This window comes from Pezoporus occidentalis, unplaced genomic scaffold, assembly GCF_034315485.1.
Source record: "Pezoporus occidentalis ecotype Australia unplaced genomic scaffold, CSIRO_AGI_Poc_V1 ctg3, whole genome shotgun sequence".
Taxonomy (NCBI): Eukaryota; Metazoa; Chordata; class Aves; order Psittaciformes; family Psittacidae; genus Pezoporus; species Pezoporus occidentalis.
In genome coordinates this window covers 8,527,951-8,600,039 of record NW_026914940.1, presented here as the reverse complement: position 1 = coordinate 8,600,039, position 72,089 = coordinate 8,527,951, and the positions used below count along the sequence as shown (strand labels likewise).

At 41.5% G+C, this 72,089-nt stretch overlaps 1 protein-coding gene across 3 annotated transcripts; it reads right to left on the bottom strand.

Moving 5' to 3' along the window:
* Positions 1–24,878: 24,878 nt before the first annotated feature.
* CYRIB (CYFIP related Rac1 interactor B) lies at positions 24,879–66,222 on the bottom strand. 3 transcript variants are annotated; one of them, XM_062627021.1, is made up of 13 exons: positions 66,142–66,222; positions 53,686–53,722; positions 42,395–42,477; positions 41,270–41,352; positions 35,321–35,442; positions 33,542–33,647; positions 32,375–32,511; positions 31,648–31,725; positions 31,433–31,549; positions 30,221–30,300; positions 29,126–29,252; positions 28,286–28,356; positions 24,879–25,684 (listed from the first exon to the last, which is right to left on the bottom strand). In XM_062627021.1, exons 4-13 carry the CDS (start codon positions 41,340–41,342, stop codon positions 25,621–25,623), a joined length of 975 nt encoding a protein of 324 aa, XP_062483005.1. In that variant the 5' UTR covers positions 41,343–41,352; positions 42,395–42,477; positions 53,686–53,722; positions 66,142–66,222; the 3' UTR covers positions 24,879–25,620. The 3 variants fall into 3 exon arrangements, with proteins under 3 accessions (XP_062483005.1, XP_062483004.1, XP_062483003.1); XM_062627020.1 differs by lacking the exon at positions 41,270–41,352; XM_062627019.1 differs by lacking the exon at positions 42,395–42,477.
* Between the last annotated feature and the right edge of the window lie 5,867 nt (positions 66,223–72,089).

The following is a 72,089-nucleotide window of genomic DNA, read 5'->3' as shown; positions in this document are numbered from 1 at the left end:
ATAAATGGCAAATTCAGAAAATTAACCTTAATGTAAGGTTGACTTTTACATGATAAGTGATTATCCTTTTAAAATCAAATGCATGCACTTTAGTAGTATGCACTATGAAAGGATCAGGATTAGATTAGCAAAACTACTGGTATGTTCAGGCAGTAAATGAGATATCAGACAAATTTCTGTTTTCAGTGAAAGACATCCAATCTTTTTTTGAGCATTTTTTCCTTTCCTCCCTTTCTTTCTCCATTTTTCCCCTTTCCCCTTCTCTTTCCTTTCCCTTTTCTGGATGAGAATTGCCTACTTAATCTGAGCATCAAGGCAAATCAGACTGCCATGGCTTCTCAAATACAATAGTGGCTTAGCCAATACACCTGCCAGTTCCTTCAGGACCTGCAGGTGCATCACACCCCTTCAGGCTCCTTAGATGTTCTTTAGTGGGGAAGCTGTAGATCCCTCTGGGAAAATCTGCCCACGAGCTCATTGGCTCCCTAGGAATCTCTTCCAAAGCAGCTTATTCTGATAGAAAGAAACACTTTCATTTCCAGCCCAAGGTTTTTCTTAGACTATTTGCACAATTTATTACTACTTCAGACTGGTCCTTGAGTTAAAATGTTCTCTTACCTTCCTCCTCCAAACCTGTGCCTGCACTTCCAGAAAACGTTTTCTACACACTCTGCTTCAGAAAAGGGCCTGTTTCACCAGCATGAAGCTGAATTAGCTGCACTACATCTCCAGCCAAGATTGCAAAAGGCTCATACAGTGACTGGATCTTGCAAGATACTCACCACTGGCAGCCAAACCCAAGTAAGAACAATTTGGATCTGAGCTCAACCCTTGTCCTGATCTGGCCCAAGCTAGACTCCTGATGCAGGCATTTGCTCATGTCTGTCTTTCACCACTGAGAGACAAGAAAGGAGCCAAGTCCTCCCAGTCTCTCTTTGTGGCAGTCAAGAAGGCACTTGTCCCCATCTCATCCAACTACTCCATTTTCCCAGGTGCTAGTTTCTCACCTTTGCAAAGGAGTAGTTTCTAGTTTCTTAGGGATATGGAGAGAGGGCAAGTGGGTGTTTTCTGTGGATGCCAATGCAAAGTGTGTATTTCAAAGGACACACCATGCTCCAAGAGATGCTTGTGTGAATTAACTCCACTGCCCTTCACCACACCTGCCTCAGAGCTGATCACTGCCGACACAAACCACTGCATCACATCATCAGGCATTACAACCACCGAGGTGGACTGCAGAGACCTGTGTGAGCCAAACAAGGCTGAGGAAGCTGGAGAATTCAAGGTAAAGGAAAACAAACAGGATACTTAGTTCTCAGTTACTTCATGGCAGCACAGAATTAAAGATCAGGAACACATGCATTTAGAAAGAATAAGAGAGCCTTCAAAAAAGTGACCATGGAACAGCAGCTTCTTCACTGGGGAGGATGACCTGTGACCGGGATTTGGTCTGTGAATCCCTGAATCCAAGGGTCTGAACCTTGAACCTTCTCTGGACAAAGAGTGATAATATGACTGGGCACACCGCCTTACTGCTTAGGTGTCAGCGCATCAGGGTTAGATCTAGAACTGAAAACATTGTGCATGTCTTCCCTCAAGTCTCAGAGAAACAAAACCAACAGCAAAGCTGGAGCTACACTAAGCAAGCCATTGATCCCAAGGTACAAGCCAGGCTTGCCACAAGGCCAAGGCAAGAACACTCTAGCCTGCTCCTCCAGCAATCCTACTAGCTTCTGAGCACACAAAGCCTGTTACTCCAAACTCATTGCTCTGGTGGTCAGCTTCTCCTCCCTAGAGCATGGACTCCACTGCAGCACCGGGTCATGCAAGTGTGTAGGTTGCTTTTCACATCCTGCAAAGGGCCAAGTCTGGGCTGATACCTCTCCCTTGCAAAACCCCAGAATGGTTCTTCATGATCTAACCTTTTTTCCTCATGTCCCGCGTGAACGCTGATCTCAGCACTACTGTCTTCTGACAACACGAGTGAGTTCAGTAAATCCACTGCAGGCTTGTCCTTGGGAGAGTAACATCATTAACAGCACAAAGTGGATGACCCTGTCGGCTTGGAAAGATTACACAATTGCATATAGCTATCACTGTGCCATGGAAATATCTTGTGCACCAGGGGCCCAGAAAGGCAATTCTTAGCTCGGGCAGTTATGCTCATTTCTGATCAAGGTCAGATCTAGGTGCTAAAGAACAGAGGAGCGCCAAAAGGATGTGGTTTTAGGCTGAAGCCAACAGTCAACACCCACTTTCATTAGAGATCTAGTTGCTGTTGTCCCAGGTGTATCAGTTCTACAGTTTACAGTGGGGATTTGCACATAGCACAAGTCCAGTGTTGGGAGTGCTTTTCCAAGGGAATTTAACAGCAGCCCTTCTGAATAGATGCGTAGGTCTTACTTTTGATTGCTCCTAGGCAGTTGAGAAGATAAAAAGCACATGAAAAATCTATCCCATCTCCTGTTTTCCTATGAAATCATGATGAATAGTGACTTGCAAACTGAGAGTAAGTCTACAAATACAGGAGCTAGGATGGGGGAATGGGTTTTACCCCTACATCCCTTCCACTTATCTGTTGAAGCAGAGGGCAGCTTTTGTGTCTGTTTCAGAGATGAAGAGTCTGCTGCAGAGGTTGAAAGGACAGAAGGACTGAGAACTGATGGCCTCTGTCTTGATGTAAAACCTCTGAAGAAGAAAAAACCCAAATCCTTCATTGTCCTGAATATTAAAGACTTGGTCTTTTTTGGTAAAGCATGTTTGGGCATTACATCAGCATCATTCTGGAACCAAGAAAGTTCATGTCTGGACCTTGAATTAGGACTTGCCAGGAAGACAGAAACACGTCATAAAATCTAAGTATATTCTTAAGCAAGCCCTTGAACATACGCACTGATTCTGAACGACTGCAATGCCCAACAGTCCTGCCTTCTGTCCAAAATCAGTATTCTTAGTTAGCATCCTTACATCCATCCCTGCATGTGCTGGTTTGACCTGTGTCAGCAATCTTCCTCCTAGCTGACTTTTGGTCATGGTTCAGGAGACAGCATTTTCTCAGGACCATTTGGATATGCCCTCTCTGCTTGGCAGAAGAAGAAAGAGTTTGATCATGACATTTGGGACTTGGCTTTGGTTATTAGTGCAGAAGCATTCACTGGCTCCTGATCTGGCTCAATTAGAGCCCAGGTAGTGCCCAGTCTTTATCTCACTGCCTGCCTGTGTGCTCTCACTCTATTCCAGTGATTACTTTACACAGACACTGCCTACATCCAATGGGAAGAGCACAAACCAAGGTATTTCTTTTTAAGCACACTAGGATAGAATTGGGAATTGTGTGCAACAGCAACACAGCAGGCACCCATCCCGTTGGAGAATTAACAATTGCTGAGTATATACTTATCAATGTTATTTCTGGGACTGTCAGGTTTTCCTGAGCAGGTTCACAATGACCACACATGTTCTTTCCTTCTGGAGACACATGTTCTCCAAAGTCTCATTTAAGCTATAGATGATCCACCAGGTGTCAGGCCATAGGAATTACCTCTGGCTTCCACTCATTAGAGTGAAATAAAGACTTGAGGGTCACGGAAGAACTGAGGAGAATTCATTGGCCTGTTTGGCCCTATTGACATTTGACACTTGACTGTGCTGCAAAGACAGAAGAGAAAAGCTTTAGGGATACCAGAATAACTTTCTGTTGCATACAATGAAAACCTTTCGCCTAAACCCCACACATTTCTTAGATCATGATCATAATTTTTGCTCAAGTAATCATTTCTCTTTACTGGAGAAACAAAATAAGCATATTTTGAACTAAAATCCCCTCTTTTTCTCTCATACTTTATCAGCTTAACTGTAAAGTGGCAGAATTAGGGCTTCAAATCTTGGATTATCATGAATGTTCATTATTTATGGAAACATTCAATGTCTTTAATTCAGCAGTACGGCTGTGTGTAAAATACAGTGATGAATCCTTTGCTGATGTAAATTTTCACCACTTCATTAATTCCATGTTAAGAAAGGATTGGCTGATTTTCACTAAGAAGAATGACTGGCCATATACTTAGCTGCCGGAAAGCTAGTAGGTCAATTGCAGGAAATTTGTCATGCCAGATAATAAGATTGGAGAAGTTTGGAAGGCAGAGGAAAGCTTTCTGCACCTGCAGTAACACTCCAATCTAATCTGTAGTTTAATTAATTTGCAATAGTAGAGAATCTATTTTTTTATACCCTCTGGGAATCAGCCAAAATAAAGTATTTCAAGCATCAGAGCTGAGATTTAAAGAAATACACTGGCCAATAGCGCTTGGTGCTTCAGTTTTGTAGAAACATTCCCTCCCAAATAGGCTCCTACTGGAAAAGCTTTTTGACACAAAGTCACATCCACTTCAGCAAGACGGAATCCTTCTGCACAGGAGCACCACAGTCAAATAGCTTAGGTACAGGCTTTTGAGGTAGTCCTGTGTCTGCATGAGGATGTCAAGTCAGAGCTTCAGTCTGTGTGCACTTGTCCAAGGAAATCTCCTTCCTGCTGCAGCATCTAAAAATCTTCATCATAAACCAGAAGAGCATTCCACAAGTTTTCATTACATGGAAAACCAGCAAAAAATAATTATGAAATAAATGAATTTCATTTGGAAGAACTTGCATGTGCTAAATCTTGGATTTCCACAGAGAAAAGGGACTTCATTTTGCATTCCAAATCAGAAAGGTTTTCTGTACAAGTTGTCACTCCTGCACAGTGAGAACTGCTTTTGTGTACAGGAACAGAATGTTGCTTTCAAGGAGCCATACAATGTCAGAAAGAGACAGATCAGCTTCACCTGGAAAACAATGAGTTCTACAGGATATTCTGTTGCATGTGTAGTGCAGTGCATTTTCAACTACTGACGTTCAGTAAGGCAATGCAAGTCAACACCAATGACTATTTTGTTGCTGCTGTCACTTGGTCCTACCCTGGCTGCAGACTTAAAATCCATACAACTACAGCAACATGAGAGAGGAGAAGTGTTGTTATTAAACTAGAAAGAGGCTGCTGAGGTATTGAGGACTTAACAACCGTTCTTCAGCAGGCAGATAGCTTATAGGTCCTAAAGCTGTCGGCACCATTCATTATGAAGAGTTTTTCTTTCTTCTTGCAGAGCAGGAGGCAAATTCACTGCCATGAAATCATGAAGCCTAATCTCTGTTTTGACCAGATTGCATTGGAAACCACTGGCAGGAGAGTATTTATGTCCAAGGTTATGATTATTATCACAGGCTAGTTAATAGCATCTTATTTCTGTCCCACGTTACAGATGTCTACGGCAAATGTTTAGCTCTAGCTGAGAAGCTCTTGCTTGCAGCTTGAGAACGTTAAGATCCAGCCTCTGCTGGTCTCAGCAGCATGAGGTGCTACACATCCCACGCTCTTTCCACATCTCCATCCAGAGATTTCCAGCCCAACAGCTCCTGGTGCAGAGCCCCAGCAGCCCACAGACCAAACCACCACACCAAGTTGTCTTTGATTCAAGCCTGTTGGTTCTGGGTTTGCGCAAACACGTGCGCATGTACGAGCAGAGAGATGCCGGGAGGTTTGCATCGCCCTCCGCACACACTCGACCACCAGAAAGAACTGACTCCAGTTTGCGTCACCGGAGGAAATAAGCAGTGGCTTGGACCACAACAAACGCTCACAGTCTGGCATCCTGTTGGAGATCTTGTGACTCTTGTCGACTCCACAAGACAAGAACCACCCTCCTTGTATTCGTCTGCTCCATGCTGCAACTGGGGCCTCGTTCAAAGGCTTGACATCAGCAACACAAGTGCAAAATAAAAGCAAGAGCTGGCTGTGCTCCAAGGATTCATCGTGCTGAGGTCTCAGCTGTGCCAGTTGGAGTTAGTTATGGAGGAAGAGCCACAGAAACGAGCATGAGTGGTGAAGGGATTGGGAATGTCACGCGTGGCGTAAACAGGAACTGCGGATTCTCAGAAGGACCTGTTTGGTCTTTGCGGTGTGGGAGTAGACACTGGGTAGTTTTCTTCAGCAGAGTCTTCCTCTCCTCCAGCCCTGAAAGCAAGGCTCAGAGACTGCTAATGCAGACAGTGCAAGGGAAAAAGGGGAGGTGTTTCTAAAAGATCAGATGGAATTGACATCTTCTGGCAAAATGGGCAGGTTTCTGTCTGACCTGAATCAGCTATTCCTGCCTTAACCTAGTTCCATAGGCAAGGCTAGCACATGGAGTCCCAAGTCTGAGGCTCTCCCCAACCTCCACACCCACTACAGCTGTGATAGCTAACATGAACCCACACTAGGGAAAAGGAGATCCTATGAACCATAGGCTCAGTCCCAAAGCTAGTTTTAGATCTCAGACCCACATTAGTCACATCCACCCAGGTACACGGACAGCTTCTTGGGCAGCAGATTTCCCTACAATGGGACAACTTCCTGCCTGACATCAAGAGCTGCTGCAAGTTCAGTCCTTCTTAAATGGGCAATTGGTATAAGCAGGACAATATATGTCCTCCTCTAAGGCACACCCGCACATCTTTGCTTCCAGCGTAGATAAACAGCATTTGAATTTCCCCATGTCCTACTCGCTGCAGCATTAACACACTCCAGGTGACTGAGCAGCCCAGAGGGGCAGGCAAGACACAGCTCTCGGACAGCTTTTCCAGCCTTCCTTTGTTCCTGCAAACACATACCCTACAGATCCTGGCAATGCTTGTGTGCACAGAGCATCACTGGTAATCACAAGACAACACTAAACGGGAACACACTGACCTTCTGGATGCTTTAAACTGTGGTCAGCACCAGAAAGAAAACATATAAGTCAAAAATATGATCTTCTTGGGAGACTTAAGATGAAAAAGAGTAAAATGCACCATTTAAGTCCAACAGTTGTTAACAAACCCACACATCTCTCCTTACCTCCCTGCCACTGATTTATGAATCAGATGCCTCGTCCTTGGGATAGGCGCACACATGTTTCACATTGACACAGGTTTTCTTTCCCACACATCTCTGCTGTGTAAGGTGACCATCTGAACTCATTAATTCACCGTGCAAAGAGAGAATGCTCCCTTAGCTGGTGTCCTGCAGAGCTCAGGTTAAGGGCAGGAGAGTGAAAAAGACTCCTGTTTAGGGGAGGGACAGAAGGAGGGAAGAAAGCACATGAAAAGGCTATACTTTAACCTGGTATGACTTGCCTTCTCTTCACCCACAGCATATGGTGTACACATGATCTGACTGCAGCAAAATAGTTCATTGCTCCATGCAAACCAAGCTGAGCATGCCTGTAACTCTAGTAGGTTCTCAGGTCAACCTGAGCTTGGAGATGCAACCACTGCAGCTTTTCCTTATCTAAAATACCTTGAGGGCTTCTAGCTCTAGCACAACAAGCCCTCAAAAGTTGAATAGAAGTGGCTCAGATCAACCAGGTGAGAGATGCTGATGGAAAGCAGACTCCTTTGGCTTCACTCTCTACCTGACCTCATCTCCTCTCCCATCACCAGCCCAACCTCAGGAGGTCCCACATGAGGGACAGTGGCAGTTGTGAGAAGCAAACAGCTTCCCTTTAACAGCACACATTTTCCTATGAAAGAGGTGAGAACTTGTCACTGAAGTGAGGTGCAACATAGCCTTGTAGGTAAAGTGAAGGGTCGTGGTATCAGCCCCTATTGTTCCTTGCTCTACACCTATGTGTTCAGGCCCCATCTGTGCTCCATCACCATGGTGCCTGAGCCCACATAAAGCACTTTTACTCATACAAGAGGCTAAAGGACACCCACATCTCCTGCCTAATGTTCTCCATTCCTTCTCCCCAGAGAAATCAGTGAAAATCTGGCAAATTTGCACTAACTTCAGTCTTACTCTTGGCTATCACGGATATTAGTGGTTGGGAATGAGTCTGTTTGTGGCAAGCAAAGAAATACAGGGGAGGAAGCGGCAAAAAATAATTGGTAGGTGGATGTCCTTAAGGAAATAAATACATGGTTAAAAGTAATTCCATGGTCAAGAAATAAGTTTTTTCCAGGAACTTCAGGGTAGACAATTTGTACGTGATAAACCAGAGAAAGATGAAAAACATACAAGAAAATGAAGTCCATACATATATATATATATGTACTTTGTTAAAACCCATAATGGAAGAAGAATTCCCCCATCTCCCCATCAAAGTGAACTTTGGGGTTCTTTGTAATCTTTCACAAAACAACATCTGTAGCCCCAAATTGTGATGGAGATGAATTATGTTAAGATGCTCTTGACTCCCACTGGCAGCCCTCTACAACTGACTGAGAGGCAGGACTATAATTAGTAGCCATGGATGGAAAAAAAATCCATGCCAACTATTGCTAGAATGCAGTAACGTTATTTCCAAGGGATTTTGAGGTGCATCCAGAGCGAGGGAGACCTGACTCATCTCTCACTTCTGGCAGGGAGAAGCGGGGAAAAGGGGTTACACTGAAAGTGCCAAGCAACAAAAGAAAACGCTAAACCTGCCATGCAGTTGGACACAGAACGTCTCTCACTATGGGACCTGGTGTGGGGAAGCCATTTGGGTCCCCTCCTCACCTCTTCACAATGCCAAAAGCCTTGGTTGATGTAAATCATTGCTGCCCCTTTGACATCAGTGGCGTGGTGCCAGCTTGCAGCAGCTGAGGATGTGACACAACAGCTTTAACTCCTTGTGAATGTCAACAAAGTTATGCAAAACATCAATAAAATGAAACAGAAAATTAACCGATTTTGAACTATATCCTTATTTTGGGAATTTATTTCAAAACCGTATGTAAAGAATCTAACATCCTTTTGGGATAATGCCATTGGTAGCACTGGTATTTACATGACCCCATAAAATGGGCTTTTTAATCTTTTCTTGTCCTGACCTTGTGCTTAAGGTATTACAAGGGTGGGTGATAAACAAGCAAATAAATTCTTACGGCCAACAAGCAGGGATCATCACAGCCACACTGCTTCTGAGCCCCAGTATTATCACAGGCCATCAGAACTTTAAAGGGAACAAAGTCAGCTGCAGCAGCACCACTGCTGTGAACGCGGCGTGTGTCCTTGTGTCCATATGGCTGCAGCATGCTGAGAGGGGAAATGCCTGTAGCCACTGACACCAGCCCACAAGGGGCCAATTCTCCCAGCACAACGCTGAATTAGCAGGAAAGAAATGTGTCCTGCACAGCTCAGTACTGTTACCTTCACAGACGGAAAACCGTCCCCTGGAGAGATGGGTTAATGCTGTAGGCATCGTGTGGGAGACCTCCCTTAGGACAACGTGGGATAGAGGAGCTGCTGTCTGTGTTCATCCCAGATACCATGAACAATTGTTCTTCCAAAGCTCTTGCTGTGATGCTCCTGGAGATGCCCTTCCTTCGCTGAGGCAGACACCCTTATAAACAAGAAGTTGAAGCCAGAAAACCTAGCCGAACCTTGCCATTAAATCATGATTGGGAATTGAGGGGCAGTGACCTTATGCCATTTCTTTAACTGCCTGCAAGCGAACACGCTCTTCCAAACACCTCCAGTTTTGAATCTTTCCACTGGAAGCAAAGCTAATGGTAAAGATAGTAAATGTTCTGGGACAGTGACAGGCTCGGACACTGCACCGGCCAAGCAACACAAATGGTCCTTCTCCTACTGTCCCACCAGTCTGGTCTGCTTCCTGCAGCCTCACAGCACCAGGGAAATTCCCACTGTAGCAGCACAGTCAACTGGAGGTCCATGAGCACAACATGCAAGACAAAAGTCCAAGAGAAATAAAACCTGGGAATCCTTCCTTCCCACTGTCAATGTAAAAGGCATTTCTGTTGTAAGGACTCTTCATCCGTACTTCTGCAGCATCCTCATATGGCTGCAAAGCAATCTTGAGACAACAATGAAAAACAATATACAAATTTCATCATCAGCCATGTTTTCATGTGTAAGGAACACCAGTGGCCTTTCCCTAACCTAGGAAAGGGTGGTAAGTCCTGACTTTCTGCCTAGGCACTTAACCTGAAGCACACGCATGTGTCTGTGTTTATGTATATAGAGATATATATGTACACAGACTACTTATGCAGGAGGAAACCTCTAACACTTTGTCTTATCAAACATCCCTGCTGCCTTTTATTGCACCACTGCAAGTTTCCTAATGCTTTATGTCCTCAGATGCTAAAGGGAACTATTAAAGAGCCAATGTGTGAGCCAGCATCCATTTGTGGATGAAGAATGCTAACAGCCCGCACTGCCACAGCAGGGGGGCAGTGGGTCCTGAACGACCTCCAGACAGCCAGGAGGTAGTTCAAAACACTGCTGCAGGGACGCTAATCCCATCTCAGCCTTCAGTGAAAGCTCTCTGTGCCATTCTGCAGTGCTGCAAACGTTCTCCCTCCTTAGAGCAGCAATTTCTCCTCTCGGTTTTCCTGTACTGCATTTAATGTCAGTGCAAAGGCTCCTTCTCTGAGATCTCCCAGTCGCAGCCACGATACTTGCCAGATGTCTGGGGAAGCCACCGAGTTAATACAGCGAGGACACAGAAAAAGTCCTGTGTTTTTACAATGATATTTCCTCAAAACTCCTTTCCCCTCACACCCACCCCTATGACACAGCTGTCAGCCATGAGACATCTCAGCTGGACAAAACCCATAAAGCTTGGACTAAACTGCTGGGCATGTTGAGTTTTCTATGCAGAACCACAACACTGAGGGGCAGCAAGGTGGGTTTTCATTTTGCTGTTCCTCCAGTCCAGTGTCTGAATCCTTGGCCAGCAGATGCTCATTCAACTCATGGCAAGATGTTGGCAGGCAGTCTGACATTTTCAGGAGATAACTGCATTTAATAGCACAGATCTGCTTAATCACTTCAGTCAGGACACAATGACCCAGTGCTGTCTTCTGATCTGATTTATATATCCTCTCAAATAGGGTAAAGTAACTGGCTGTGTCTATGACATGATGTTCCTGCAGCAAACACATGGTTTTGGGGAGGTGCAGGAGAGCTAATAAAGCTGCAGAGACAGGGGGTCACAACTTCCTCAAGTACCCCAGCCTGCATCCCAAGAAACAACACTTGGAACAAGTTTTTTTTTCCCACAAGGCAAAATTTGGTCTTGGAAACTTGCAGCCCCTCTAAGGGAGAACCTGGACACAAAACTAAATGAGTAAAAGGGGAGATGAAGTCATTATTTCCAGTCCCTCCTCCCTTTTAATTCTCCTCAGCCACGGTCCCCTCTCTCCAGAGAGGCCACCACCCCACTGGGCTCAGCACACCATCACCCCACTGCCATGTAAGAAACAGGGTGGGCTCCTCACTGCAGCCCCTCTATGGTCACCTTTAGGCCTGCTCCTTCCAAGAAGTCACCTCATCAGTTCCTCCATAGGCTCCGAGATCCTCCTGCCACGGGATGCATTAGTCCAGTTCCCAAAGCTCCCAGTGGGGTGTGGACCAACCAGTGATGGGCTGCAAGGAATGGGAAATGGGTCTGTGAAATGCTTCAAGAGAAAACAAACCAGCCAAAAAAGGACTTTTTGCAGGACAGGTATTTGACAGGGTTTATGGAGAACACTGTCAGAAGAAGCTCATGATTCATTTTTTGCCATCATTGTTCCCATTTAAGAAGGTTGCTGTTCCAGCTTTGCACTAGAGCACAGTTCTGGTGAGTTCACCAGTGCAAAACAAGCCTGTCTCCAGATTTTCCCCCCCCAAAAGCTCTATGTTCCAATCACCTGGCATCCCACACACTTCAGGCTATCCAGTGCCTGCTACTTCCACAGGAGACAGGAAAGAAAACAGTAAATGCCAAGATGTGTTTGCACCAGAGTTTTGTGACTTCTTAGGTCTTGCAAGCACCTTACAACTCGAGGGTCTGTGTCATGAGTGAACCTGTGCTGGCTCAAGTGTGGCCCTACAGAGAAAGACAGCAATAAAAACCAGGATTGACCTGACACAACTTGACTGTCTCAGAAATAAACACGCCCACTTAGGTTCTCTCTGTAGTCACTGGGAGGGAGATACCTGCATGAGGACATTAACCTTGTCTATCTAAAGATGTTAGGACAGGATTAATCAAGCTGGACACACACTTAACTCTTTCACTCTCTATCAAGAGGGCTTAGATGGGACTCCTGCTTTGGCATCATTCAAGGTATATATGTGTTGGGTATACTAGCCCAACACAAACAGACTTGCCGGAAATTAAGGTGCTTGGAGGAGATCCTTACCCTCTAGACCCTTTTATCTTCATCTCCTTAACAATTAATTCCTTCCAGCATATACTGCAGGGTGCCAGCGCATGGATCCTCATCTGTAATGACAGGCTTCTCTTGGCGTGAGGAGTACAGGGTGTGCTGCCTCCTCCCATCAAACCTCTCTGCTGCCCACCAATCCCAGGGGAAAGAGTCCCATTAATTTCAACAGATACTGCATCAGCTCTTTTGGCTGCAACAGCTGAGCAGTGAGGCACAAGGAATGCATCCCATCCTTCCAGCACACCACTTTGCAGAGCATGCCTTCACACATGGCTTTAAGAAAACACAACCCACCCCCAAATTAGTATTATTACTGGATTTTTCTGCAAGAATCCAGGCACCATTTCCAAGTACACACATGAGGTCAAAGACCACAATCACCAGGAAATATCTAAATGAAGTTCTGAAAAACGAGGGCCATGTCGAGTATTAGTGAAACGACAGGGGGAAGATGGTTTTCATCCCAGCCAAAATAACACCCTAAAAGCGGGAATGACCTTTTCCTGTTCTTGCTGAATCCTCAGGTTTTGCACCATTGAAAACCATGTGGCAAGGTCCCTGCACAAGGTGCCAGGCATTTTCAGGCAAGCCATAGGGACCGCAGTATCATTAATTTAATCTTCCACTACTCGACTCTTCTCCTGACTGAAAAAATCAATGCTAATAAGGAGCTTTGGGAAAAGGCTGTGTTGATGCCTCCCCTCATATGGACTAATTTTAACCCGCTATCAAATGACTAAGTGGCTTTAAAGAACCTATAAACCCAACAAAGAGATTTTTAAATGGGTCTTTCCCCAACGGTGCTCTCTGCTGATGAAGACATCTAAATGCATGAGGATGGGTTTATGTGCTACCTCAGCCTCTCTGTCAGGAGCGCTGGGGATGGAGGCCAAAGTCTCCTACTGCAGCTGCATCAGCCGCTGTGCCTGCATGCAGGAAAGCACCAGGCAATGAATCCGACAGAGAGCAATTTCAAGTAGTCAGAGACACTAATAGGATCTGAATCAGCTGTAGCTGAAGGAAAAGAGCGTGCTGCTATTTGCTCATTCAGATAAATTGCCTGCTACAGCAGTAACTGAAGCCTGAAGAACAAGTGTGAACTTAAGCAATGGTTAAGATGGGATAAAAACAACATCCAGAACAGCCTCAGCCTCACTCGTGGGCATCCTCTCCAGCAGCAGTACCTTCAAGGTGTTTGCGGAGGCATCCCAGGAGGTCACAAGGCATCTGGGATATCACTCCTTACCTCTGAGAGCTGGGAGACTTGACTGTTGTGTGGAGTTTTTCCCACTTCGTGGCAAAATCCCCATCAAAATTTGCTACATGGCCACATTGCCCTACTTTAAATCATGACACGATGCCTATCGTACCCAGGAACCAGTAAGTCATGCCCAGAAGACAACAGGTAGGTGAATTAGGATATTGTCCTTTCTGAAAGACTTCATTTTATGAGTAGTCAGTTCTTCCAGTTCATTTGTCCCTGCCATTTCATGTTGCATCCCAAATATGAAGAGAGGCTGAGGAAGTTGGGGCTGTTCAGCCTGGAGAAGAGAAGGCTGCGTGGAGACCTCATAGCAGCCTTCCAGTATCTGAAGGGGGCCTATAGGGATGCTGGGGAGGGACTCTTCATTAGGGACTGTAGTGATAGGACAAGGGGTAATGGGTTAAAACTTAAACAGGGGAAGTTTAGGTTGGATACAAGGAAGAAGTTCTTTACTGTAAGGGTGGTGAGGTGCTGGCATGGGTTGGCCAGGGAGGTTGTGAATGCCCCATCCCTTGTGGCGTTCAAGGCCAGGCTGGACAGAGCCTTGGGTGAGATGGTTTAGTGTGTGGTGTCCCTGGCAGGGGGGTTGGAAATGGATGATCTTAAGGTCCTTTCCAACCCTAACTATTCTATGATGCTATGATTCGATGTTATCTGACCAGAGCAGCAACTCTCCTCTTATTTCTTTCTTCAACTCCTAGCACTGTGAAGGCTCAATTTTTAAATCAAAGGTCCTGAGGTTCCTTGATCTGCACTTAAATACCAATAAACACACCAATATTGTTAGCAGATGCTTAGAAAGGTGTTTTGCTTTCTGAACTACCAATATTGGAAAAGGCCTTTCAATTTTCCTAGCAAATGCAAGGCCTCCTCCACAGTGAATATGTTATTTACTGAATATTCACTGAACTTTCAAAGTCAGATTAAATTTGTTTTCCCTTCTGTTCAACAGCTTTAACCATGGAGAGAGATATGGGAAAGGATGGATCCGAGGTTAAATAGTCACTCAGACTGAGAAGAAGCTGTCTCCCTCTTGCAAGACAGTTCCTCAACTGCCAATTTCACAATTCCCTCCTGACCGCAATAATACATTTATAATAAGAAATGCTATTAATACAAATAAAGGGAAGAAAAAACAGGCTCTGAATACAGCAGAGTATTTATCCCAGCTTAACATCACTGTCTTATGACTGCGGTAGGAGTGAGAGGGAAATCAAACTCCACTACATCAAACCAGCTTTTAACACTGAGATCCATCCTGATAATATCACTGCAGTTTATCAGCGGGATCTCATCCATCACAAACTCCAAACAGGGAGTGTGTGACGAGGTTATCATCCCACCAGAGCCCTGCTTCATTTCCCCAGTGCCTTGCTTCCATCCAAGTAACAGCATGCCTGGCAGAGACCAGTCCAGACCCCACAAGGCTAATCCTAGAAGTGTCTCAGGAAAGCTGTTTGGTATAAGGAGTTACCAGCTACAGTTTCTCTTGCACATGAACCACCATCACTTCATACCTTGCTGCTGTAATGAGGATGCTCTCAAAGAGCATACTCAAAGGTATCTGTTATTTAATGCCATAGCCCATGGCTCATAGGAAAGACAGACATGGCCATGGGCTTTTTTGGGACCATGTATCAGCAAAAGCATGATGTTTGACTATGTATTAGAAAAAAAAACAGTTGTTGGATGCATGCATGAAGATAAATCCCACATTCCCAGGCACACTGGAGGTGTCCTGCTCACTTCATATTGTCACAATGACGATCTCCATGTCTCACTGCTTCACGTCTACATCAAGCCACCCTTCAGGGCCTTGTCTGCCTCTGTGCTGGCAATGACTTACCTGCCTCAAATGACACGAGTTCCCCAGCATGCTGTGCCCAGGCTCTCCAAGATCCCATGTCCCCAGATATCCCTGTGCCTGGGTCATCAATGGTCCTCTTGTTTGCTTCCTGTGGGGCAACACTTACAGCTCTGCCCTCCAAGACCTGCCTTTAGTGCATGAAAAGGATGAGGAGGTCTCGGACCCAGCACCTGAGGTAACCCTGAGGCAGCAGGACATCACAGCTCCATCAGGAGAGGCCAGGTCTGTGCAGCACGCGTCAGGGTTACTGTCAACACAGAGTTATCAGGGTGGAAAATGATCTCAAATTGCAGTGTCAAAGCCTATGGTTGTGCTTTTTTGCTCCTGCTGCAGTAAGTGACATGAAATGGAAAACCTATGTATAGGAAAACTCTGCCATTTCCGGCAATTTCCCCAAACTCTCACCATTCTTTATTTGGTCATTCTCAGATCATTGCTCTCAGCATGCAGCAGGAACATGGGATGAAGATGAGAGACAACAAAACCCTGGCGAGACTCCAACCATGATCAATGAGTAACGAGCATGACCAGAGGTACAGGAGTAAATATTTACAGTTATTTTTGAAGCAAAGTCTCTAGAAAGATGTCAGCTCTCCCTGTCCGAGGCATTGATTCCTGATTACAAAGGAAAAGGGAGGAATGGAAACTTTTCCAAGGTAAGGGATCACCTAACTGCCTGTCACAGGGTTTCGTGGAACACCCTCGGTCTGCCCCTCTCTGGTCAATGTCAGAACCCTGCGCTAGAAGGGTTGTAGGTCTGAGCGAGTTTAGCAGCCCCTGAATTCCTAGAAAAGCAATTGTAACTTATACTTTGCTTATTACAAACGTTTGATTTTCTGTACAAATTACAGAAACATGTTATTATATAAAATCAGATGTTTTGTTACAGGCAAAACATTACCATAGTTACCTTCCTGGTTATCCCCAGGAGCTGCAGTTATTAGTTTGTCCATTATGAACATCTGGGTTTTATTTATATATGTTATAGATATGTGTATATGCACATAAATTAGGAATTGAAAACTATTTGTTACAGTGCTTTTCTAGCGTATGAGAAAGCTAGAATGGGAAACCCGTTTCCCACCACAGGAGACTCAAGCTCAAACACTTTTACAGATAAACCGTATACAGAAAACAAGCAAAGACCCTAGTACTTACTGATACACAATATGATTTTCTCAGTTCACTGAAACTCCAATTATTGTGTGCAGCCTGCTTGACATCTCCTCCACGTAGTGCTGGATCCATTCATTGTTTCTTTCTTTGGGAAATTTATTTCCACCACCTATTTTGTAATGGCCACAGCAACAGCTCTTCAGCCTTGACTGAGTCCTTTAACACAAACATCTCTCATGACACACACAGCTACGTGTACCCTCCCTTCTGCTTCCAGTCAGCTGAGGCAGGAACATGCAGTGGTTTGTTGTGGAAGCAGCTGGGTTTGTCTTATACAAAGAAGGGCCAAGAGATGCTTCTTACAGCCGGGAAGTTCGATGGCGGTCCTCAGCTTCACAAGACCGTTTCGCCTCCTGCCATACCAGATCACCAAGTGAATTTAATGGTCAACCCCAAACCTCTGCCTATTCATACCCTGGAGAAGGTGTAAGTAGGAGAAGGAATGCTGCCGGGAAGCAGTGCACTGGGCAGGAGCCAGAATAGATGAGCTGCGGCAGCCAGCACCACACCAGTGACACATGGCAACATCTCGGACTTAGTGAGAGCCACCTACGTGCTGCAGGCTGGGCCAGGTGTACCTCATATCCATAATATCACTAAGGGCAAGTCTGCTCTTGCTGCAGAGAGGAGATACGCAAATACCCAACCACTTGTATCAGGTGGTGCCGATACAGGGAGCGGGTAAGGCTCAGCAGAGCTGCTCGCTCATTGCACCTCTTCAGACTCCTTTTGGGGCCCTGTCAAGCCACGGATGCACTGGAGGAAAACAGGAGCAGAAAGGTTTGTTTGGGATCTGCCCAGCCCATGGAGTTAATCAAACCATAGAAAGCACAAGCCGTCCGAGCCAGACCAGGCAGTGCCATGGCGAACAGACGAGGGGATACAAGAGCAACACCATCAAACATCAACTATGCCAGCGTGAAGAGCCGCTACCTCCAAACCAAAGGTGAAGCCTGCTGGGGCTGTGCACATCCACTCATGAGCAGACACACTGGGAGCAATGGTCTGCCTTTGGTACAGACCATGCAACATGACTTGCACTCAGTGCAGTGCCTGTGGGACTTTGCAAGCTCAGTAACACCAATCCTGGGCAGTCTGTTTGGCACTGCTCCTCATGGTGCAAACCCCTCCATGAACATTCAAATGATTTCCTTTCCTCCCAGGCGAGGTGGCACCTCATGGTCAGCAGTGTTAATAGACACCGATGGGTCGGGAAGCAACATTTGCTCCAAGATCTGATACGTGATAATCTTCCAATGATGCTGCTAAAGAGTTACCAGCCCTTTCTCCTGGCCTGAATCCAAAGCCCATGTTTGAAACCTGAGGTTCAGCAAGCACTGATAAGGAACGGGCATTTCTGGCAACAGGCCGTCAGTTAGAAGAGGTGACAGGACTGCTGAGAGGCTGAATCACTCCTGAAGAAGAAAAGAAAGATTCTGCCTCCCGATGCAATTTGCTCAGCATCCTCAGAAACTCCAGCGATACAAGTTTGTCTGCCTTCCCCCTTTACAGCTCACCCTGTGCTTGTCAGCACATACATTATCCTCGCACAAAAATCACCTTAAAAAGCGTGTCCCAAATCTCACCAGTGACTGTCACACAGACACCGTTTGGGCACGTTGATGCTCACGCATTGCTTGCTGTATCAAAGCACCAGGCTGCACCCAGAGTGGTGCTCAGAGCGCCCGCTACCCACTGCCGCTCCTCCAGCACAGCCACAGCCCCAGCCCCAGCCCAGCGCTCTCTCCGGGCAGCCCTCCTCCATCTCCAACGCCTTCTGCAGAGGAAACGGCGCAGACTGACCAAATTCCGATCCCCTTACACAGCCCCTCGGAGCCGCTCCCCGGGTGGCTCGAGCAGCCTTGGCCGCTTGCTCAGACCCAACAAGGCAGCGAGGATCCAGAGAGCCAAACTGTTCCTTTACAAGGGAAATAGAGTGTGGGATATTTCCTAGCCTTGGGCTAATGGGACCCCAGAAATGTCTCTGCATCGGCTGGAGCCTCAAGCTGTGTCTGTTGTTATTGATATTATTAAAAATAAAGAAATAAAATGAAAGCAAAAGAGTTGAGAAAGAACACAGCCAAACTCCCAGATGAGCTGAGTTTGGGGGAGGGGGGGAGAGATGCAGCAGACTGAGGAAATCACTGCAGTGCACAATATCAGCACCTCCCTTACCTGGAACAAAGGGTTTATTGTGAAATTATAGCATTTACAGTAGTGATGCAGTAGGCTATTTAAAAGATAAACAAGCACACAGATGCACAGAGCGCTCTTCACAGCAATAGCTGTAAATGCTGATCTAGGTTCAGAGCACAGAGATTTCCCATAGTCTGATCTCCGGCGCCCCCAGACTCCAGAAGCAATCTATCCCCAGGCAGATGGGCTGGGCTTGGTTCTCTCCTCAGATCTGTCTTTTAAGGGTTTCCAGACCTAAGCCTCAGATGAGCCATCTCTGCACCGGGGAGCTGCTTGGGGCTGCAGAGGCCAAGGGCTCAGACACGAAGAGTATGTGTGAGTCCAAAGCGTGGGAAGGGGCCGTGAGTTTACTGAGCTCTAAGCAGACATTGGGCTGGACGAAAGCAGCCGCTGCAGCCCCTGCAAACAGCATCACCCCAAAGCCTCGCTGACAAGGGACAGCTATCTCCACTTGAGTTTAAGGGACACACACTGAAGATAATGCTGCCTCAAAGCTGAAGGTCCTTCAAAGTGACTGATTGAAACCCTACTGCTCTGCTCTACCTAAGCAGGAGCTTCCCGTGTCACACAGACCTGAACAGCGCCCTCCATAACCAACCCCACCTGGTAAAAACTTATTAAAATGTTTAATTAGCTTTTGATTAACAGCGTATTTCAGAATTCTTTAGGGACCTGCAGCTGAGCAGAGGCACAACTTCGAGGTCTGGGGCCTTTCATTTTTGTAAATGAGCTCCCCCTTGTAAACACAATTACATCAAGATATCAATTGCTCCTCATTTGCGGAGCATGAAGCAAGTTGTGCTAATGTGTCGAAATGAGGGGAGAAATAAAGAGAGCAATGGATCACCGAGTCTTTGAAGGGAAAAGTAATACTGCAGTAATTGATAGAAGGGAGAGTTGGTGGGTGGGACAGTCGCTCTCAAAGAACAGTGGCGCTCAGCCAGTAAATATGACTCAATTGAGAAGAGCATCACTGCCATCTTCAGGACAGCCGGGTTCTCTTCCCTGCTATGTAGCAGCAGCTTCCCCCAGAGCGTATTTTGGTTTATGCAATACAAACCAAAGCGTTTTCTGCAACTCTATCCAAAGTTAAATTCTTAGTTATTATTGATGCTCTGCAAAATGATGGTTTGGTCCAGTGCCTGTCAGCTTCTGAAATCTGACATCTCAAACTGCCCACAGGAACATTTCATAAGCATCATTTCCAGGGGCAAACTTCAGTTTAAGATGGAAACGACCTGTCTGTCACTTCAGCCTGTTTCAGTACAACAACATCTCCTGATGGACACCTCTTGCCTTTTATTCAGTCCAGCTGAAGTGTCCTCAAGAAGCCACCCTCTTCCACTTCTCTTTCAAGATATTTATATTAGCGTAAGAGATGTGTTAGGAAATTCCTCATGACATCAGCCAACTTTCCTTCCGTGGCATGAAATCCTCATTCTTCAAGCCAGAACACAGTTAATCATCTGGTAAACACAGAAAGCACCTCTGGCCTGGGTCTCAAAGCAGCATTTCACTCACAGGCACAAGCCATTTCAAAGATGCACAGTGTTGAACGTAGGGGATGCCACTTTAAAAACAACAGTAAGGATGCTGCATATGATAAAGGCAATTGTTTAAAACCTAGCAAAATACACAGTTAAGATTTCTACATTACTTAAGCTCAAGTCTTTCAGCCAATGCTCTCCCACTCTGCTTTTAACTACACCAATGCTGATCAGGGGTCACATAGCTGGTTACAGGGACATCAGTTTTACAGTGCAACATCTCCCTCCACCCTGCAATCAGCCCCATCTCCTGGGCCCCTTCACATGATGAGTGTTTCCAGCCACATGGGACGAGCTGGATGAGTGCATATCTGCCTTTCCCAAGCCTGGACACCGGCCCATCATTTGGCCAGTGTTCGAGCATCACTTTGACACAATAGGCACATGTGAAAACATGCAATGCAGGAAAATGAGGAGCCAGGATAAAATAAGCAGCTCTGTTCTTTCCCTCCCTGCATCCAAGGAAAAGATGGGCCACAGATCAGGCCAGACACATGCTGTTGCCAGGCCAGCTCTGGCTTGGGGTTGTCTCAGACTCCCATGACTACAGAGGCCACTTCTCTGCCTCAGTCAGTTCATGGTGCACATCATTACCAGCAAGGAAGCAAAGCCATGATAGACATACAGATGTCATCTGCATCAGGAGCTCTCCATGCTTCTGTAGAGAAGGCCATCACCAATACACCCTGAATGGTGAGGAAAGGAAGAAGACAGAGATGCACCTCCAGAGATACTGAGATCAAAAGGGATTTACCATCACCAACCAGGAACTGCATGGCAGGAGCCAGAAGGCACAGCTCTCCAGCATCCCTCTTCACCATCACAGTCGCTTATAACTCATTTATTGGGCATTTCTACCCTCTACAGCAACGTGTTGCCTATGGATAAGGCTGAAACATGAGCAGAGAACACAGGTTCCCATGGCAGGAGCCTGCAGGAGGTAGCACACTGCTGCAGTTCACAGCAGACCACAAATAACACCTTCTGAATTCCCTCCTGTTGCACAAACTGAGGACCCTGGAGCCATCCTAGGAACTGTCTTCAACCATTCCTAATCACAGCAGCACATGGAAGATCACAGCACCAACGCATTTCTGTGTATGTCAGATGGATGCTTTCCAAAAGGAAAATGAAAGGTCTTTTGTGAAGCTGCAACTGTGAGATGCACACACATGGCTGAGCAGGGCAGCCAAGGAAAGGCTGCAAGTAAGCACGGCCCCTGGAGTTCCAAGACCACTCACACGAGGACAACCTCAGTAAGAATGCTCATAACACATTAAGTCTGTGTAACTTGCTACCAGCCTACCATTCACCCAAGCATTTGCTGGTGGAATAATTACAACACTTGAAAAACTCTATTCTTCCACTTGCCCAAGTCTTGTAACATCCCCGCAGCAATCCGGCAAGTTCACCTCTGTAACTCCACACACACCCACTGCACACCACTGCAGCTGCAACCAAGAGGGAGCAGAAGGCTGCTCAGATACAAGAGACAGGGTCAGATCATATCTGATCACCAGCCCTTCTGGTGTCCTACCTTTGACAGATGCGATGAGCCTGTCCAGGCACCCTTGTATCATCACAGCACCAGAAAAGAAGGATGAGACCAACCTGAAAGGGGCATTACACTGAAGGGGGGCAGGGAGGGGAGGGGGAAGCAAAGCATTGCTGCAGATCCAGGGCACCCAGCTGGATGCAATCACCTAACTTTTAACTATCCCATGTGATCCCGTTCATATGCAAATTGGCAGCATGAACTTTATACTGGGATTGCTTCAGTCCTTGCTTCACTGTCCCCGGACAGAGAGAGAGCTGCTGCTATCCATCAGCCAGCAAACGTTACACTGGGAAAAGGAGGGAATAAACTTTGCTAGGGGAGTAGAGACCAGAAGAAAGAGTACAAGTGAACATGCTGGCAACTCAGAGCTAGCTCTCTATTTTGATAAAAGATCCTGCTTCACAAAGAGGCATTCCTCAGCATTTTAAGAAACAAGTAACCCCATCATCACAGGCAGGCTCAAGGACTACTCCTGCCTCAAGCAGGACTTGTTTGTGTCCGGTAAACATCACAGCAAGCTTCCACACAGACACACTTTTGAAATGCCACAGCTAATGACAAACTCTCAGCGACCGTACAAACCACCCCTTGTTATTTACATTTATTTTACAGGTCTGTCTTTTCAGAAACAAAAACCCAACAGTTTAGAAAACCTGAAGAAAAGAGGAGCATCCTAGTTTAGCAAGAGCCTAAAGAGTCACCACACCCCTGCTGTGAAGATGTCGTGGTTTAAACCCTAGCCACCAATGCTGGCATTGGATTTGTGAGCCTGGAGAAAGCAGCCAGAGGGTGGTGCATCCAGAAGGAGATGTTTACCCAGGAACACTCCAAGTCCACCTGCAACAAGCCATTTCAGAATCTCTCTCTCTAGACTTGCTTCAGCCATAAAAATTACTAGGAAATAAGCAACCCCTGATGTGGTTTATGCACTGGAGTAGATTGGAACAGGAAAGGATACTTTTTTAGGACAGACATTTCCATAATTTGTGCCCTTTATATGGGAAATGTTAAGAACCAAATCAACATCACACAAGCAGGCTGGTACTGAAGAACTACAGAAAAAAAACTAGTGTGGGCTTGTAGGGTGGCCCACACTACCCACACATAACAAGTAAAACAGAGAGGGAGAAGATTAAACAAGTAGGTTTGCAAGGAACAAGCACACCCAGTGGACACTCAGCAGTTTCAGCTCAGAAATGCAAACAGCTGATGCCTGGTGCACTGAAGGCTCGTCGTTGGCTCTTGGAAAGCTCACAAGCAGGGAAGCTTGAGGAGCTGTGGCCAGCCAGCTCACAGGCACGCCAGCTCTAATCTCCTTCCCCAGCTGCATACACAGAAACTGCAGAACACAAATGCTGGAGGAAAAAAATAAAGGGAAAACTCCAATTATCCTCAGACCACAAGAACAGCGATGTTTAAAAGCAAAGATGTTGGCAGGGCAGCAGAAAGGAAGAGCTGTCCAAAACAGTCAACTGCAGAAATCCTGTGTTGTTTTAGTCAGCAGCCATTGAGGCAAGACGAAGAAGAAACTTGCTGTATGGCTACTTCTGTTGGAACAGCACCCAGGCTGGATTTGCTGTTTCTAAATGTTTTCTAACAAGACTCGGAATAAAAGCAGTCAAATACCTAAGCTTCTACTTAAAAACTAATCTCTGTAAATTAGGTTTCCTTTAGAAAGCTTTACTTCCTTGGACAGAAGTATGATTTTGCCCCTCCTGTGGTTATTGATACCTGTACTCATGTTAACAAGGCTGAGAGAAAACTGTGTTTTCCTCCTATGGGTAATGAACTCATGAGGACAGTTACCCTTTGGATACCTGCAAAATGGTTGGGTGTACCAGTTTGTAACAGTCATAATTCTGGAAAAGATTTAAGAAAGCAATAAAATCAAGTTTTGTCCTTTCTCAGCTGGATTCAACTGTGATGCTGCTAAAAGGATTGGAGAGGGGTATCATGTCAGAGCAAGTGTTTTATCCCTGCAGCCAGCATAGCACATGGTTTGCTTTCTCCATAGTAGGGACCTTTGTTAAGCCTCTTTGGCAGGAAATAAAATAAGTGTTACCCTGCCTAACCAAGCAGGAGGTGCAAGTACCAGCAACGCACACACTTGTACTGTCTCTGAACTCTTCCTCAAGTGTTATGATATAAAATTTTGCAGATTTCCAAAAACAACCAAAAGATAAAAAGGAGGATCTGTCCTGATGGTGCAGAAAGGGTGTCCTCAAGAAACCCAGCACAGTCATGCTGCTTTGTTAATACCTAGAGCTAGCGTGCCATGAGAAGTATAATCCATTACATGTCCAGCAAATAAAGCTGAGGGTGTTTACGCTTCCCTGCAGGTTTCAAATCTTTCCACAACGTTGACAACGCATTTCAGGCATAAGCACAACAGCACCACACACATGAGGTGCACCAATGCTGGCCCACTGAAGCAAAACTTCTTATTTCTCACAGATGCTTTTTAGTAATTATCAGTTCTTGTTCTCCCGCCTTCAATTCCTCCCCTCTCAAAAAATCCTTTTCTTCACCAAACTATCAAAGCTTAACATGTGTTGTGCTAAAATACTAGCCAAACAGGAAACATCATCAGGATGCTAAGATTATTCAGATTTTGCACAGAGTTCATAATACCTGGATCCACCAGAGCATACACCAATACAGAGTAAGAGACATTCCTCTCCCCATCACTGGTACTGAAGGAGCCAAATAGACAACCTAACCTGGAACTTCATTTCTGATGACTCTACTGACATGTCAATGCAAGTAGCCCAGATCAGGGTTCTTCAGCAACATCCACCAGCATCCACATGGATCGCACAGAAGTTCTTCTCCCAAAGCCTGTACAAATAGCATTTGTAGGGACAGGAAAGCAGCACAAAGCAGAGAACCAGGACCCTTAAACACGCTTACATCAGTGTGTTAGACTAGAGGTTACTGGTAATGAAACAGCAGATTTTTCACTATATAAAATTTATAAATTTATTATTTTTTTGTAAAAATCCAAAGAGCACAAAGACATCTCACTCAAAATACTGGTAAATCAAACCACACTTAGAAAAATGAAAGCTGATTTTATTATCTTATCCACAGCCAATCATTTGACATGAACATGCATACGTAATTTTGCTACGCACACACCACAGTTTAACGTTAGTTATTAAAGGTTAAACATACAACATACATCCTTACAAAAATGAGTCAAAATGCAAACGTAACTGTTCAACAAAACAAGTTTTTACTTATTTAAAAAAACCTTTGTGTTGGGTACCATTTTGTACAAACACAGTTAATTTAAACAAATCTGCTCTTAGTTTCCTCATGGTTGCACATGAAAATAAGCTGCAATAGAAAATGAAGTCATCGAGGGATTTTTAAATAGCAGAAGTAGGCAGTCTCGCCATGCAGAAGAAGCAATATTAAATATTAGTTTTTTCAAAAAAAGAAAAAAAAACCCACAAGTTTAAAAATATTTAGTTCAAGTCACAAATCTTTCCCCAGTACAGAGAAAATCCAAATGCAACGCATAATTAGCTGCCACTTAGGATGGCTATTCAGGAAAGCAGAAATACTTCCCAGAATTGATAATTTTCATTGATTTGGCACAGAAAAGAAGTCTGAGCTTACTTAAGAACAAGAAAGTGATTAAAAAAAAACAAGGGTAAACAGGAAGAGAGAAAATAAAAAGCAAGGATGAATGAGAGAGTAGTTGCAATCACTAAAAAAAACAACTCTGTGCATCTCAGTCATTGCAGAATACTGTCTGTCTACAGCAGGTGCGAATTCCAGGTAACTGTTATTGCAACATGGATTTAATTTGCTTGGAGGTAGTCTCATCATTCAAATGCTTTGTTGTGTACCTAAACACAGGAAGAAAAATCAAGTTGAGAAAAGCACAGATGCTATTTTACTTTGGCTTAACAACTCTAATTTCTTTACAGCTCAACTTGAATACAACAGAGTAAACCCACTCACCATTAATACATATACAGCTTGGATATCCTGATCAGAAAATGCTATTAATCAATCCAAACTATAAACCATGGGGAGTTAAAATAAGCCTAAAATGGATCTCTGTTTTTTTGCTCGCAGGCCATTTGGTAGTAAATGTTACCACTTGTGCCACCTAATTATACATAAGACTTCAATTCTGAGGTGTGTGTCCATAGGAGAAATCTTCAAATAAAACAGACCTTCACAAAGTTTTCTTCAAAACTGAAGTGACCAAACCTTTCCAGATCCCTCAATGAGAATAGATGTAATTGGTTTTCAGCCTAACTTCCTGTTCAGCTAAGTAACTGTGCTGCTAAAACTAAGGAGTATACATGTGTTCATTCTAACCCCTTCCCCCTTCCAAGTTCTCTATTACATGAGCACATTTTTACATCACTACAAAGAACTTGGTCATCTCTTATTTTAAAAGCAAGTACTGTGTACCTCCAGTGCTGACTTCTTTGTATGACTGTTTTCCCTGATCTTCCTTCCCTAACTTTAATCTAAAAGCAAGTAAAAACTTATTATGTAATTTAAATTAAAATAGCACTTTCATTATTATCCACAACTGCAGTGATCTTTGTTGTTCACTTGAAGAATGGCCTTCTGTTCTGGAAATCAGTATCAGTATAGATTTCAGTCTTTTTTGGCCATTTATGCTTTCCACAAACAAGAGGCCTAAGGTTTCCTAACATTCAGAAGTTACTGCACTTGGTATTCTGCCCATGTGAAAAAGGTGAACATGATTACAGCACTTATATTAATTTCAAATTATGAACAGCTGATCTCCCTCCAAAATCCACACCACCTTCCATTTGCTGTTAAGACACATAATCTATCTCTTGAGAAAACATGAGAACTTCTAACACTTCTCCAGACTCAAAAGACTTAGATTTGGACTTAATTTCTCATGACATCACCTTGAATCTGTTTTCACCATGCTCACACACAGCAGCTCACCTCTGCATCTCTTCCTAATAACTCCAAATGTGATTTAAAGAAAGATTCAAATATCCTACCCAAACAAGTAATTCAGATGAGTGAAACCAGGACTGCTGAAATAAGTTATGTATGAAATGGGTTGGTGTGGTGGAATGACAGCACAGACTGAACTTACATGAACAACCACAAAATAACACACAACAAAGGGAGAAGCTGAACTACACTTTCCATGTACATTAACAGTGTCAACCATGATGGGGAAAACCAGGGTATCAGTAAAGGTGGGTGCTCATCTGCAGCTGCAACCACAATAGATCAGTCAGAAAACAAATGCTAATACAGCATTTTCCCTCTGGAAGCTTGTGGTTTTACTCATCACCATTCCAAAGACTGATCACATACAGGAGGTTCGGAGATGAATAACAGAATGATTTCAGCATGGAAATACTCACATGACATCTCAAATTAAGCCCAGATTTATATTATTTTAGCTAATAATCTGGAAAAAAAAACTTTGCAAGTGAAACCACTTATAGTACAGTTAATTCTTACCACATCTTAACACAAAAGGAAAAATGAAATCAATGCTGTTTTTCTTCTATATAGTGAAACTGAGTACAACTCCACACTTTCAGGGGAGACATTTGAAAGCTTCCACATTTGAAAGTGGTGCATGAATAACAATACCCAGGTGCAGTTAACTGTTACCAAAGTAAAATGATACTTTTTCAAGAAAGGACAAGAATGAAGAGCATGTTACCAACTACAGGTACAGCTTTATGACCCAAATCACCAGTTTTTAGGTTTCTATATGGAATACTAATTTTTCTTTATCTCTCCAATTAATATGGCAATTTATCTATTCTACAGTAAAAACACTGAAGCTTTTACCTTAAATACCTCCCTATAAATATCTTGTGAAAGGAATGATTTCTAGTTAAGTACGAAAAAACTACCTGCCTCGTATATTTGAAGCTATGTGTGAAACAGAACATGTGAAACTACCCTTAGAGTCTACTAATAATAAATAAAATCATTAAGCTATGGCTAAACCACACACAGTGGAGGATATGGTCAATGCAAAATAATCCAGCCATTTCTTTGGTAAACTGGCACAAGCCACTGTGCATGTGCTGCAGTTCTCATTTACTTGCTTGGTTGTCCAGTCAGGAGATGTGATCACAGTTAATCTCCAGTCTTCTTTTAGTATGTATTACATTTTGTCACCAGCTTTAACTTCAGGTACAATGCCTAGCCTGTCTTACCTCTACAGGTAATCTGTGTGCAAAGTACACAAAAAGTTATCTTAGAGTTAACAACTTCAAGTTTACAACTTGGCTTTTAAGGCATAGCAGCTTCTTCATTCATCCCTTCCTCAAGACACATTGGATGAGAAGCCTGCAATAACCATATTCACCTTTTACCTGTAACCTTGAGTGAATAGTTTGATGCTGAAGGAAATGCCCTGGAAGTTATGAAGTTAAGAAACATCATGTAAAAGATTTCAAATAAAAGAATAAGAGTACCTGAGAGCATTTAGAAGGCCTTCTACACTGTTAGGAGGCTGGTCTTTAAGAACTTTGATGCATCCTTTCATCTGGAGATAAAAAATTATAATAAAAAATTTTAAGCTGTCAGACGTGGTTTATATTTAGTTTGTCAAAGAAAAAAAATAAGTATTTAAAACTTACAGCAAAGACATTTTCTTGCTATTAGAAAGGAATTAAGCTTTCAGTATTACATTTTCTTATGACAGAATGGCTTAGCTACTTAAAAATCTGCGTATCTTCGGACAATGCAGTTTTGATGTCAAGCTCTGTTTTAATGACCTTAAAAAAACTGAACTGTAAACAAAAATCTTTGTTTATCATAAATCCATTAAGAACAACTGCATTCAGCCAGTGAAATAATGACAAACTGTAGCTAACACAATGGGATAATATAAAACCACCGGGAAGTGGCATTCAGTAACACTATGTATTCCATAGACTTGCAGTCAAACAACAGCAGAAAGCTGAAGACTTGAAGGCTGGTGGATGGTGAACTAGCTTTTTACCATATACTGGGGAAAAAGCCAGACACCACTGTTATTTCCAGTCATTCTGATTTGTATCTTTCAACACAACCACTGTCTACAAGTATTGCAAGATGCTAGCCAAATTTCATCAAACCAGATTTTTCATGACCTGACAATCATCACTTGTATGTCTGAAGGCTTAGCTTACATTTCTCACCACTTATGCATATGGTTTGATAACAGCTACCACCATCCAAAATGTGTATATGCTACCAGAACCTGGAGGACAGAAAAGGAGCCTACACACAATTTAAGTACTCAAAAGATTATTTAGTAACAAGAAACTTACATCAATTTTTGAAGTTTTGGCAAACGCGCCCACCGGATGCACATGGTCATAGAGTATAATGACACCCACCATTACCCTCAGACAGAATGATACTGTTTCCTCGTTTGTAAACCTGCTTCTATATTCACTGTAATTTAAAAACACAGATTATTATCCGTGACACACAAAAGCACACACTAATGATGCTCGAAGTAAGATTAAAGAGAAAAATCCTACTATAAATCCTCACGGGAAAAAAATCCCAACAAAACAATCCAAATAAAAATCCCAAATCCACCAAGCCCACAGCCTTTTTCCGTTCAATAACCTGCCTACAAGCCACAACACTGCTTAAAAAGTTCTGTAGATTAATATAGATTCTCAAACTAAAAAAAATTTAACCAATACATACTAACTTTGCGTTCAGTGCTTCCTACCCTTTTCCCTTCCATCCTCTGATATACATGCAATCCTAACTTCTGACTCAGGTTAAGAAAAGCTCTTAATGTGCTCCAAAACAGATATACTGTGTTTTCTGGACAGAAGCTTATTTAATTTTACTACTGGGAAACTATTTAGAACTCAGAAGAAACAGATAAAACAGCCCAAAGTTTAGTTTGACTTCTTGTGCACCCCCCCAGTGCCTCTCAAGTTTACAGCAGACAACAGACTGCTTTCATGCCTATCAGTTATCTCATAATTCCCCAGGCAGGGGCACTGTCATTTTGTTCCACCCATCAGCCAAGCCAAGTTGCAAGAAGTACCATCCAATGCATTGCTCATAACCTCTCTTTCAGGAGGCCCTAGGCAATCATGCTAAAATAGTGTATTTCCCTGAATTATACATGAGAAAGCCATTTATAAAGAGTGCCAAGAGGTTGTCTAGCTTTTATAGCCGTTCTGGTTTTAAATATTAATATGTTCAGAAAAGCAGACCGCATGATTTGCATGGCTAGCAAAATGAGACAAGTTAGTTTCATGTCAAGGCAGACAACTAAGTTCATAAAAAGAAAGCATCTAATTACCCCAATTATGTTTCTTTCACCGTATGCATCACAAGTTGTGTCTTAAATACAGAGATAATTCATAGACAATACAAGCTCAGTTTATACTCACGGGGTTTCCAGCATGACCCTGCACACACTAGCCATGGTGCTTAAGCAATCTGTAGTATTCTCTATCGGTAAATTTTTATTCTGCAGAAGAAGATAAAAAGAAGAAAATAAAGTTTCTATACTTCAATTACTGTGAAATATTACACTACAAAACCTACATCAAATCAGTGATCTGTTGGCATGGCAAATGTAGAGGAATTAAAAACAACACAGCTGGGTAGGTCAGGTAGTCTTGCACTGATTTGTGACAATATTATAATATAGATTAGCAACTTACAGAGCAAAGCCTACCATCTAGGGTTTGCTTGTTTGTTCATAGTCAAAGAAATACACCATTGATACAACTGACTTTTGGAAAGTTTCAAAGGAATTATCTAACCTGCTCATTAAAGACAGAAATTTCTGTAGCCAAATACATGCATCTGCTGCAATGGTAAGATTTAACATTGTTACAGACAAACATTGCAAAGAAATGCAAAATAAGAGGTGATTTTTTCTCAAGGCATTTCAAGTGGAAAGCTGAACTCAGGAAAAATATTAGAAGACAAATGTATATTTATATTAATAATGTAATTTACATGTTATTTTATTAAGAAATAGTGTGGATCTTTGTCATGTAAGACAAAAATCACAGTTATCAGAAGTCACGTGTAAGACTTGTAATAACTAGATTTTACCACTTTTGTTTAGGTAGTTAAGGATAAAGAAGGATGTGTTAACATGCCAGGAAAGTTTTGTAGTTCAGGCTCCTTCCCTCTTCTTCAATAATGTAAATATACTTGACTTTACACAGCTAAACCAGAAGTGTGTTGGGAAGGAGAAAGGGAAGCTATGTTTCAATTCCTATTTCAAACCCAGAGAATCAAGCCATTTCCTCTTCAATTTTCTGAAGTTTCTCCTCTAAATCACCACCAAACTGCAGGCAACATACCTCTTCCCACCTTCCTCCTCAAAGATAACTACTGCTGCCAACGTTGTTATGCTGCTATCTGTTCACTTTTTGGAACATATCTAACAAGGTGGCTGGCTGAACTTACCCTAACCTCTACAGCATCGGTGAAAGATACTTCATGTGTTCTGAGGCTCCAAACCCAAAAGTTTGATTTCTACATGTCAGATTAAGCCTGGTAGAGGAGTTCTTATGTTCCAAAGTTACGTCTGGCCCTGCAGTGCTTTGATGTACACTATCCAAGCCATAAATTTATACTCTTACCTCTGACACAAACTTTGTTGTAGCATCACTTAAGGTTTTCAACATTGGCGTTGCTTCAGCGTAAAATAAAGACATTCTGTTTGCCAACTCATTATTTACCTCATTCTCTCCCTCTGCCTGTAAAAGAGAAGGAAAGAAGAATTTATTTGTTCTGTACATGAAAAAGGTAGGTGGTAGTATAAGATTACACTTAATCTCTTCCAAGGGTTACCTACTGGGACATTGTTAATCCTCATACGGCTCAGAGTTCTTCTATAGTAGCTGAAATCATTTTGTATAGCAGGATTTGTCATCTATATAGATATAAAAACAAAAGAATTTTGACACTGTCAAGAAAAAAAATAAAGGTAAGTTTTCATAAAATACAATACTGAGAATAAGAAAATAGTCACCCTTCTGAGCTAAAAAGCCTTGTGACATGTTGGGAAGTGGTACGTAGAACATGAAGCTTTCTGGCTAAATTCTCTAATTTTTCAGAACCAGATCTAACAAGAACAAGAAAAGCAGCAGTCTCCTAAAGAGGAGTTTGAAATTAGTAGGTTGGAAAAAAAAAAAAAAGGCTATGCTGTTTGCACTTCTAGGATAAGACCAGCAAATGAAGATCATTTCAACTTAGTTCTTTGCACATTAGCAGGAAAATAGCTGGACCATGGGTGTGGATATACTAAGAGCAGCAGCATTATCCCAAGAGTTATTCCAAATTTGGGTGAAGAAATATGATTAATATGAACTGACCTATAACAAGTGCCTGAAGCTGAGACAATATTTCATCAGCTTTCCAGTTTGATCTAACTCTAGGTCATGCGAACGAGCCGAGCACAGTAGATATATGAGCATCTACTGCATGCTCTATCTAGAGCAGAACATGACCCGGACTGCTTCAGTAAATAGACCCGTTTTCCTTTTGCTAGCTTTTGTGCTTACAAAATGACAAGTTCCTACCTTGAGCTCATCAAACCGGAGTGTGAAGTGAAGAATTTCTGCAAACTGCTTAGCAAGAGCCTGCTCTCGCTCCAGGTGTTGCGTTGGTGAGTATGGAGTGCTTGTCAGAGCTCCCAGCAGACCTCGCAATCCTGCCTCTTCAGTGAGAGGAAAACATTTGGCAATATACAACTGCACCCACTTTTTGTCTCTACTGATAGATACCCTGCATTCTAGGCATAAATTACACATCTGCCAAAATACCTAGCAATTAATAATAATGGGCCTTGATGAACTGTTTCTACATGCCACTGTTGCCATATTTACTTAGGAACTGCTGTAAGGACAAGGTCTAATGAGCACTGACAGCCATGAAAAAACTTGTTTAAAAGTTTTAGTTGAGCTTTATCTGCAATATTTGTGTAAAATAGTTCAATAACCGGTGTTAGCGGACTACAGCCTTTAAGATAACACAGAATTCAAGAGGTACATACCTATCAGCAGAAGTAATGGTAAGATAAATATATAATCCAATTTCCTGCTCATCATCTTGAGAAAAATACTTTACCTCCCTAACAAAGTGGAACCTGCCTGCAAAAACCTTCCTGTTTTCATAAGCTATGCTAATAACTGCCTAAAAGTTTTTGGGGAGAAAAATCAAGTCTAATGGGTTTTATCAATTTAGACACAACATCAGTCAAGTTGGTTTTGTAAGGGTCATAAAGCACCACCTTTAGTATTGCACCTGCAGGAACCAAGATCAGGCATTTCCACAGACCAAATTATTTGTGGGATTTCTGGGGAAATAACAGTCACTTTTAAGTACTACTGGTATCAGAAACATTAATAGAATTAATTCCCAATGAATTAGTCTACTAATTTTCAAAACAATCAGCTGGTTAGTGCTTTTCAGAATTACTAAAGCAGTAAAGAAAGAGGATGACACGTACGCTCCCATTCTCACTCTCAGGTATCCACCTAAACCAGTTTGCTTTCCCATGCAAGAAGGCAGCACACAGATATAAGATCCAATCCAGTGTATGAGGGAATATATGCAATATTTGCTTTTATCTACTAACAAGGGCTTGCCCTAGATGTCATCACACCTGAATATGTCAAATGTACTACTGAATGAAGACACACACACACACACACACACACCCCCCAAGTTAATACCGTTCCACTTACCTAGTCTTTGAGAAAATTCATAGAATTTCTTTAGCTTGCCTACTAGTGGTACAACTGCACCCCACGCCTTCTCTTGCAACTTCTCATCACTGGGATGCTGTATTGCCTTCAAATTAGAAAAAAAAAAAAAGAGGAGAAAAGTATGCTTACATTAGGAATAACTGATACAGTACCATAAAAAAAGAGAAATACCTATATAGGACAACTGAAGAGCTAGGAATTGACAATTCTACCTACTGAGAAGTTTCCAAGTTGAGAGACAAGCCTGTACTAACACATGTCTTTTCCAAAAAGCTCTAAATACTTGTGTTGAAAGTAAGTATCCTGAATAGAAAAACAACTTGGAGAGAGGATTAAGAAACCGTTAAAAATAAAGCTACTCAAGTAAGAAAATGTACATAAGCAGACGTGGCTTATTAAAATCAACAACTTTACTGGGATACTTCTAAGCAAAAAAGTTTAGTGATCAAAACCTCATCCTAACGTTGGTGTCCATTGCCAACTTCTGAATTTGCAAAGAAAAAAAACCCCAAATCTGCTGTGAAATTCAGGCTAAATATTACAGTAGGAACATTTAAGCATAATCAAAAACATAAAGCACCACCAAGACATGGTGTATATCAGAGCTTTGAGGTATGTATGTATAGACCTTATCTTTACAGTGAACTTCCCAGACAGATAAATTCTTAAATTCAATGTCTCCAGGTTACTGAAATTAACTACTTAACAACTGAAAATTACTAAGAAAGCAGAAATAAAAATGCTCATCACTCTTCTGATGCATTCACAGTCAAGTACTCGAATCCAAAATCTGTTTCAGTCAACCTCAGCCTGCAAGCCTTAGCACACTCTCTCTAGTCCCCAGGACATTTCCTTCTTGCGATTCTACCTCCTCTCCGGAGCATCCCTCGTCTTTCTTGACTGGAGCTGCAGGCTTCCTTCCTGATCCTGAAGCCTCTTCTTTGAAGAGCAAGCAAGTTATCTCCCCTCTTAAAGGTTTTGTGTGACACAGCTACCCTTCTTAAACCTACCTTACAAATTCAATAGAGGGAAAAACTCATGGTACTTTAACTAAAGCTGAATGTACTTTAACTAAAGCTGTGAGTATTTCAAATTCATCTGGAGTGAGCAGAGACTCCTCCTATCTAATAGTATTTCTGAAAGTGTGTTACAGTGGGTAACTCCTCACTTTTGGAGCAAAGCAGCCTCCACTACCACATCTGAGGAAGAAGGAAAATAGGTTGGAAAGAATATTTATCCTACCCTTTGTCAAAGGCAAAGGAGAAATGGCATGACATGCTGTAGAGAAACTTCTCTTCCAAGTATCTACTTTAGTAAATAAAAGCCAATTCAAGAGTATTATAATGAGATGTCTTTTGTGTAAGGATTACCACACATCAGACCTCTCCAATTAGCATACAAAAAGATGTTGACACTACTCAGTACTGTGCTGCAGTCACGCCAGGCTCTTTCCTAACTCACCACTAACTCAAGAGCTGATGTGGGAATATAAAGAAAAATCAATAGCAATAGTTCCATAAAAAGTCTGAGAAGAATCATTTGCTATTACTTATGTGCATTAATATTATTCAAACAAGCGACATCTGTTTCACTGTTAAAAAGGAACATTCCAGAGCAGAAATTCAAGACAGCAATTTTAATAGACAACATGCTCTGCCAAAACAGCTCCTGCAAGCAAAGTTAAAACCCAGCAGTATTTGGTTAGGACCAGACAATGAACAACCACAGGTTGTACACAATCATAACGCTCTAGCTCACCTCTCGTATTTCATGGCCAGCTCCTCTATATGACTGCAAGTCTTCCAGTATTCCTTCTGCATCCTTTAACACTACATTCACCTGATTATAAATTTCCTTTTCAGATTCTGTAGGTTGGGCATCTAAACAGTAGAACATATTAAATATATATATAGGTATGTAACAGCAATATGGAATTCAATAGGCACACCATCATCTATGGGGCAAATTCTTTATGCAGCAACTCAATAAGAATTTTCATTCTCAGAAGAGCTGCTATGATGTATGAGGAACTCCAAGAAAGTAATGGTATTCATTTTAGTAGTCTTTTAGCTTCATTCAGCATCCCAGAAATCCACCTGGAAACTATCCTTCCTGACCGATTTAGAATTGAGTTATGAGAAGGAATCCTGACAAATCATCTTTATGGCTACCACATCAATCTCACCTTGAAGTGCAGTACAAGCTCTGTGAAAGAGACTTAGGAAGGCACTCAAAGACACACTCACTGCAGATATTACAGGAGGTGCAATGTTTACTGTTATCTAGAAACACTGCATCAGATTATTTTCCATCTTCCCTGCTTCCCCTTTTACTGGCTGGGAAAGGAGCCTACTCTTTTACTTCTAAACATATTTAATTCTCAAAACGTATTCTTTAAGTGCATTATTGCAAAATCAGAGCTGACGACAAGAAGATCTTATGTAAAACTGTTTTGGTGTTGGTTTTTTATCCTCCCTCGTTAAGAACATACGCTGTGTCTCAGGTTTTCTGTAATTAGAGACTTTCCAAAAGTGTGTTTGATCAACCTTCTGAAAAGCTACACACACGTTTAATGAAGTGTGATTCAGCGAGAAGTATGTTTTGAGAGGAATCAATAAAAGGCTTTATGTTTTAAAAATAATCACATTATACAAATATCTCAGATCTGGTTTAGCTGATATGAGATCAATTTCTCTTTCAAAATCCTGATGGCAGCTATAAGGCTAGTTCCTTTTAGACCGATATGGAAAAAAAATTAGTCAATGAAGCTGCTGCTGAAGCTGTTCTAAAAATACACTTCTCTGTTTACGTGGGCAAAATATGTTATGAAATGAATATTAAATATCTTAATCCAGGATTTTCAATTCCAAAGTCAGGGTATTAACAACAGATTCTTTCTTACTGGGACAAATAAAAACAATCTATGGACAATATTTCCTCCTCATGATTTTGTGCAATTTGAAGAGTCTGGAAAATGTCTTTTTTAAAGTGTTTTTTCCACAACCAATATAACTCCCTCTAACAGGGATGGAAGTTACACACTTACATTAAAAACAAAATAAATTAAAAATCACAGCATCCTAGTGTTATACAGTAGAAAAAAAAATAACATTAGAAAACAAATTACGCTAGAAGAAAGCAAGTTCCACATGCATTGCCTGTCTGGATGTTGCTGTAATTTTTGCATTACACTTATTACTTTTATGGTTTAATGCATAGAGAGTGGGCATTATTAGCAAATATGCCTAAATATAGACCTTGCAACAGTTTAACTATAGTATTTTGATAACCATCAAGAATTAGCAGAGGTAAAAAAAGCTGGTGACTCCCTTAAAAACCAGAAGTATAAGAGCACCACATTGATTAGGCATCGAGTAAAAGTGGCCAGTGCTTTTCAGATCATCACAAAGGTCACATTTATAATTTTGAAAGCTGCTGAAGACTGCTGTAAGAAATGAAGACAAAAAAATGAGGGAGAAGAGCAGACAGGTAAGCACCAGTTGACTGGCAGCAGTTCATGCACAAACATGAAATGCTATACTGAAATACAGACTAAACCGTAAAGCTCTATAGCATTCCAGATTGTGTTGTTAAATAATGCAATCAAGACTTGCCACTTGGATCATCTCACACTGAGTACATCTCTTGCCTATTTAATTTTTCATGTCATTTTTTTCTTTACCCTCTCTAGCAAGGAGAGTTCATTTTTCATCATGGGGTGGGGGGAGACACAGCAGAAGGGCTTGTGAGAACTCCTGATTTCAAAACCCACCAACAAGCAGAACAGATGCAGTGCTATGACCTTCCAAGCTCAGAAATGAAAAATCACCTTCCAGATACAAATTAAGCGGTCTTCACTGAGCAGCCGGCTATGCAAGTCAACATCCTCAACACCTCTGTTAGCCTGTTTCACTTATGATAGAATCAGCGGACTACTGTAATTCACTTCCCTAAAATTATCCAGAAAAACTAAACTGATTATTTATACTTAGTTTGCTGGGGTGGTGACCTTGGGGGTTCTTTGCTTGTCTTATGACAAACTTCTAAATTTATACTTCCAAAGATATAAATATATTATATACTAGGTGTATGTATACACCTAGTCCTCTCCAGCAGAAGTAATCTGTAAACCTGGCTTGTCCCAGCTAAGCTCCTCTTCCATCTGTAATTCTCTTGTACCTACAAAAGAGCTCAGATTTAAGAAACAATCCTAAATTCTTTCTATATTAACATCATAAATGTATTGTGCAGCCATCAGGATAGATCTAAAGGGCACAACATGGAAAATGTTCAAGCCCTCGTGCTGGCTGACTCAAAAGAATTAACTTACTTCCTTCTCAGTGCTGGTTAGGGCACTCTATTCTGAAAGCCTATTACAGGTGGAGAAAGAGGGAAAGCTTCCTCCTTCTAAGCACTACTGTAATGTTGGATAGATGGAGGTAGCATTCCCCTGCATCAGTAGGTACCTGCTATGGGTACAGATCAGCTATGAGAATCTCTGATTGTGGAACTCATTTTCATCGATGTGGAGTGCACAGCGCAGGAAAAGGAGCTGCGCATCTGAAGTTAGTCTTGAGAGCTAAGAAAAAGCAACCTGCAATGCCAGTCATGTAAAGAGCAGGATGAAGGAGGGGTTTCTCTCTTCCCCTTCTGCAGATGTAACTTCTGCTACAACTTTATGAAAAAGCTTTGCCTTTACCAAGCACTGTTTCCCATAGAAAGAATAACAGTCAGCACAGCTCACTGACATGTTCTGAGGTTTGATATTGTTGCCAAGGGAGCTGATGCAGGGTAACTTTCCCATTTTAATCCAATCGTAAGAAAAGTGAGGTCTCTCAAGCAAATGGGGAGTTCATCTCTAAATTAATTTTAACCAGAACTAGATGCAATATACAGTTAGAATTCAGAAAGCTCACACAATAACGTATTAAAGACAAAAGAGGAGACTTGAAACAATATACAAACGCTGTTATGTGAACTAAACGCTATGGAAGTATGACAACATATTGCATGCAGGGAACACACACATTTAGTGACTATTTCAAAATATATTTGGCTAGCCTACAGAGCTAGTAGGGAGAGAAATTTGGGGTTAAAAGTTTATGCTGCACAGCAAACACTACTCAAACTGAGATTTTTCCCAGGGAAGAACACATCAAGTCATCTGAAACTGGCTAGGACAAAAACTCACAAGCAAGGGAGAGAAAAATCCCAGACTGCTGGAGATGAAACCATTTATTCATCTCTATCATCATTACTATGGAGAATGCTATCTCTGCGGCTCCTCTGAAACCCAGCCAAGTTCTTTGGAGGCAATGCAGAATACTTCCAGCGCTAGCTTGAGATCACCATCTGCAACCAAAAGTACTCTGTATTTTAGCTCCTATTAAAATCAGTAAATTTGGAAAGGTTTGCACTGTGACAGTAACGACACCAAAATGCTGAGCTCTGAGTTTCCCACATTGTAGGTGGCTGGTTTATGTTAACAACAGTGTCCTTACAAAGCTGTGCCTTTTCCTCTGCTCATGTTAAAGTGGCACTGCAAAGACTTTAGTAGAACACTTAAGCCAACTATTTGTGTCAAATGGGTAAGGCCAATGACCAAAGAAAACATAAGCTTAACCAGTGTTAAGGCAAGGAAAAGCCAACAGCCCATTATATCGTTTACTGCAGTATTTTTTGCATGAATTCTGACAGTCAGTTACACAAATCATTAGATTCTAACACCAAGATAAGTATCTAGGGAAAAAATTAATAGGTATCCTAGAAGCCAGTTAAAAACCTTTCTAAATTTGGAGTTTGCATCCCTATAAAGCTTTGTGACACTAGATTTTTAGCTCTTTATTGTATTGTGCAAGAAACCTGCACCTAGCCTGCTCTCTCCAGAGATATATATGGATTTAAGAACAAAAGACTTCAAACTGTGTATTATTGGGCCAGGCATAACATAGAACTGGCAAATTTGTTTTTAATACAGAGCTTACTTGCTCTTCCACATAAAAACACAACGTTCAATATACCAAGATTAAGTGCCAAGTCTTGAAGAAAGATCTTGACTGTGTCAAAGCCAAGATCCTGTCAAGGCAAGCTATCTGAAACAGAGTAGAAAGAAGCATGGATACACAGTATAGCAGCAGAAACAAATGCAGGACAGGGTCCAAAATGAATAAAGAACAGTCTAACAACTCAGCCATAATATAAGTAACTTGATTTGATTGTGTATGTAAACATTTCACATCAGCAACCTGCTTACTCTCATGCCAAATCTTGTTCATGCTCAAAACATGCAAAATTGATAGCCAAAGAACTGATTTTTAATAGCAATTTTTATCGCAATTGATTTCAGAATTATGCCTGGAGTTTAATTCAGTCCAGGTAACTTGAATTTAATTTAATCCAATTAAATAGCATTTGCAGATTAAGCTGGAGCTTCACAACTCCAACATTACCCCATGTGAGTTCTTCCCAATTCACTATGTCTTGCCTATTCTGATGAGAGATTTGAAGTAGTCTTAAACAGTTTTGAATACAGCCCTTGATTATCTTCCCTTTATGAAGACTTTCTATTGTTATCATCTTCCAATATCAATATATTCAGAAGAGAGATTTGATAACATCAACAGCAAAGTATAAGCATTTAGAGAAGGCATAACAGTAAAAGTCACTGAATCAAAAACATATTTCTCCATGCATCTGCTTTCATATTAGAACTAATATAACCAACTGCTACTGTTTCAAACACAACTGAAAAATAATTTGGCAGAGGAAAAAAAGATATAATGAATCTCAAATTATCCATATCACAATACTTCATCAATTTTTTTATTACGCTATTCCATTGTATCTTATTACATGGTCAAAATGCACTTGAACATTAGTTTTCTTATTTTACACTTGCTGATGTACAGCTGGGCAAAGCAATAGCATAACCCAAAAGAAAGTAATTAAGCATGCAAAGCAGCAGCCAACAACACTTACCTGCCATTCCTAGGCTATGTCATGCAACAAAAACTAAAAGCAGAAATACTAACAATATGTGAACTTTCTAGAACACTTGGCATTGACCAGTCAAGCCATATACTTCTTTCCAAAAGCAATCTCTACACTCAGAGCCCCCTTTAAAGGAGGGATGAGGTTAACTGTCAAATTTCAATGCCAAATCAAGGTTCACATATACACCTTTAACATGATTATGCTGGAGAGCTATGAATAGCTGTAGTGAGCCAATCTGTATATGCAGTATTATTCAGTGGCACATCGGAGGTGAAGAACAGACAATGAGGCTTCATACTTAATCCTTCCTCCATGCATCTCCTTGCAATTTCAAATAATCTTCAAGTAATCTTCAAATAATTCAAACTTTTTGATTAAATGCAGACAGCATTTTGGTTTAAAACAAGATTTTATAGATCCAGTCTTTTCTTTTGTTGGGTAAAAGTGCTGCTACTGCGGAACCCAGGACATTATATCAGATTCCAACAATAAAATATCATTCGAAAGCCCTCCCTGAAATAAATACATTACATTTTGGAAATGGAGGTTGTTTTAAACTAGATTGTTTTCTACAAAGGTTCAGCAAACAATTATTCATAGCTCAGGCATGCAAAGCTGTTAGAAGGATGGCAAAGTGAAAACATACATTTAGTACATGACAGATGCAGTCTACTGCAGGCAAAGAGTAATAGATATATAAAATCAACTTCTCACTTTCAAAATCAAGGAAAAAATTTGGCCCCTGCTCAAGGTCTGTGCATGTCAAAACTTTTAGAAGGTTCCCCATGTTAAGGTACCTGCCAAGACAAGAATGAGAGAAAAGACAAATTTCTTTTTACACGGAACAGACCAAATGTAGTTGACTGAAGCAGTGGGGGAAAGAAAACCAGACAGTTCCATCAGGCATGAACCCATCCTTCAGGTTGCTGCCCTGATGGGTAGAGGGAGACCCCATCAAGGACGTTCAGCTGGAGGTCCCAGAGATGCAACGCAGCTTTCCTGTAAGGAGTGACTATGTCACCAACATCTTCAGAGCTGCCCTTCAGAGAGAGGCAGGACTCCAACCAAAGGCCTTGCCGTGACTCATTCTGTCCCGGTACACCCTAGCACAAGTGTCCTGAGCAGGAGTACCATGGTGAAGGCCAAGCAGCATATTTGCAAGCATTGACACTGTAGCCATGCTACAGATTTTTACCTGATGGGACAGCAGAAGGAAAGAGCTTGAATTTTGTCAGCCCTTTAATTTTGCCAGAAAGCCATTATGGAAAAAGGCATCAAAATACATCACTTCAGTGTGCAGAAAATGCTGACACATGTATGCCACAGATCTTTTACACAAAGTGCCCAAAACATCTGAGAACCTCAGACAACTCCACTTTGGATTTTTGGATGTAAAAAGAATGCACATTAACTGCATCACGAGGAAGCAAACCAGGATCAGGAATGATTTCGTACTCATTCTTGTATAAAACAGGATTACAGTGAACAACTGCTCAGCACAGATTACTATGGCATACTGACAGAATTTTTCATGATATGATTATTTGATTTGCAGGCAGATGGATGGACATCACTGACCACAGAGATCCAAAATGACTAAGCACAAGGAAAGAAAATTTACACAGTAGCATGATGGCGGCTTGGCTACTACTGGAAGGAGAAAAAAAAAAAAAAAAAAAGAACAAAAAATAGAGGAATGGAAAAAATAACCCAAAACATGCAACTCTTTCAAATTGCAGATTTGCAACTGAGTCCCCTATAGCCTTCACTGCAGCAGGTATAAGCAACCCTACTGTTACCATTTTAAATGCACCAGCTGTGAAGGGCCGAGAGACTTACTTTCAAAATCCAAGAAAAAATGTGCTGCATTGTGGTCTATGTCCCTGGTTAGCACCTTAATGAGATTACCCATGCCAGCAAACCTAAAAATAAAAATGGCAAGATAATTTAGTTCCAACAACCATCTCCTATTTTAAGTACACGCCTGGGGCTCACTGGAGTAGGGCTCCCACTGAGTTTTGCACACTGGATTCCTCACCTTCCGGTGGGAAGCAGAAAATGTGCACAGTACAACACATTTCCACTGCCCTTCTTCTCAGCAAGGAGTGACAGATGAAAAACAGAGTTATAGGTTTGACAAAAATAAAGATCTGAATTACTGGCTCTTTTTCGTCTTTAATACACTTACAGAACATGTTAGCTACGATGACTGAGCAATTGTTCTCATAACTGCAGCAACCCACAGCAAAAGCAGCCGTTATTACTTAGGACAAAAGCAACCTCAAATGGAACTGGTGTCATCATAAGTCAGTATTTTTATTATCTCTCCGTAATCCAAAACAAATTTTGGAATGCCTTTCAGTAATCATCTGTGGCTAATGAACAGTTTTTCCTGTTAAACCATGTACAGTGATAAGTTAAACACAAGTTAGACTTTCCCAAAACCAGGAGATAATCAAGTTTCAACAGTTCTTCTTGTGCTTGCTGCAACATCCCAGCTAAAAGTGGAAGAAAAATTAAATAGTCATTAGATTGCTTGAAGTCAGATAAATTAGTGAAGCAGTTTTAAACGTTACCATAAGTTTCAGATATCAATACCTTTGGTCAGACTATGAAAAACACATTTCATAACATGGCAGCTTTTTCAAGGACCCTCCCATGTTCTACAGAGGTTGAAGACACTTAAGCAGCATTGCCCTGAAACACCAGGAGTTCACTGGAGTGCTGCTGCAAGACAAACACATGATGCTCCCCAAAAATCTGATTTAAAATTATTGAAGAATAAGAAGACACCAACAGCTTGATATCTGAATTCAAGGTCTAAAAAAAAAAAAACAACCCAACTTTCAAATTAGTATAACTGTACCAACCTACCAGTATACGACCTTTTTCCCCCTGATTCTTTTACCTGGAGTGAGGTAGCATGACAGTAAGAACCATTAATTTATTAGGAACCAATGAAACTGAAGGAATGTGAAGTCAAAACAAGCCGTCTGGCAAAACAAGTTTTCAGAACCTGCACTGACAGATATCTTGAGTTCCATAAGGAAAGCACAACTGGTGTGCGAGGGAAAAGCAAACTAAGAACAGCACACAGACTATTTTTCAGGATCCACAAGGACCAGTAATAACTCACACAATCAACAAAAGCTGGAGAAGGAAGAGGAATTAATCCCAAACTGTTGAAAATGACCCAGTCTCTGCTCCAACAATGCTCAAACAGTTAAAAATCCAGATTTTTATCAAAGCATCTTTGTACGTAATCCAAACAATCACAGTGATTCTGCACACAGAACTTCATCACTAGGTGTGTTACTTGCTTTTTTTGCACATTCAACCTTCTCCTTAAAACTCAAGAAAATGCAAGACCTGCTTCCTAAGCATGTGAACTCAGTTCTCTGGAAAGTCAGGCCTGATTTCTGAGCCTGTGAAAAACACCCCTTATTTAAGGAAGTTTTAAATTAGGATTGCCTAGTTTAGACACTTTAAGAACCAATCCATCAAAACATGTTTCTTCAAAGGGGCAGGTTTTCCAGAGCTTTCTATACCATAGCTTAGTGAAGTCTTCAAATGCTACACGTGCACCAATGCTGTGTAAACAAGCAACATCAGAAAGCAGAGAAATTACCTTTCCGTGCCTAGCTAGCATGTTCTGTAACACATGACTGAATAAGCCACTTTGTCCACTCCCCTACAATGAGGGCATTCATAATGGGGAAAAAGCTAAAACACAGACTCATACTTAAACAAATACTTTCAACAGAAACAGTAAAAAGCCAGAAGTACAAGCTGCCTAATGATGACTGAGTCTGTAGATTCTGATTTAAAATACAAACCTCAGTCTCAGAAAGTGCATTACATATTCTCATATTAAAAAGCAAACGTATTCCCATACTAACAAGCAAACAGCAAATACATAGCACTGAACAGTGTTACCTGCCCGAAGATAATAACTATCCCTACAATTACTGCCACGCTTCAGCTCTTCAGCTGCACCATTCCATCCTCCACCAAAGTATTTTCAAGACCTCAAGTAAATGCCTCTGTACAGGTTTTGTCTTTGATATTAACTAGTCTCCTAAAAGCTTACAGGGTCACACGTGTATTTTAAATACTGGATAACATTACTTCTGAAGGTCGGAGTAGGGGTATGCTTGTGAGGTTGAAATACCCTAATGGTAAGAGTTCAGTGAACAGTCTCTGACAAAAGGAAAGGAACTTAGGATGGTAAGGATGCATTAATTCAACTACTACAAGAATATGACAACATTTCAATTTACACTGAATACATGCAGAATACAAAGCTGCATGAACACTTGTTCACAATGAAGCTCATAACAGAACATCTTCCCTTGTGCATTCAGCACACTGAAGAAATTTTGTTAAACTTTAGCCATGTCATAGGTTTGCATACAAGATGCACTATCAAATTTACTGTCTTAGCAGCAAAACATTAACCACAGATTTGGGTTTTATGAATGATTAGAAATCTGGCATAAGCTGAACAGAGTATTTTTTAAACGTGCATCAAGATTAATTCTAACAGCTACTCAAGGATCTCAAGTGTTGCTTAGTACCAGAAGATTTGTTGTGTTTTAAGAACTATGAAAATGACCACTTTTCCAATTCCGGTGGAAGCCCACAACTTCAGCTGAAGTAAGCAGACTTAACACTTCAGAAAGCTAGATGCGGTTCCAGTTAACCAGCCCTCAGGTTGAATTACACTTCCTTAGTCAAGGACATCCTCCAGTACTATCTGCATCCTTCTTGAGCACACTGCCACATCAGTCAGTCCCAGTTCAAGAAAGGTAGGAGTCTGTAACAAGGCCAAAGGCATGCATACTACTGACTGTATTTTATATCCTACAGCTGGGTTTTGTGAGAAAGCCAAACAGCTGACTCTGAACACTGACTAGCAGTGACTTTCATGGGTACTAACACACCTTTTGACCTAAAACTGTTCCAGCGCAATTGGAACAAAATCCATACCGAAGCTGTAATTCTTATCAAGAAGAATATTGCAACCACCAACATCAGAGTATTTCCGTATCTAGCCTTAAGTACAGTTCAATCACAGAATCACAGGTTGGAAGGGACCTCAAGGATAATTTGGCCCAACTTTCCTTGGCAAAGCATGACCCAGACTAGATGTCCACATCCTACAAGTGTTAAACAATGAGGAGTCCCCCACTTCTCTGGGGAGATGACTCCAATGGCTGACTGCTCTCACTGTGAAATATTTTTCTGTTGCGTCCAGTCAGAATCTCTCCAGAAGAAACTTGTACCCACTACCCCATGTCTTTTCCTTTTTATGAGGAGTCTGTCTTCTTTGCAACCACCCTTTAAATACTGGAACATGGGGATATTCCTGAGGGTTCTTTTCTCAAGGCTGAACAGACCCAGCTCTCTCAGCCTTTCCTCACACACAGCTTCCCTGTCCTTTTATCATCTTTGTGGCCCTTCTCTGTACCATCTCCAGCCTGTCCACATCTTTTTTATATAGCCGGGACCAAAACTGAACTCAGTATTCCAGGTGTGGTTTGACAAACACTAAGTCACTACTGTTTTGTTCTTCCACAGGTTCAGATTATCAACTTCTGTCCAATTTTATTTGGTATTCGCATTTGGAATACAGTACACTTCAAAACTTGGAAACTGTTGCTTTTTTTTTTTTCCCCACCAGGGTCTTACTGATTTTATAATGCACTGTCCAAAGGTAACTCATTAAGTGAAGTGACAGCATAAGACTCAGTAAAAGCACATTTTAGGCCACTGAAGTCTTCCCTTACCATGAATCCAACATCACGAAATCAGAGCAGAAAAACCCCACTAGTCTCTGTCCAAAAACTGACTGTCCCTGTGAAGCTGCCCAAAATCCCTCCTGGGATGCTCTGGACTCCAGTACAACACTGAAGCCACGTGGAGCAGGTTATGGGAAATGAGAGCACGAGCCAAAAACGTGTTTCAAACTTGACCTACTTGCAGAGGAAGACATACGGAATGCCACATTTGATTACAATGATTTGGCCCATTACAGCCTTATGGGGTTGTATGATGTTGCGTGTAGTGTCATGATCAGACAAGCGGAAAGCAAAGGCATATTTTCAAAACAAGCCTTGCACGCATGCCCTTCGTGCTGAAAACATCCCTGACACATTTCCCCCTTTTTTTTTTCCCTAAGCTAATCCCAAGGGAGTTGTAATAGAAATAGATGATGCAACTAAATTCAGCTGAACACTAAAATTTCCCCCTCTCACACCTGAAAGAAAAGCTGTCCATTAACAAGAATTTTGCTTGCAGTTGGTGAGCAGCTGGAAAACTTCCTCCTGCTATAGGTAAAATGCTACGAAGACGTTAATGACATCTTTAAATTAGCTTTGTTTTATTGGAAGAATAACACACCTGTAAACTAATCAGAAACACATTAAATGAATAGATAAAAAATGTGTTTGTGACCATTGAAGAATGCCTGCTTCAAGAAAATATGACCTCACCTTTTGGGAAAGCATTAGCTATTCCCAAGCCTATATTTAATGAAGCTTAAGACTGAACAGGAACATCCAGAGTATGAAAACTGTATGCCACGAAAACCTTGCACCCATCCTCTGGAGTTTGGAGGAAGAAGTTAAGCACAGTAAGTTAACAGTATATGGAGAGCATATACTGTTATGTTTTTCCATATCTAATGGAAAAGCAAACATTTTCCTTCAGGGGTCAAGATATAAATTTTCAACTGGTTACTTACATGTGGCATGAACCTCTGATTCAGAGATATTTTGCTAAAATAGTAAGTGAAAAGCACATACAGCTCTGAAAGCCTAACATTGTAGTGTAACAGTACAGTGTTATAACACTGTCACTCCATAAAAACCTAGCTGAACTATACCGTTCTTCTAGAACGATAATCCTATCAGCCTGGCAGTTGTTTCAAGGCTTACTGAACATTTTCTGCCTATAGTATCTGGCCACGAACAGGGAAGGGGGGGAGACTGAATAGGTGGCTGCCCACACCAGCTGAATCCCAGGCAGCCCTTAGCAACACATGCTATCAGCAAGTGAACAGCCTATTGGATTGAGTGCTCTTTTCTCTCCCAGTGAAGCAGTTGAGCTTTACAGGCAGTGAATATATCTGCCCACAACCTTAAAAGCTAGGGAGTGCTGCAGAGATTGAAACAGGCTTTCAAACTACAGTGCAGGAATCACTCCTTTCATAAAGACATAATATTTTCCTTGGATCCCAACATGCTTTTTCTAGTCTAATGCACGTTTATTTCTCTTGCTAGAGAAGCACAGATGCCCTCTGATACATACTAATTCCTATTACTGATAGTAGTGGTATTTAAAGTAATAAAGGTTTGTCATTAAACAGAATTCCAAAGTAATAAAACACTTTGTCTGGGTAAGAAATAATATTGAGATAATAGCAAAACTGTAGTAGTTTTCACTCAACAGTCTGGAACAGAGAGCATCACATGGAAATTATCAGCTTGAGACTTAGGAAGGAGAAGTTTGGTGCTTTTAACTTAAAACAAGTTAGATTTTGAATAAGCTGGTCTCTTTTTCAGGACAGATCATAGCTGCAGTAATATTATTAAATATTAAAAGGTACCAAATTCAGATACTGACATCCAGCTGTTGAATCAAACATATATGAAGTGCCACACCAGTCACCAGCTGTGCATAAAGCACGCAATTTCATTCATTGCTGGACAAGTTGTTGATTTAATCAGCTTCTAGATACACTTTTATGACATACCTCACAGTCTAAAGCTATGCAAGGATCTGAGCACTGCTTTCCATGCCTGACACCTAGTGGTTACTGTTCCACAAGCCACTAATTGCAAATAAACTGCAAAGAAAATATATGCAAGCAAAGAATCCCAACCAAACCTGCCAAAAACCAACACACCTCTGAATTCTTGGGCTTCAACCATCAGTATCTTATCTGCACAGTGGAAAAACAATGTGTACAGCCAGACAGAAAATTGCTTTGTAGAGCAAAGTATTGAGGCTATAAAAGCTGTTTAAAGCTGCCTCTGATGTCAATTCTTTTGGCTCAAGTGACTTTGATACAATAAACTGTTTTAGCTGAAACTGAACTTTTTTTTTGTGAGCTCACACATCATCAATAATGTCTCCATTCTGAACAAAACCGAATTCAAAACTTGTCATATCAGGAAAGTGGAGGCCTGCCAGGGAAAACAGACTAGTGAAAAAAGGCTCACATTCCTCAAAACCAGAACTGTAAAGCACGGTCAGGTCAGTGTTTATTCAGTCCGGTTTTCCACTTAGAGGAAATCAAGGAAAGGTACTGAAGAATCCATAGTCCCTTTAGGAGAGGCAGTCTGGAAGCTTTGTTAATTTGGGAATATTTTAGTGGCACAACTGATACTGAATAACTTATTTGACAGGGGCTACAACCAAATAACTAAGCGTGCCCACACGTCTGGAATAAACCCCGATTTGTCTGGAATAAACCCCAATTTGTCTGGAAGGATTACTCTTATGTTTAAAACAGAACTTGTATTGTAAAAGGGAGAGACTATGCTCCAGAAATCTGCTCTGAGTTACCCCTCAACAAGTAACTGCACATTTCTTTCAGGAAGGCTAAATAATTAGATATGCTTCCCTCCTTCAAAATGATACAAGCCCAACAAGCTTTCTAACTTAATTCTGCATAATGCTCTTTTTAGTCAATTACAGCGCAACCATCAGGAAAAAGACGCATTTTGGTTTTAGTTCGGGGACATTTCCATTTCAATGTAATTTACACTTTATGCTTCTCCCGTTTGAACTCCTAAAAGCCTCTTGCAGTGCTGTAACTGCTCCAGCAGAGGTCACTACTCTACAATCTGATCCTCCACAGAAAGAGGACCTTGTAACAACCATGTTCAGACTACCTCAAAGCCTTACAGCTCCGAGACACAGCAATATTCCTCCAGCCCAAACACCACATTTAGTCCATGACACCGTCACATTATCACGGAAACTGTGCCTGATTTTGAATTGTGTCTAAGCTGAGAATTCTGTTTTTATCAGGTACATAAAGATCCAAAAAGCCGTTTAACAACAGACAGGGTAGATTTACAGATTGCTTTTAGGATTTTACAGACAAACCTGCTGTACAGAAGATGGTATGCCTATTGGAACTGTGCTATACTACCACGTTACTAGCTTTCCTATTTCAAGGATGTCAGCCTGTAATTTAACAGTTGTCAAGCTCTTGTCTCCAAAAACCCAAACCCAGCAATAACAAGAATTTGTGTAAGTCCTCCTTCTGCCAGATTTTCACCTTAGTGTAAAGAAAAAAACCAACAACCAAACACCAAAAAAAAAAAACAAACCAAACCTGCAAGTTTTATCTAACTGCTAGGAAAAAATCCCCATCCTTTCAATCCCTAACTTTAGTCCAATTGATCTGCCACCTTTTAGTTGTTGCTTCAGTTGTGAAGAAGCGCTGCTCTTCAAGCTTACTTTTACTAGGAAATGTTTTGTTTCAATGTAGCTGAATTCCCATCTGTAAGAATCAGACTCCTGTTCATTGCTTTCGGTACCCAAGCTAGATGCAGTTGCAGTGAAGCTCCGACAAGCAGCCTTTGTAACACTGCCATCTAATATACTAGGACAAGGACTACAATCAGCTGCATCACTAATACTCAAATGTTTTCTTTCAGCTTGGCTCCAAACTGCTCTTTGGCTTGCAAATCCTACACTAATATTATGATGAATTATCCAGTATCAAGTGGGTGGATATAAATATTCATTGCCATATTTGATCTCAAAGGATTTTGGAGGGATTGTCACAGTACTACACCACAAACCTTGTGTGTATGAACCTCACGCTATCTGTCCGTCTGCAAATTCAGTCAAGTGACACACCAACTCTGAACTACCAAGGAGGAAGGGAAGTCCTACAGCCTTCCAAATGCTGCAGCTGCAAGGGCAGATTTCCATATTGCAGGACAGCCTTCTCATTATTTCGTGACATTTCCTTTTTCTGAGACATCATCAGTCAAAGTATGTTTGTAGAACATAGGAGGCTAATGAAACACATCAAGTAACTGATGGTACAACACAAAATGACTAGCAAAATGATACTTCTTCCTATCCCATCTGTTTTCAGAAGTAGTAACAAAAACAGACGGTCATTAGGCAGGGTGGAGGAATAAAATTGGTCCCTACATAGTGGTTTGCTGCTTTGAAGTTTTACAAGAGATTTCTTGCAAGATCAAGGTTCCACAGCCATCTTTGTTATTTCCAGTTACTTCTTTGGATAGCCTTATGAGGCATAGTATCAACTACTTCTGAGTCTGGACAGTTTCTCTTGTTAGAATCAAGTGTAAATAAACCAAAGGAAAAAAAAAAACAAACCACATTGGTGCAGATTCCTCTAGCTGTGCTAAATCTGGTCATCTTTGATCTCATTTTCCAACCCTCCCAACACACCTCAAGCTTTCTTTTAATCTTAAAATCAAACTAAAGATGTCCAGTAAGTGTCAAGTATCGTACATCAATTTATTTTCAACCACCTGTTGGAAATATGGAGGAACATTTGCTATTCTCCAGTGATACACAACCTGCAATCCGTTACAATCAGTTGCAAGTATGCAGAACACTATGCAGTTATATGCAAGTTCTTCATGTCTCACAAGGAGTTTGCAGGAGTGCTTGGGAAAAAACAGGGACATATGCAGAACAGAAAGCCATTAAAGAATACCAAACATATTTAATAATCACACCTGGCTCAGAATAACTGATCTGAAAATACTAGAAGAACCACCAATATATGCTCTCCCTGTTTCCACTCCTCCCTAGGCATCTGCTTACCTCTGAAGGTTCAGGTTTTACTGGATATTAAGTTTTTTCAAGTTTTAACCTTATTCAGAAAGCAACATGTCATTCAGTTTGCCCCATCCTTTGAAGCTTAACCAAAGTTTTCAACAGTATCCAGATCTTTACTGTTGTCAGCCTACTGGTGCTTTCTTACTGACAGTGTTGCTTGGGTAGGGCCTCAAACCCCTCAACATTGGTAATTCCCAGCTGGAGAAGGTGAAAGCATTAGCAGTCAGACACCAGAACTTCAGGGCTGCTGGAGCGGACCACACCACCTTAGAGTATAACCAATTTCCTGTCAAAACCCAAAATACTGCCGATTCAGAGTTTCTTCAAAGAAAACAAGTTTCTTGTCACGTGCTGTAGCTGTTCACTGGACAGACTTCCTCCTTCTGCAAACAGTGCCACACACAGCAATGTCCCTTGAGCTTTGCTAGCTTTCCTGATGACTCTCTCCTGAGCAGAAGCAGCGCTGTTCTAGTAGAACTGAGTGGAAGGTGTGAAAGGATGGGCAATGCCAAGTGCACACATGCAGAGGGAAGAGGGTGGTTCCTGGAGACTGCGCTTGGCTAGACAGACCCCAAGGTCTGACTTTGCTCAGTGACTCTTACAATGTATCCTTTGCAAATGCACAGGATGCTGTAAATAGAAGTTTACACTAAGTTCTAATTGCAACTTTGCCAATACACTTACCCATGACTTTGGAAGTTAAGGCTACCAAATGACAAAGGTACTGCTGCTGATACTGCACATTTTCCCATTAGTTTACTGCAGGTTTGGAAAAACATTGCCGTATGCTTGCCCAGTTCCTAGACTTATTCCATACCCCAGAGAGGCAAGACAGTAGAAGCTGGAAGAACTGTTGGTGCAGCACTGCCATAAGCTCTAAGAATGACAAAAATGGGATATAAATCTCGAACCCAGCAACTGCATGAAACAAATTATTTTAATACATCCATCAAGCACTAAAATCAGGACAATTACTAACACATTTATTATGTCACATATTCTTAATTCTGAATGGAGTAGTCAAGTAGTTTGGACAGCATCTGGGAATGTTTTCTACAGTTGTCAACAAAACTGATAACAAATCAATTTAATCAGCTCTGCAGAATTTTAAAAGCTTTTTGATGATTAATCTGAAATGGAAGAAAAACAAATCCTACCTCCCATTTAGTGGCATTACCTTCCCAGTCTTACAGAAGATAAGTTGCTCTGCTGGCACAGCACAATAAACTTGAAATGTAACACAGACACTCTGTGCAGTAGTTTAGATGACAAGTAACAGGTTATGAAACTGAAAGCTAAAACCACGTGCTACCTCTTTAGTCCTACAAGCCAGTTCAGAATACTGGTTTCTGGCATAAGGCATCTGCTTCAGAAAAGAGGTAAAGTTGATAGAATCCCAGACTGGTTTGGGGTGGGACCTTAAAGTTCACCCAGTTCCAAACCCCTGCCACAGGCAGGGACACTTTTCAGTAGACCAGGTTGCTCCAAGGCCCATCCAGCCTGGCCTTGAACACTGCCAGAGATGGGACAGCCACAACTTCTCCGGGCAACCTTTGCCAGCGCCTCAGCACCCTCGCAGGGAAGAGTTTCTTCCCAATATCTAATCTAAATCTCCCCTTCTGTCAGTTCAAAGCCATTCCTACTTTTCCTGTCACTACATGCCCCTGTAGGAAGTTCCTCTCCAGCTTTTTGTAGGCCCCTTTAGGCACTGGAAGCTGCTCTAAGGTCTCCCCAGAGCCTTCTCTTCTCCAGGCTGAACCAGCCCAACTCTCTCAGCCTGTTTACATAGGAGAAGTGACCAGTTACACAGTAACTTTACTGAAGAGACAGAGGAAGAAAAACCACCAAAACATTATCTTTTCATTCAAATCTTCCAAGCAGTTTAGACACAATCTACCAGAAAAGTTCTTAAACGTGGCCAAGCTACTGTATTCTGTGCACGCTAAAAATGCCTTTATTGAAACAATGGGGCTTCTTCACATCACTACAGTGAAGGGGTTTCCACAGTCACCACCAGGCTGTGTGCTGAGGTGCTGTGCAGAGAACCAAACATTTTCAAGCATCTGGTTTAGCATCTGTAATCACAGAGGCATGAATGAGGTTACAGATCAGGACTCCTCAGTGAACACTCCAAATTTCCAAAGTTGGAGAAGCAAATGGAAGAAAATCAGTCCCTGAAGAGAAAATTGCTAATATTCAGCAGCATCCCATTTTCTTCCCTTTATAGGGTATTTTTTGCTGCTTAGATATCAGGAGAGTTTTCAAGCAGGTTAAATTTCAGTTCTTACCTACAGCCAGTGCTGCACTCTGTTCTTGGCCTCCAGTCTGTTTTAAAAGAAAAAGAGATCATGAAAATTCAGTCTTTTGCATCAAAAGTCTTACATGCAACGAATGCTACATGACCTTGTCAAAGCAAACACACATCTGTTCCAGGCATTACACTATTTTTCTGGGTCTACTTCATAAACATCATTCTGGATCTATGTGCCACTGTGACTTCTGAAAACGTTAAGGAAACCAGAATGAAGTGCTGTGTCTTATCTCTAGGCATATAAGGAACACTTGTTTGGCAACAAACATGTTTCTAGGGAAAAAGGCTGCTGGTTTTAGATAATCCATAAGAACACATACTTTGTAATGAATTTAATTACTAAAGAGTCAAAGCTGCAATAAAATAGCAGTGGCAACTTGTTTCACTTGCATTTTATTTTACGTTGCTTTGAGTAAGACAAGATTCTTTACTCAACCCCACAAATCAGCTCTCAAATGCTGACCCCTAGACAAGACATTTTCAAGTCACCACTGAAAACCATTTGCTTAAAGAAAATAGGTGTTCTTGGACCGTCTCAACCTGCTAGTCACATTATCATACACCATCTTAAGGCTGCTGAAATAATTATGTTAATAGTAAAGTTGGAAGGAGAAGATACAGGCTATTAGAGCATCTCAGGGAGTTTCACGGGAAATAATACTGTGACATTAGCTAGGAATGCCTCTGAAGATCTAAAGCACTATAGCCGAGAAGCAGTGGAGACCCTAGTGAGAAAGACTCCCCAGAGCACCGAACATAAGCAAGATGACAACTGTCTGACAGTTTTACAACTGTAGAAATCTATCCCTCCATACCTTCCAGTGTCCACAACTCTTTCAATGAGGCTTACCCCTTGACTAGGATTTGAGTATCATCTACTCTTTCCTTTGCCAGTTGGCTCCAGCACTAAGTACCGAGTACTACAGGACAAGATGGTTAACAGCACCACCTTCATCATAAGAGCTGCTGCAACTCCCTAAAACTCACCCACTCTCGCTAAACATGTATTAAATATGAGGGGTTTTTCCCTCCTTAAGACTGCAGACCTCTCAATTCATGCTTTGAGACAAAGCAACAAAAACCAAACACCGACTGGAAAATGATGACCCCCTGCAGGCCAGGAATGAACATAACTGATACTGTGAATAGAGAAACTGAAATCAAAGTTAAACCCAACATTACCTCATAAAGCTGATTTCCTGAAAAAAAAAGTGAAAGAAAAATCCAATAGGAAAAAACATTTAAGAACACTAAAAAATTCTGCTTAAAATATATATATTTAATTTGGGGGGCTGTCAGGAGCTCTAGTTAAGATGACTTTGGGTTGGACTACAACTTAATTCACTGAATTATAAACAAAAAGAAGTCCAAATTCATTGGAATAACCAGACTATAGAAATAAATATGAAAGTAATAGAGGAAAAAACCCAACCTGCAAGGCTTGGGACTTCTAAAATGTTTCCTAACAGTATTATTAGTTCATTACTAAACAGAAATATCTCAGCTTCCAATTGATACATTTATTAGAGCAAAAATATCCTAGAGTTGCTCAGGTCTATCCAGGCAGAATCCTGCACTTAGGCACAAGCACTTATCACCTGCAAAGAAAGTGTGCTAGTGCTCAGGTAGCTTGTCCTGAAGGCTTCAATAAATCAGTGAAAGTTAATAATTAACAAAGTCTTCCAGGACTACTTGTGATAATAAAGGCAAGAGGAGAAAAGAGGCCCAGAAAATCCATGAGGCAAAAGGGAAGCAACCAGAAGAGCTGAGAATTACAGGTCAACTAGACTATGGAATCAGAATAGTATGGGCTGGAAAAGACTCCCAAAGCTTATCTAGTCCATTCCCCCTGCAATGGGCAGGGACATTTTCAGCTAGATCAGGTTGCCGAGAACCACATACAGCTTGGTCTTATGTATCTCCAGGGATGGCGCATCCACCACCTCTCTGAGCAATCTGTGCCAGTATTATACCACCCTCATTGTAAAGAATTTTTAATCTTCACATCCAACCTGAATTCGCCATCTTTTAAAAACCACTACCCTTCATCCCACTGCATCAGGCCCTGCTAAAAAGTCTTTCCCCATCTTTTTTTATAGGCCCCTTTTAAGAACTGAAAGGCCACAATAAGGTTTCCCTGGTGCCTTCTCTTCTCCTGGCTGAACACCCCTAACTCTCAGCCGTTCCTCACAGGAGATCATCAATACCAAGCAAAGTGATGTTAGTGAAAGAATCCATTAACTGGATTCCTATCTTTTCAGTACTGATGAGCATGCCTTCAGGCAAAACAGATCAGACTGATGCTATCAACTAGGTTTATACTGGGCAAGCTGATAGATATTTGATTTTTACACAGTGTGACATGACATCACACGGTATTTTAAATGCAGAGGTTAACACTACACAATCTAATAAAGCACCATCTAAATGGATTAGGAATTGACTGGCAGGTCTCCAGCAGTCAGAAGCAAATAACCAGAGGATCCATTAGAAATGGCCACACGTGAAATCAATGGGGTGATGGATTCTTTACATGATTTTTGCACTTTGGGTGCACCTTCATTCAGACACATAAGTATCTAAATGAACAATCACCTATTGTCAAGTTCAGAGCGTGCTACCTGGGTTAATATAGTGGACCTGCAAAGCATGTGAGCTTCCTTCTGACTGACTCTCCAGGTTTGGATCTCCAGACTGATACAGACCAACAGGCACAAGATGAGACACATATACTATGTAATTTAATACACAGTGAAAATTAAATAACAGAACCAAGCAGTTTTTCAAATCTTCTGATTCCGAGGCAGCCGAGTATTTAATGTTATATTACAGAGAGAAGCTGCTCTGGGCAGGAAAACTACCTTTTAGTTAACGGGTTAACAGCTCACTGATTTTGTTTAGTCGTCTTTTATACCATTTTATGGAGTTAAACAGCAAAAAGATTAATGCATCCCATCCTAGGAATCTTTATTACACACACAGCTCCCTCCCTTGACTTGCAGCCTAACTCCACCACAGCAAAAAAAGGCCAAAGCATATGCTAACGCTTCAGGCCAACTACAACAGGAATTGAAAGAGTTGTCACAACAGTTGGAGAACAAATGTGGAAAAACGTCTACAGCCATTAGAGTGGGGCAGTGAATCATCTACACTGCAGCTATTCATTTCAGAACACAAAACCAACCACCACTCAGTCTGCTTGAGGAAAAAGCCTGTAGCTGACACAAGTCAAATGGTACCCAAATACAAAAGATGTGCCAAGTAAACTTGGCATCATTGTTGATAATGAAATTTGAGAAAAATTAGTAAATGGTTAACCACTAAGCCTTGTGTTTGGGCACCCACCTCCTATTGAACCAATGCTGCTTAACTCAGCAGTATAGATTTCAGAAGAGAAAAGCAAACCATTAACTTCTAGTATGAAATCAGTGTCTTCTGCCCAACCCTGACTGAACTAATTGAGAAGCCTCTACACGCAATCACAGACTCATCAGAAACCGTCAGTCAAGATTTGCTACAAGACTGGTGATCTTGCAGGCTTTCCAACACTCACCTTCTTCTGCCTATTTAGAACTGAAAACATGGAGTAGTAAGAAAGAAAGAGTTGACAACAAACTTGCAATAAGAATCTCAATTACTTTCTGTGTACTCAACTGGCACCTCAGCTTGTCAGGGAACTTCACGAAGAATTACTTCAGAAAGCTTACAACACTTACTAAAGAAAGCTTGCACAGGATTCATGTACTCCACATGAAGTATTAGGTACCAAGGCTTTAGTAGTCATCTTCTAAACACAATCCACTCTGCTGCTTTCACAGAGCCAATGTTCCAACTGTTTGTTAGAAGGCCAAGCTTGCAATAGGATTTCCCCTTGGTAAGCATCACTAACTTGAACTCTGTGTGAGCCAGAGGTGGACTACAGTACAGATATTCTCAGTCCACAAACCTTAACTGCCCTTTGCCTATTGCTGAACAGTTCAAGCACTGCTCTGGCAGTTTTTAGTCACTCCTGCTCTCTTGCTTCAGTTACAGGCTTCAAATTAAGTTTGAGGAAACCACTCCAAAACCTGGTTGGCTCTTACAAGCACAAATTAAAACATAAAAACCAAGCCCAGTCCAAACCAGAACCACAAGTCAAATACATCCCACATTTTGTGGTTAATAAAAAAAGGACACTAAGAAATATTCAGTAATAAAACTTGATTTTTACTTTAGTAACAATAACAGATGGTTAAGCTATAAAATAATAAATCATAGCTAAGATCATGTTTCAAAGGAAGTTTCAGGGCAGCTGAGCCCAGGGTTCAATGCTAAATGTATGCCAACTCCAACGTTAACATCATGAATTCTAAAAGAAGATTATTCTGTATCTGTATGGCCGTCAAACATTAGATTAAGTCTGTGTAAAGGCAGTCTATCACTACTGCAAAGTGACATCAGGCCTGTATAAGAAAGCAAATCTACGGGTTGCCTGCTATAAAACCACCTTTTTGACTTCTGGCTGTAGAAAGCTTCAGCTCTGATCTTTCTTCTCATTTAAACTTACCCTTCTGAAGTTGAATTGCATCTCAGAAGTCCATGTGCATATTAAGCCTTCCTAATTCCTATATAATTTCCCAGTTCTGTCAGTGTCTTGTATTACTTGCTACACTCAAACCTGTGGTTTAGGTTTATAATTAAATGATAGAAACAGTGATGTGACATGAAAGGTTTCTTGGCAGTTTTCAACCTGTATTAGACGCCTGCCAACAGTACATGTTATGCTTTCTGTCCTTTATTCACAGATCAAAATGCATTCATGCCAACAGAACTCACATTCTGCACAACTACAGGGGCAAACAGCTCTTCACACTGCACATCCAAACGTGAAGTGGCACTCATAGTTCCCTGTGCTAAGTTAAGAGTGCAACTAATTACTCTGCATGCTCCAAGTGAGGTCCACAAAGCACTGATCCAGTTTCTCTAAAGCTTAGCCTGAAGATTTGGCTTCAAGAGGAATGTAGCAAAGAGCCATCAGATTTGTTTTGAAGACAGTATTTGAAGGTTTAGATGCTGCACTACAGATTAACAAGAGGGCGACAAGGTTACATCTATATACTAATGAAAAAAGGAAAAACCATGGACAACTGAAAAGCTTCTGTGGTATAAGAGGATAGTCACACATATAGAAGACTAATATTCAGCATAATTTTTATTTCATCCACCTACAGGTATGTTGTCCACAATAAACCACTACTTTGGCTTAGTGAAGACAGTAAAATGAACTATCATAACCCTCACTTTTGCACCTTGTCACAGCTTTACATAGAAAGAAAAGCTGCCAGCTGAACACCAAGTACAAGGGATTTTTTGGCCAAATCAGAAAGTTAATTTAAATATTTCCAAATAAACTTTTTCACCTCTCAAAACAAGTAGAGGTCATAAATGTTGGGTATCCAGGAGACAAATAAGGACCTTTAGGAAAACAAAAATGGGACTTGTTGGGTTGTTAAATTTGGGGTTGTTTGGGGCTTTTTTTGTTTCTGGTGGTTGGACGGGGGCAGAACTGTGATATTTTAGTCCAAGCTACAAAACTTCCTGTTCTACTGCAAGGAAAAAAATAAAAGCCTGCAAGAATCACTGAAGTGAGTCCTGTGCCTGACAGCCAATGATTCAAACTGAACTTGCTATTTCAAGTAGCACATTAACTCCTGTATTTCTTGTGAACCTTCATAAATCTAAATCCTGAAGTGATTTAGTACTGGATATATGACATGAGCAGAATTCTGAAGAACTCTCTAACATTCAGGTTTTCACTCCTCAAATAAGTATTTAAGTATTTCTAACCTAGGAAGAGATATTAGGTACCTTTACAACATTATACAGTACTGCTGTTTTCATCTATTCCATGTTTAACTTCCCTGTGACTACTCAGCATTGCTATTTTTCTGCAGTTGATGCTTCCTTTGATGTCATGCTGTTAACACCCAGCTGTGAAGTGATCCTAAATACCAAGCAAGTGAATCAACAGCTTTTTTATCTAAGCTATACAAATGATATAATTTCTTTGGAATATAACAGAGTTTAAGACAGTTCTGACTCAATAGCAGCGTAACAGAAATGAAACCATCCCCTGTCCCAGGAAGTCTGCAGCAACACTCACCCACTTGCATAATAAAAACAGCAAGATAAGAAAAGGTCATAAGGGCTTTTCCATTCAACATTATTATGAATGTATGATCAGCTCTGAGCAACCCAAAGACTCATAGCCCTATTCAATAATGCTTAAACAGAGGAGCCCTTATTTCTTACAATGTAGATTTCTACACTCAGGGTAACCCACCTTCCTCCAGACTATACTAGGTCACATGAACAGAGAGGAACTTCTATCACAAAAGGAAACCAAACAGAGAAATGGGTAGCATCTAAAACATTTTTTACTGGGTTTAGTGTGCTCTAACCATAAACTGGTTCCTCAGCAATATCAGAAATTGAAAGCTGAAGCCCTAGTGAATGCTCCAACAGGTAAAACTGAAAGATGAAGTTAGAGCTAAGCTGATTACACTACAGTTATGGAAGTATCACAGACAGTATCTCTACTGCTCAGAGGCATTTGGATTTATTCCAGATTTCAAAGAACACAGATTACCTCTTAAAAAGCCTAAAAAGCCCTTCCTATTCAAACCAACAGCAGTAAGTTTTGCCACATGCTTCTCACAAAAACAGGACAGAAGGCTGAGGAGGTTACAGGGGATACCTACAGCTTATTTTAAGTCTTTCCCCCACTCCTTGGTCCAAAGCCTCACTAAGCATCTCCTCTAGTCCTAACTCATGCACAGACCAGGAGACAACACTGTGCAATAGTGACTCCCTGACAAGACCCCTGTGACAAGCAGCCATTTCTGCTGGAGAGGACAGGGGAGCTCTGCTCCAGCAAGAGTAACTGTGATGTAGCACAGAGACTCTTGAAAGTGCCTCCAGCTAGTCCAGGAGCACCTTGAGCTTCAACTACATTAAAAGACTTATAAAAACTATTTAAATTGTACAGAAAAATAAAGAAAAAGAATGGGAGCAGCTTTTCAGATCAGCTGAACAGCAACATTCTAGTAACAAGACTTTGAAATTATTCTCATACAAAGCATACAAAGGTGATGATATGCCAGTAAAAATGATAAACAAGAATATTCAAAACCATTGCATCTATCACTAAGCTGTCCAGAAAGGAGGCATTTAACTGTGTTATTTTAACCTGTGACCTCAAATGCTTACTGGGTAGCATTTAAGATGGAAGCATGCACAAAAGTTATAAATACAGGGTAAAAAAAACAAGAGATATTTGGGCCCAGCTCCAAGGGACCACATGTATTCAACAGCTTTGTTCAGCAGTCAGGAAAAGCCCCAAACCCAAAAGTAATACAACAAGGCCTTAATTCCTGCAATGAAATTTAGTGATACTCAGTCACAACAGCTGCACACTATTTCTGACTAATAATTTCCAAAATTAATTCCACAATGAGCTAAAAGGAGCCAAGATGCATGATGGGAAGCTCAGATGGGACATCAGGAAAAGGTTCTTCACTGAGAGGGTGGATGGTCACTGGAACAGGCTCCCCAGGGCCATGGTCACAGCAGTGAGCCTGTCAGAGCCCAAGGAGTGTCTGGATGATGCTCTCAGTCATTTGGGTTAGTTTTAGACAGTCCTGTGAGGAGCAGGGAGCTGGACTCAATCCTGATGCGTCCCTTTCAACTTGAGATACTCTATGATTCTAAGTAATAAAACTGCAGATATGTGGTCAAGCAGCAAGCTGAGTATTAACCAAATTTGCAGGACTACACGTTAGCAGTCCAAGTCCCTGCAGGGGTAAAACAAACTCAAACAAACAAACAAACAAATAAAAAACAATAAAAAAGACCCATAAAACCCAAAAATGTCCTTTAACAAGCACTTACAAGTCCTTCTGTAGGTCAGGAAATGAAATAAGCAATATCTGACATAAGCCTAATAGAACAGGCCACATAAAACGTAATGTGAAGTCCAGTCACCTGTCCCAACACACAGAGCTTTTCAGGTCAGATGTCTTTCTGATGAGAAAAGTTTACATATTTTCCTGGTCTGTTTAAAAGTGACTTTTCAGAAAGTCAAAACAACCCTTTGATGAATGTCTTTGGTTTGAAGGCTCACTGGCCAAACAGAATTAAACAGTTCATGTTGTCCTGAGCAATTATTTACTCATGGGGAAAAACAGCAGCTTTACCTTTATAAACAAATTGTCATGGATGAAGTCTCATGCAGAAGAGAATTTTTACTAAATGAGCCATTAAAACAGATTCAAACCTCAGTTTTTACATTTATTCTACTAACTGTTGCAGTAGGACTACTGCATGTAAGGGAAGGAGAGTTTGGAAGAGCTCTACACTGAATTTTGTTTGATTATAATAAAAACAAAACCCTGACACTGATCCCCTGCAGATTACCCCCATCTTCAGTCAAGGTTTTAAGTATTTTTATGGCCTTTGTGAGAGAAAAAGATACCACATCACATTGTGCCAGCACAGGCAGAATATTTACACTCATTGCTATTATGTACTATTAGACTTTAAAAACCACAGGATTGCCCAAAAGCTTTTAGCCCCTCAATCTATTCCCATGCCACTACAGCCAGCCAAGTTAAACAAGCCCCAAGAAAGTATAGGAGACAGCTCAGTTTGGCCTAAAAACCTGCCAGCCTTCCTCCTTCTGAGCTTAGATATGGGCATTAATACAAAATAAATGCATGCTGGTAGAATATCAGTAAAATGCTCAGAATTCCTACAAAAATATATAGTGAGTGTCAAAAGCACAAAATGTACTTAACCTTCATATAACAACATAACCACTTTCACACAGACAACAGAGCACCTCAAGAAGCTCTGCTGAATTGCAAATAGAATTTATAGGCAAACCTACAGCAATATATTTCAAGCAACCCAACCAAAGGAGATGGCTTTTAACTTGTGGCACAAATGGGAAGTACAAATGGCTTCAGCTGTCAAAGACATTCAATTTTCCCCACGTATTTACAGTATATAACCTCACTGATGCTGTTGGTATCTGGCAGGCTCTGCAGTAAAAGCTTTTCAAGTTGCTCAGAAGCATCTTCACCACGTTCTATGTTGGTTACACAGGTTTTCCCAAATGAAACCAGCCTGGAAGCACACACTAAAAGCTGGACATTTTTAAGTACTTACTTCCTTCTTCAATAGAGGAAATCTTTGGCATTGAGCAAAACAAAACAGAACCTTGCTTTGTATTTCTTGCAGCACCATTTGACTTTATATGACTTTCCCAGACAGTGAAAGCCCTACAGAAGCCTGTATGTAACATGTACAATGTGGCCTTACTCAACACGGTATCTCTTCTGAGTATCTCTACTTCTAACCTTCTGAAGGCACACAGGGATGGGGACAACTAGAAATAAACTTTTTGTGCTCTAAGACACATGAAGGAATTTGCACTAAAAGCCTGAAATCATTACCAAAGAGATTTTTAAGCTTCTCCCCACAAGGAAGCAGAACATTTAAAGATGTGTCAGCCAGACAAATGCTGCTCTTACAAAGAGCTACACAAGCCACAACAAAGAGTTCCCAAACTTAGTAAGAAAATGACAGCTATGCATTTGCTTCCACTTTGCAAACACAATACTGAAGGTGTTTCCATATTTATTAAAATTAGCCCAAAATGCAAAACCTGTTAATCCACAAACACTGCAGTATCTGTGTTGGAACAGGGACTCCACAACCTACTAATCAGCTCTAAACACCTCCCCATCATCAGCATTACAGGAGAACAATCCTAAATTGCACGGCAAGATTTTAAAGCTTCAAGCATGCAGACAAGTTCAAGCTGCACATGAGAGATAAGGCTATAAAATAAGAATGAATAATTACCAAAGATTATATGCCAAAGCAGGAGATAATTATCAAGATCTTTCTGAATGACTGATAGTCTGCAAAAATAATCCCATACAAATTAACTTAATGAAAAAGCTAATGCAAGAAAAATTGGGAAAACATTAAAAATGTTTTATGTCCTTCATTGTCTGAGATAATGAAACATCATAACCAAATAAATACCACCTGGAACAAGTTACCCAAAGAAGTGGTGAATGCTCCATCCCTGGCAGTGTTCATGGCCAGACTGGACAGAGCCTTGGGTGACCTGGTCTGATGTGAGGTGTCCCTGCCCATGGCAGGGGCGTTGGAACTAGATGATCTTAAGGTCCTTTCCAACCCAAACCATTCTGTGATTCTAAGATAGGCATGCACATCCTGTACAACCATTTGGGCTACTCTGCACCACACCAAGGTCCAATGGGCTTAATATTTCTCACTTTAGTACCCATCATACAAGACCCAAACACATTGTCTGCAGTGTCCCTCTGTCACATTATCTTTTCAGCATACTTCCAGAGTTAAGTGGCTGAGCTGAGACGTGGCTCAGGTCTAAAATGCAGCACAGCACAGCAGGATCTCAGCTCTTGGTCCAAGAGGAAGTGCTGAATTCAGACAAATACTTTACCACAGTTGCAGACAAAGGGCTACTAGATTTACCCAGTTTCATTCAGCACACCCATCCTGTAAGATTTCTCTCAGAGGCAGATGGGGGGATGATGGGGTGAGAAGAGGAGCTGAAGCAGTGAAATGGACAGAGGACCCCTCACTACTAGGCTAAAGTGCTTTTCAACTTTCTGTATGGGGCAAGCTATGCACTTAAATTCAGTGACAGACACACATTATTTATTCACATACGATCAGAATAGTCCAAAAGATTAACCTAAAAATTACTATCAGATAATTACAATGTGACTCAAAACTTGAGTTGGTAATACACTGTTTCGGTACCTCAAATTGTGACATACTACATGACAGGTTCTTTCTCCTGCAAATTGAGGAACATGCATTTTCAAACTGGGTATTTGGGAAAGTGTCTCACACACGGTTTAATTTCAGGAGTTGCTATTTTACAGAGCTAAGCAACAAAGCTCTTGAAATTATTGCTCACAAATAGCTGTACTATACAAGTCATCTTTATACAGAAAAAGACTGCATGAAGTCAGACGTTGTTTTCACTATGCCACTGCTGACAGATGCACATTATTGACCATCACAAGCCTTCAAAACTTTCCTATCATTAATCTGTATTTGTCAAAGCAACAGAACAAAGTATCTTAATATTCTCTGTGAAGCCTGGTTATTAGCAACAGCTACACAACACAGCTTCACAAAGTTATCCTCAACTGCTTCTAACATCTAGGCAAATTAACTGGCATGCGAAGATTAACCAAGCATCTGCAAATATCTGGGTTATAAAAGCTTAATGTTTCCTTGTTGGCTTAGAATGCTGCCACTTTCCACATTCATCCTTGGTCCCAGCTGCATCATCCCATTCCAGGTTAAGAACCCTCTCTTCACAGGATTTTACTTAGCCCTGTAGCTCAAATGGCAGCAGTAAACAGAAGGGTAGGATTCAAGTTCTACAGAAGGTATATAGTGAGGTGCAGTCACAGATGACAACTGAAAGGATATTCAATTTACAGCTTTGGGGATGTCTTCCCCCATACTGAAAACTGCTACTTCACTTACAACATTAAGTATCTGAGAAGTGAGCTGTAAATCTGGTACCTACTATCAATGTGCATATGATTTAGCTGTGCCAAGACATACTCAGATCTCCCAATTCTCCTGTTTTCTTGTGATTGCCTTGTAATAGGTAGCTGCTCTATGTTTTAACTTATGGGCAGGTAAAAGATGTTACTAAGCAGTCACAGCTCTTCACTGATGATCCTTTTATCATTCTAAACCTACAGGCAAACTACAGAGGACTTTGAATACCTGTGGATTATGACGCATCCTTACTTTTATTATCATATATTATTTTCAGTGAAGATAATGCGGCAAACACCCATAAAATAAGACAAGCACATTAATGGCATCTTCCAAAGCACCTGGTCACCCAAATCAGCATGCTTAGCAATGTTCAACTTCTAAACTAGAGTTTTTCAAGGTTTCCTCTTTATTCTTTCTAGAGGCTCTGAAGGATTAGATTTGAAGCATCAGTGTTTGTACTATCACACTTCAAAGAGTCTTTATACAGTAAGAGGTACAGACATGTTGTATTAGCCTCAGCAAAGAAGGCAAAGAGAAAGTATTTAACATCCCACCACAGAAAAAAGGGACTAGTCCTTTTCTCTCCTACTGCTGAAGCAGGAATGTAATCACTTGGTATTGCTGCTTAAATACCCCCATGTCATCCACTGCTACTGAGCCTTTTGTCTGGCAAGCTACAGCTCATCATAGGAAAAAAACTGTATTAACTACTTCTTGCTTTCAATAGATCAAAATACTTTGTTTTGGCCTAAAATATTATGGAAAACAAAGAAATGTTCTACAAAGCAAAGACTAAGGAAGTGTTTACCAGTTGGTAGTATCTTCTTGCAGTCTTAACAGAGACTTCAGATTTCTTCAGATTCTCAGTGCAGCAGCTCGTCTTCACAACCTGAACAAACAGAAGAATCCCATTAAACAAACAATACACGGTACTTCAACAACATAAGCCAGTGCCAGGGGTAAATCAAAGTTAAGCCTGCAGTGCCAAGGAACCTACATAATTCTTTAGGAATGCAAATTAGACATGCCCATTTCAAAAACACTTCTGATTTTATGGAAGTGACATTACAAGCAAATGGAGAGACATCCTTACATACTCTTCTGTAAGTCGGTAAGGCAATTGGCTGCCCATGACCACAGGCATCAGAAATAGAGCATTGCATCGCAGCATTACCGAGTTACATATACTTATAGCACAAGAAAAATAGAGCATTACATCTCTGCGTTACTGAGCCAAGTTACAGAGTTGCAGCAGAAAAAAAGTAGGTCTCAGTTCAAGTTTTATTTACAGTGTCATACACTGCACACAGAAGAAAATGCTTCACTGCTACAGTTCTCATCAATTAAAGACGAACCTGGCCAATGGCACATTTTGTATTTCTGAGCTTACTCCAGGATTTCTGAGATTTTCTGCTTCAAAACTAAGGTTAGAAAATTGTATGGTCAGACAGAGAAGCACTGCCTACAGCAATGCAGCACCGAGATCTACCGCAGGCATTCAGAGGGTGTTTAAGTTCATTTGGAGTAGGTTTATACAGCAAGCAGTCTCCCTTTTTTTAGTACAATTACTGGATAATGAACTGGCCAAAACTGGCACCTTTCTGTTGCGGGGAAAGGCTCCTAAGCCTTTTCCATCTGGGGTTTTGAAGGCTGCTTCTGATTCAGCGATTTCAGCTATTATAAATATTGCAGTGTTGTCACTTAACCTGTCTCCAGTAAAACCACTTCTGCTCCTACTTCAGGTATTGCTCCTGGTGCCAGATTCCACCATCCTGTTAGGGTGGTGAGGCACTGGAATGGGTTGCCCAGGGAAGCTGTGAATGCTCCATCCCTGGCAGTGTTCAAGGCCAGGTGGGACAGAGCCTGGGGTGAGATGGTTTAGTGCGAGGCGTCCCTGCCCATGGCATGGGTGTTGGAATTGGATGATCTTAAGGTCCTTTCCAACCCTAACTATTCTATGATTCTATGTCACTATGTCACATCTCAAGGTTTCTTTTGAAGAGTCATCTTCTCATTTTGTACTACAATTCTTTGCTTCCATAGCAAAGTCAAGCACCTTCTGCAACACATCTGGTTTTAGCATGAACTTGGTTGAGAAATACGAAATCTGTCATGTCACTGCAGATCCAGCTGAAGTGGCATGAAATATCCAGTGTTTATTTGTATTTAATCAGCTACCAGCAGCTCCTCTTACATCAGATAATCCTGATTAACAAGCATTTAACAAAAATATGCTGCTTGGCAATAAAATTCCTTATCACAAAAGCCTCAGTATTCCTGATCTGTCCCAGCTTGGGAAGGATAGACAGAAGGGGAAGAGCTTTGCAGTAATGATTTTAGTCATGGTGAAAATTAGCATCAAAAGAAACCACCCATTCTGTTTTCCTCTCTCCACAAGTTAAAACTTGTGACCTGAACAGCCCAGCTAAGAGAAGAGGAAAGGACTCAAGAGTTGCTATGCAAAACTGAATTGACAAATAAGATCAAGGGATGCTATTCACAGCTACACTGAAGCACACAGTTGCACCAGACAGTTCAAAAGCAAACCCAAAAAGACAGCTATATTAGCCAATGGTTCCATTTGCTAATTTGTGTCAAGGCAGCATCTAAGATAAGGTGGTGCCTGGCAAATCAGTGTTCCAGGTTTTTTTTCCCAGTAAATGTTGTATGAAGCACTACTACTCTTGTAGAAAGGGAAACCTAAAACGCATCCAAAGACACCTTATTCACTTTGTTAAAGCACAGGAATTGTTTTAACAGTTGTTCCACCACCTTATTTTGAGTCCCTTTCATCCACTGTCCTCTTGCCCAGCAACTTACAAAGTTAACAATTCAGCTGAAAACTTGTGAGCAGAAGCCACGAGGTCTCAGACCCACATGCTGCTCAGGAAGCCCCTGAGCAGAGCGGCAGCGCCTGGTGACAGGAGCTGAAAGTGCTTCTGGGCCAGTGACCATTTATGCAATTTCAACACATGCGATTTCCTTCAACACACTCAACAAAAACACTTCCTTCTCCCCTGCCACACTGCAGTATGAAAAGCTTCTTATCCAGTACCAAAGAATAGATTTGTTATTTTTTTCAAACATGACTGATCATTTCATTAAGCAGAAAAACTGTGTTATGCTTCCACCGAACCAACACACACATCATCATGCTGCCACATTCGAATGTTTAAACTTCCTCATAGCTATGTGAAATGCAGGATTTTGTTTTTTCTGAAAGCAGGATCCAAGGCTGCTGGAGACCCTCGTGTTGCTGCAGTCCCACACTGCTCTGCATTACTCCATCTCCCATGCTGCAGTTCCTGCCTGACAACCCATTCCTGCAGGCTGGCCTTCAGGTGAGAAAGGGAAGTGAGTGCCAACAGCTACACCTGCATGACAATTCCAGATAGGAAAAGTCAATCTGGCAGTGCAGCAGTGCAACAGTAATCCTCTATTACTCCAAAGTCCTAGAAAGGATTCCAGCTGTGAACAGGTTCTCTTCTTGTGCCACATCTCAGCTTTCAAACACTGGACTTAGTATTTGTTGCTCAGTAGGGTTGCAGAGTGTAGCAATGTCCCTTAAAAATACAGGTTTTCAACATAACTCTTAAGTCTTACAGAAGGACAGAATCTCAGACCACTCTTTTTACAGTTATTTATTAACTCCAATTGGGAATAGTGCGTGCTTCAGATATAGGAGAGCTTGCTCACACCAGAAGTTCTATCATCAGTCAATCTGGCAGTGCAGCAACTCGTGTTGCTGCAGTCCCACACTGCTCTGCATTACTCCATCTCCCATGCTGCAGTTCCTCCCTGACAACCCATTCCTGCAGGCTGGCCTTCAGGTGAGAAAGGGAAGTGAGTACCAACAGCTACACCTGCATGACAATTCCAGATAGGAAAAGTCAATCTGGCAGTGCAGCAGTAGGTACAGTAGGGGTCATGGAAACATCCACACACAGAGGAACCATGCAATCTGCCAGCGCTAGGCAGAGAGTAAAGCCTAGTGTGACAGGAGGAACCAGAGAGGAAAGGGGCTGCTGCACAGGTGTGCTGCCCAGGAACAACCAGGAGCACCATACATGGATAGGACATGTGCTGAAGTGAAGGTGCACACAAAGCTGCAGACATGTGGTCCCTCTGGAAGATCCCTCCAGATCAAGGCAATGATTCCTTGTACATGATCTAAATTAATCTGGTTCACTTGATAAAACCTGTCAAGAGAGCTTTATATTTTTTTCCTTTTAAATAACAGACTCCCAACCTATAACCTACACTATAAATAACACAGCTGAGAACAACTAAGTCAGCTACCAGCTTAGCTTTCAAGTCAGTTATTTGCTCCCAAGTTAATTTTCTTCACTTCAATAGACCTTTGGGAAGTAAATTAACACTGTTTCTTTGACAGGCTAATGAGAATAGCAGGTGAACAACAAAAGAGCAAGCTCATTCTCAGGAGCTCTCCTTGCTTGCCCTCCACACACCATTGGCAGAGCTTTGTAGGATTATGAGTTCAGAAGAACGAAGCAGACAATAAACCTACTTGTTCCTAATAAATGAGGGAGTCTTCACCTAGTCATTTTTAGCGGCCATCCCTTACTTCATTAGTTTTGTCACTTAAGGGGAAGGTGGAATTAAACTCTGAAGCACAGCACCTGATTAAATCTCATTCTCCATACAAAATTCATGCTCAAGAAGACTATTAACCACGAAGATGCAAAGAGTCTTCTGTGAATCGCACAGTGCTCATTTTTCTCTGTTGTACATGTTGCAACAGGCAGAATCACAGCCACTGCTTCCCAAGCCTCCGAGTTGGGAACTTGTTTGAGCTACAAAGAAGAACACTGCTGAGAAATTCAGTAATGTCTAAATTCTCGGGAGGAGAAAAGGTAAAGCCAGGAACACAGGGGTTAATAGGTTTTACTGAGCAATCCAGAGTACTCCATGCAAGGCAGTTTGCTGCAATACTGTGACCAAACAACTATTTATTGACAGAGCAGTTTCTAGACTAAGGGCTTCAGGTTATTTTAATTTTCCAGCCTTTGCCACCATTAAAGCAAGACTGTCCCGCAGAGCCCAGGTAAGCCATGCGTCAGAGCTGGCTCCGACTCTTCACAAGCAGCTCACAGGGATGGCTGAGGGCTGAAATGCAGAGGGAAAGGGAGGTCAAAGACCTCCCTGAAATTATACATATGCCAGTTCTCTGCTTTGCTCCAGCTGGATGCTCGCTTCCCAAGGACACCAAGGAGGTGACCATCGGGGGTGTCCTGAGATGCCATTTAGAATCATAGAATAATTATGGTTGGAAAGGACCTTAAGATCATCCAGTTCCAATCCCCCTGCATGGGACACCTCACACTAAACCATCTCACCCAAGGCTTCGTCCAGCCTGGCCTTGAACACTGCCAGGGATGGAGCATTCACAACCTCCCTGGGCAACCCATTCCAGTGCCTCACCACCCTAACAGGAAAGAATTTCCTCCTTATATCCAATCTAAACTTCCCCTGTTTTAGTTCTAACCCATTACCCCTTGTCCTATCACTACAGTCCCTAACGAAGAGTCCCTCTCCAGCATCCCTACAGGCCCCCTTCAGATATTGAAAGGCTGCTATGAGGTCTCCATGCAGCCTTCTCTTCTCCAGGCTGAACAGTCCCAACTTCCTCAGCCTGTCTTCATACGGGAGGTGCTCCAGTCCCCTGATCATCCTCATGGCCCTTCTCTGGACTTGTTCCAACAGTTCCATATCCTTTTTATGTTGAGGACACCAGAACTGCACACAATACTCCAGGTGAGGTCTCACAAGAGCAGAGTAGAGGGGCAGGATCACCTCCTTCAACCTGCTGGTCACACTCCTTTTGATGCAGCCCAGGATATGGCTGGCTTTCTGGGCTGCAAGCACACACTGTCGGCTCATTTCATTTTCTCTAGTAACTTACACAGCACCTTCAAAAGCCCAGGGAAATGTAAATTTCACAACTTAATATACAGGTTATTTCAACTCAAAAGCTTTGTCTAAACTACATTTAGGAGCAACTCCACTTAGCCTGTATACCCAAAGATACGCACCACATTTAAAACCACATTACACACAACATCTTTGCCTGTGCTCAACTTTGCTTAGCCCAAAACACAGAAAACACAGAAGAGGTAGCAACGGCGAGTTAATCCCCAACACTACTAGCAAGACCTCTAGTGACAACAGCCCACCAACAGGTTGAGATGCAGCTGAAAAGCGGAGTATACAAAATGAGTAAAGAAAATAAATCATAAAGACCCATAAAGATGACTGTCAGGGGGCTTATGGTAGCTTATGAAGAATTCTGTTGCAGACCTAAGACAGTACACAAACTGCATAGTCAAAGTAATCCCTGCAGAGCTTCTGACAGGCTACTCATCGTACTAAGGCAGCTACGAAGAAATAGGCAGAAAGCAACACACCCAGTGTCCTACAAACACATATAAGCAGAATTGGGAGAGCTCCATGGCAAACAGATGTGAGAATCTTATCCCTCACTAAAATGACAGCATACTTTGTCCCCTTAAACATATACTGCCAAAACTTGAACTTTCAGTTGAAAGACAAAATTCTCCTGCGATTTGAGGAATTGGTGATCACATTAAAAAAATCCCCAATAGTTTATTTCTGCACAGCTGAAAAAGTTCTTATTCCTTATCAGGATAGAAAGGAAACTGATTAAGATCACAATAATGTTAAATGAACATTTTCAACAGCAGATTACTCCTTTTCTTCATTCACCAGAATGACATC

Excerpts from the sequence above, each read along its gene's own strand:
- CYRIB (XM_062627021.1), bottom strand. The coding sequence starts at position 41,342 with ATGGGGAACCTTCTAAAAGTTTTGACATGCACAGACCTTGAGCAGGGG. Across the intron at positions 28,357-29,125 it reads CCAAAACTTCAAAAATTGAT|ATGAAAGGATGCATCAAAGT; the intron begins GTAAGTTTCTTG and ends TTTTATCTCCAG. Across the intron at positions 25,685-28,285 it reads GGCCTTCTAAATGCTCTCAG|GTACACAACAAAGCATTTGA; the intron begins GTACTCTTATTC and ends TCCTGTGTTTAG.